The sequence below is a fragment of the Rhopalosiphum padi genome, chromosome 2 (genome assembly GCF_020882245.1).
Source record: "Rhopalosiphum padi isolate XX-2018 chromosome 2, ASM2088224v1, whole genome shotgun sequence".
NCBI lineage: Eukaryota > Metazoa > Arthropoda > Insecta > Hemiptera > Aphididae > Rhopalosiphum > Rhopalosiphum padi.
The window spans coordinates 35,894,956-35,967,044 of record NC_083598.1 but is presented as its reverse complement, the minus strand read 5'-3'; the positions used below and the strand labels follow the sequence as shown (position 1 = coordinate 35,967,044).

The 72,089-nt window shown below is 31.1% G+C and overlaps 2 protein-coding genes across 3 annotated transcripts; both read left to right on the top strand.

Moving 5' to 3' along the window:
• Positions 1-20,462: 20,462 nt before the first annotated feature.
• Positions 20,463-21,948, top strand: LOC132918947 (uncharacterized). The gene is made up of 5 exons (XM_060980305.1): positions 20,463-20,493; positions 20,824-20,951; positions 21,305-21,487; positions 21,723-21,891; positions 21,938-21,948. The coding sequence occupies exons 1-5, from the start codon at positions 20,463-20,465 to the stop codon at positions 21,946-21,948; spliced, it is 522 nt and encodes a 173-aa protein (XP_060836288.1).
• A 31,266-nt stretch (positions 21,949-53,214) lies between these two features.
• On the top strand, positions 53,215-56,597 carry LOC132921277 (uncharacterized). 2 transcript variants are annotated; one of them, XM_060984208.1, is made up of 5 exons: positions 53,215-53,436; positions 54,340-54,574; positions 54,717-54,833; positions 54,972-55,063; positions 55,941-56,597. In XM_060984208.1, the coding sequence occupies exons 1-5, from the start codon at positions 53,404-53,406 to the stop codon at positions 56,583-56,585; spliced, it is 1,122 nt and encodes a 373-aa protein (XP_060840191.1). In that variant the 5' UTR covers positions 53,215-53,403; the 3' UTR covers positions 56,586-56,597. The 2 variants fall into 2 exon arrangements, with proteins under 2 accessions (XP_060840191.1, XP_060840190.1); XM_060984207.1 differs by having other exon boundaries at positions 54,912-55,063.
• The last annotated feature ends 15,492 nt before the right edge of the window (positions 56,598-72,089 follow it).

Below are 72,089 nucleotides of genomic sequence, written 5' to 3'. Positions count from 1 at the left end.
GGTATTTATAATATTTTAAAACCGTATATAAATATACTTTGTCGTCGTCGCCGTGACGCCGTCGTCCGTCCCATACAGTCGGATGAGTAATCTATGGAATTCCGTCAGATCTTCAACGCGCCGAGGGGTGAATAAAAATCGATTGACCATCGGACGAAATGAAAATCAACTGAACGTTTTATTACGATAATAATAATAATAATACTATATATTTTATATTATTATTATTATATGTATCATTCTCGACAGCCGTGGAAATCTAATGCAGTGTCCGATTTCAAATTCGTAACCAGTTTTAATCGACCGTAATCAGCCGTAAACACCAGTACACCACGCACGCACGTCTTCGGTTTGCTTCTGCAGCAGGTACCTACCTATATATCATTATATTATATAAAATTCAACTAGAAAATAGAAATTTATTTGCAAACGTAAAATTATTTGGTGATATAGGTGTAATATAAACTTATAATACAAAAGACCACACATTGTACCCGTTTTCTGAATGAGTATTGAAACCGATATAATATGTGCGAGAGAGACAGACTCTAAAGCCGGATTCACAGCTATGTTGTATATTGCATTGTGCGCCTTTTATTGCATTTTAAATGGCCGTTGTAATCTTAATATCATTCACAACCATGATCCAACGTGAAATTTCTAGAGATAAGCAAAACTCAACTTTTGGACACAGCAGTGAAACCAGCGGGCAGCGACTAATTTTCAATTACCTAATCAATAATTGTATAATACTTCTTGAACTAAAACTGTAGTCTGTAATACGATTTGAATACACTGATACTTTTTTTTCTGTGCTGGTGATAAGTGACGACGTTTATTAAATGTTATGATATAGTGAATAATAATTATTATCAAGAAGTTTTATAAAAATCACTCATATATATTTATATATATGGTATTTAAAAAAATAGTCATATAGTCAATCTCTTTTGAACATTTATTAGGTTCAAGGTAGGTACATCACATAATATAATATACGCAGTCTGTATATATATATTAAAACTTATAAGTCTATATGAAGTAAACAGAATACCGATTCTTGGTTTCTTGTCTGATACTAATGGCTGGTGTATGTATAATTACGATTTCCGGTAACATATTTTACATTATAAATGGGTGTCATACGTCGTTATAATATTGTATCTACTATATATAATAATATTATAATATACATAATACTAGAATATTGTCGTAATGGGTGCGCGCGCGCGCACGACTACTCGAACTGCAGGAGTTCGCGGCCGTCGGTCTTGTTTCGGGACGTTCATTATTAACGTGGCCCATTAATATAATTTAGGCACTATGTATATTATTATAACGACATAATATTCTATTCGGTTCGCACCTACGCGCGGTGGCGGTGTACGCATCGCGCATTATGTTATGTTAATAATATGATGGAGAGAGGACGGAGGCGAGCATTATCGGAAAACAAAAATTTGTTCTCGGGACGCGAACGATAATTTAATGATCGTATTTATAATTTTTTCAGAGATACAACTATAGGAGATGCCGCACTTACCTACCTACGTGACTTACCTATATATTAATATTATATATATCGTACACCCGTAATGTGCTGTGTGGTATAATTTTCGAGAACGCGTGGGCGTAAATCCTAGATCACATAAAAAACAACAACAAAAACCAGAGCTCCGTCGGGTCAAATGTGATTCAGCGACGCAACGTTCAAATTTTTCTGGTCCATCCGTTCGAATCACCGCCCGCTGAGTATTATATATTCCATCACAGTATCACACTGACGCAGTACGTTTGCTACATTGTACTGTATTATTACCTTATATTATTACTATTAGTATTAGAAAACTAGATAACGCGAATCGTACCTATGGCCCGGTGTGTGATATATAAATATTATATCGTTATCGTATCGTAAACGCGTTTACCTGCGGCAGACGAATTGTGACCAGCCGCTCCGATAGAGATATTATAATAGGTAACTCACAACAGCCATAACGTCTCACGAAGTCAACGGTGACGGGTCAACGAAATAATGTTATGCAAAAACAAACAGACGAATGGATTCAAGATAAATACGCTTGCTGTATAATACTATTATTTGAATCCTAGACAGAGACAAGAGTGAGAGAGATTGACACACCGATAAATTGTTTTTCTCTCGTTTAGGCAACGGATTAATCGTTACAACGAGATATATACTGCTTAATATGTACACAATACAATTGTAATTGTGAAATTTACGTTCCAGAACAATTATATACAATATTTAAAATAATAGTTTACAACAATAATTGACGAAGTATACAAAGAGACGACCGATAATATATGTAGTTTTGTTTTTTGTACGTTTATACACCACTATATAAATATATTATAATAATATACGAAAACACTGTATAGGCGTGTATAATATGGGTTTTTAGTACATACGAATAAAATTACATAGGTGTAATGTTATGTGAATCATAAAATGGTGTGTGTATATCGAACAATAGCTGTGCGACGGAGGTTTCTCCTCAAGTCGAACGCATAAATTAACACGTCGAGCTTGTGAACGAGTATGGCAGGGAGAGAACCGTTAACGTCTTCCAAAAAAGTAATTAACTAAAAACCGTATTTTAGTGAGAGGTATCTGCATCCAAAGCTATCCGTTTATGTATCGTATGGAAAAAGGAAAATGCAAATAACGACCAAAGATTAGTTTCTAACGTTCTTCTCAGAACGAAACGTTTAAATTAACTTTGATAAATTATTATCATATATAGCTTTCCAAGATCGAACTAGATAATAATAATAATAATCAACAAACAGAATATTTTGTCTTTTCTCTGAACTTAATACAACTACCAAGTCTACAACGACATGGCTGTCGAAAGTTCTACATTCGTTTTGGTTAAACGATTAAGTATAGGTTACACTTAAATTAAAACGAATTTGCATGCTCTCCCCAAAAAATGATACGATTGAAAAATTATGTAGGTAAGTGCAACGTTTCCATGTAATGATATAATATTTAATTGGATATGGAAAAATTCGGCAGGTTGATTTTTTTCAACTGAAAATTTAAATGTAACGAAAATTAATAATAACTTATCTAGTTAAAATAAGTTATAATAAATATACCTATAATATATGTAAATAGAATGTGTGATAAAAATGTTCAAGATCATATAGTTATATAAATTATAATGGTTATTATCTTCTAAAAAATATGACTATATAAATATAATAATGAGTTAATAAATAATAATTTGTAATCGATTTTTGAATGGCGTTAGTCAACATATTCGAAGTATTAATAAATTAATTGGATATTGTATCACACCTATTCATAATATACCTATGTATACGCGTATTGTATTTATTTTCAATGTTGACTATATATTTAATATTTTTTTCGTTTTTTTTTTTCACTTTGTAGCTTAACTCTAAAATTGTGTCTTTGATTTATGCATGACTTAAAAATATAAACCAAAAAACAACTTAAACCACTTTCTTAGGGTATACAACTTTTTATATGTATTTCTAAGTTGATTTACGCTATTTATTTGAACTAAAACAAAATATCGTACTCAATAATTCGATAAAAATGATTAAATATAGTAACGTTGAGGAAAAAATTTAAATTGAGAGTTCTCAATCATATTACTAAAAATGATATTCTCAGTCGTATTTTGCCGAACGATACACGGTTTATCGTAATCAAGGAATCGGAGATTTACTTAATAGTACATTTGCATATTTCTATAAAATACGAGAAAATATATCGCAGAGACTAAACTAACATTTTTTTTGTGATATAAAGAAGTGACATTTGAAATGTTTTTTTTGTATTCTTATAAATTACGTATATCACACGTTTTAGAGATTTGTTTTGCATAATATTATTATAAATGTTAGTCATATTTTGTAGATTTTTGATTTTTATTATTGAGTTTTTGCTATTTATATCATGAAAACATATGACTTTCATTTTATCAGCTATCACTCATCTAGTTGTTTGTGTATTTTTTTTAATCTTTATTTAAAAATATCCCATTATACCGTATTTTTAATCGACGTACCAATAATTGGTTTTAATCGTTTTGTCTGATTCTATAAAATATTTTATACTAATGTGTATGTTAATACATGATTAAATTATCTATTCTTAGGACATTTGTAGCAACTTAAAAGTTTAAAGTTCAGTTTAAATTTGTCAGTAGATTGTTGATTGCGTAGGTTAATATATCCTTAATATATATTTTAAAATTTTTTATAACTATGTTTATTATACTTTTATGATATCCTTTAAATAACTAAAATGTTCCTACAAAATAAAAATATGCAACAAAACGTTTTTCTATGTTAAAATGCATATATGTATTTATTTCTTACAGTCTAATAATATATTTGAATACCTAATTATTAGGTACCCAATAAAAACTATAGTCCATATTAAATTAAAAACAAGATTACGATTTAAATAAGAGTTATTAAATATTTTTGAAAAATTAAGTACACATTTTTAAGTGTCAAGTGCAGTACAGTAATAATATGTACGCATAGCATGAAATAAAAAAAAAGTCATATATTTTAGTTTAAGTTATACCATGTCTATGAAGTTGGTCTTCCCAAATAGGTAGGTATATACCTACCAGTTAATTTATTACTTTCATAGCCTAAATAAGCAAATATATTTTTTTAACTTAGCAAATCGCTTAATAGTTAAAAATATATTATTACTTGCAAACAGCTTGTTAACTTACCATGATAAACATTTTATATCAGTATTTTAAACCAAACAGACATATCACACCGTAAACACATTTTTAAAAGCTATTTAAGAGATATGTAGTGATTTTTAACATTATACTTGTATTATTATATTGATTCGCTATTTTTTTGCCACGGTTTTAATAAATGTACTGATATACGTGGGTGGTAGGTGGGCCAAGTTCATGGACGTACGTTTACCTATTTATAGACTACCACGTTGACTTTTCCTGTTTATCATTGCATCGTTATATAGGTGGTATACAATGTATATATAGTAGGTATATGCTACAGGATAACTACGTCCGAGGTTGAGTCGCCAAACCCGCGACGATTTTGGGTCGTATCGGCTACGCACAAATTAATATATTATAATATCGTATTATATTGAAATTTAAAATAGATTATAATATTACAGTATAGGCGCGCGTGTACGTAAATATATAATATATACGTCATTTGATCATATTATAAGTGCGAGAGCATGCCGGCGATTAAAGTGCTATTAGCGTTTTCCACACGAGTCGTTTTTCGTGGATTGCGGAGATCTATTTCTTTTATGACTACCCTACCACGTCACCAATCAAAAATCGTCGCTTCGGCAACAAGGTTTTCTGCGCTTTATGCTGCACAAAACCGTTGTATATATTATATTTTATACTCAATACTCATACAGTAATATTGTATCGTATTATTATGTATATGGGTATACGTACACATTTTTTGTGCAGCAGTGCAGCGGTCGCGTGAACCATTCGAGTGGAAAACCATATACACGATAATATTAATACCGAATACGTATAGCAAGTATTACGCGTGACGGTGCAGCGTTTATATTTTTATACAGTATATTATCGTGACGCACACGTTTCCCGGGACTGGTCTCGATTTTCGTCGGCAAAACTAAGTATACCAGAGGAGACGGTCATCGTAGATATAGGTAATAATATACACATAATGATAATCTTCGCAATACTTCGTAACGCTATAATAGATATTACATATTATACTTAAACGGTAGGCGTGGCATTTTTTTTTTTTTTTGCTAAACACTCGTAGTCATCACGACGATTTTCCGAGCACTATTTGTGTTATAGTTGGACCTAATCAGAGAAGCTGAATCTGGTTTGTTTCTTTGTCAGACCGCGCAACAACTCCGATGGTGGTAAACGGTAGAGAAATTCAAACTACCAAAGTTCTTTGGCCTTTGATATTTGAATCAATATCCTCGTAGATATCCTCCACACTGTTTTATATGTTATGTGTTTATTCGAATTGACGAATTTTCTTTCATTTTTATATATATATAAATTAATTTCAGGAGGGGTTAAAAATTTTCCATTCTTAAATTCCAATTAATTATACAATCAAAATCAATGCCCGTACCAACCATACATTTCAGGGGGGTTTTAACCCCTAAAACCCCTCCTATATACGCCATTGGTTATTATAAATTTAATGATTACCTATTTGCAAACTTTAAAGCTAGAAAACGATCTGTGTATTTAGGATATTTCTTTTTTAGCCAGTATGAGCGTGTATAAATTATTTAAGTTCTATTAACTTAAAATTATTTTTTGATTTAGTTTAAAGTATCATCGTGACAATAATGTTGAACACTTACTAGAGTTTATATATTACGTTGGAACGCAAACCAAATCTTAATAAGACAACGCTGCGCATTGATATGCGCTCAGTAAAGTTTGTTAATTGCACGCCTATTAATTTATTTAAAAAATGATTATAAAATATAATTATATAATTGTATGTGTCGAGTACATTTCAGACATTAAATTTGAAAATTGTTTCAGGAAAAATGATTGTGTGTGTCAAAAGCTTCAGTTGTGCTAGGATTTTTCGTTTAGGCATGCTGAAAATTCAAATGTCTCCAAACATGATTTATACTTTATGATAAAAATGATTCTGTAAAAATATCTCGTTTAAATATAATGCTATAATAACATGTATATTGTATTATGTATAATGCATATGTGATTGTGTCCAACGACTATTTTTGGTTTAACATGTATATTGTATGTATACAATGTTTAGTAACATTTTTAGGTTGGGTTAAGTATGTTTATGTCAAAAACGCCCCTTTGTCTGGTTCAAAACTTTTAAATATAGATTATACATAATATGCTATTATAATATAAATGATCCATTATGTTAATATTTTTATTATTCATCTATTCAATATTGTTTTAAAATAACTATTGAATTAATATTATGTGAACTGTATACTATTATAAACTACTGGTGCCATACGGTCATAAAAATATAATCTTGGTTATCAAAATCGAGTATAATGTATATAGTGAATACACTGTATACATTAAATCAATAAACACCTACAGAATAATAAAGAATATTATTATATTTTATAATGATCTAAATTTTAAATTTTGAGCGTATTTTGCTCTTACAAAATATGGATTTTTTCAGTACCTATATATTTAAATCTATTAATGTATATTATATGGTTGTCTTTGGAATTAAAACCCCGAAGGTAACTTTGTAAGTTTAGTTGTAAATGTTACGATCGTTCTACTTGTTTTACGTACTACGGTTTTGGTTCAATCAATATTTTTTTAATTTATTATTACTTTTATTAATTAATTAAAGTGTGCAATAATGTTCTAATAGTCATAATATCACAGTTTATAATACTTGTAATACTTTCTTATTCTAAATGAATGAAGAGGTTATCAATCACCACAGGTTTTGTTTGTCAGTCTTTATATTATGTTACGAAATATTATTATAATATTATAGATGTCCTATGTCTAATAATCAACCTAACTATAGGAACTGCGTAGGTACCTACTTCTTTTATTTCGTCTTCTCACATAGTTACTTAGGTATTCTATGTCAAACTGTCAACATCAAATTGTAATTTTATTATTTTTATTTAGACAATTCAATCAAGTGCATATCTTTTAACACATTTTACAAATTAATTTCAACTTTCAAGAAAAGTAGAATGTATTGTTAGATTTTACGTTTGTGGTATATTTTCGGTAAGAACTAATATTTTATTTCTTTAATATATTTTTTTTAATATTTTTACTCATTTTATATATTTTTATAAAAGGTATACTGAATGCTTATACATTTTGTTTAATTGAATTTTGACTTTCAAAGTATCATATTTTTGTATTTAAAATTAAATAATATAAAAGTTAGTTTAAAACTCAATTATTATCACATCATTATAATTTATTTTTTATTTTTAATTTGTGAATTTTATACTTTTTTACTGCACTAATCGTCATTTCAGGATGTACAAAAATAGCACTTAAAATATGCTGTTCCAGTAAAAAATATTTTTGAATTTTTATCTAAATGAATGGGAGAGATAGGGGCTACAACAATAAAAACAATATAATATGTCATATCATACGTAATGCGTATACTTATAATAAAATTAATTAATCTTCAGCTTTTGTTATATATAATTATAGCCTATAGGTAGATACATAATTTTTGGCGGAAGTATTGCGAAAACAAACAGTCTTAGTAGTTTCGTCGCCCGTTGGTTCTAAACTTAAAAAAAAGTAATTATTGATATAGATAACATATTTGGATCTTAAAATATTAAATTGTATTATACACTAATACATATACAAGAAAGTACAGTCACCTTAAAATTTAAAGAAAACCCGATATTTTTAAATAATATTTAAATGCGCCAGCTTGTCTGCGTATAGGTGTGACGGTTTTATATTTCATTTAGATATTTATTAAAGTTAATAGGATTTTTTTTAGTTTTCATTATTCATTTTTTTTTGTCTATGTATATGGATATGAAATCAAGCGAATAACGATTTTAATAAAACCGTGATAAAAAAAGTATATATAATATTTAATAATAATTATGCGAGTCTTATACCAACAGAGGTGTGAAAATTTGTCACTTTATATACGTAACAATATTAATAAAATGCAACCCGTTAGGTGTTGAATTTCTAAGCTGTTCAGCGCAACACCAGTGCACACATCATTATACGAACCAAGCGAGCTGCGACAACGGTTGGAAAACGGCATTGGTGTGTATATATTATATATAAAATAGCGTTCATATGAGATTTCGACGAAACGCAAAAGAGACGATCAAATCTCGTTCTCGGAAATGTTATGAGAACAATGTTATTACGATTATTATTATTATTTCGACGGTTGTGTAATAAAATCAACGGATTGTGATCAACGGCGAAGGAATATCTCATTTCGTCGAACGTTGTTTTCGGCTTTTCGCACATAGAATATACTCGCCGTGGGGTAAGGCAATGATTCCGGCGAAACGTTAGTAGTGCTGCAGTCATAAATCGCAATTTGTCGCAAATTGTTTGAATATCTATTTTCGTCATTTCGCATTGCTCCTGCAGTCCTGCCAAAAATCGAAGAATAATAATTATATATACAATTAGTACAGACGCAGTTCCTGTGAAAATATTAAATAATCGCTTATTATAATAACTTAAACCATTTTAATAATATGTAAGTATACGCCTTTTTCTTTATTCTTATTTTTCTCTTAATTTAACGATAATCATTAAAATACGAGTAAATTATATTATACCATTACAAGAAAAAATGCCGCGCGCACTTTCCTTAGAATCCAATAAATCATCTATAATGTCTTACAGATAATATTGTCCGCCCCTTTAATTAACTACCCTTATAAATATAATATACTATTATTGTTATTATTATCATTTGCTGCAGGGATGTTTTTATGAGGGCATATAATAATAAAATATGAAGTAACATAGTTACTTTAATACCGCTAAACGTTTATATATATGCCGGGATGGCATTTTTCTTTATTTTTTTTTTCTTACTAATCATGACCGTGCGATACGACCGCACCGAAATTAGGTACGAATATTATATAAGGCTTAAATAAAACGTCGCCATGACGCGAATTTTATAATGGGATTTAATGCAGGCATCAGTCACACGCACTGCATCGACGACGACGAAGACACGCGGTCTGTGTCATCGTATCAATTTATATTATTTAAAAAAGAAAAACATTTCCACACAAACTTCACTGAAGATCATATAATATTTATGGTTCTGGGATCTCACGACGTTTGTCGACAGAATTTATTGAACGCACAACGCGTAATCAGCTTTGATGACGTTTGAGAATTATACTGTGCAGTTGGCTTACTATCGTATATGGATGATGTCGTGGATGTGGGTACAAATAACCTAAACCCACATCTAAACTTCACTTTGTTTGTCCTCGTACTACCTATAGCCACTCATCGTATAAATAATAAATAATATATTGTATATAAGTATATCTTTAGTACCTACACAGTACATGAGGGTGATTCGACTTAAAATCAAGTGGTATATTAACCATATATTCGTTTGAAATTCGAATTTTATTTATACAGGAATTGAAATTCTCAGAAAAATATCCTGCTTCGGGATACATGCCAGCATTAAAAACAACTTAAAAAAAGTTAAAATATGAAACTATTAAAATAATAGTAAAAAATATGATGTTTTTTCCAAACTGTTATTTTGTAATAATTTAAAATTATGTAAATAAACTTATTTCCAATAATATTCATAAACTTTTTGAAATAACGAGTGTTTACTATTGAAGAATCTGTTGAATGTATATTATGTACTCTTCTATACCCGCTGGCTGTTTCTTATATAGCTCCTGTATGTCTATACTTAAAAACGTACAGAGCAGCTAATAGGTACATTATAGAATAGGTAGGTATAAGGTATATATTGTTGATTAATTGCTACTATTACGTTTACAGAATGCTTGATAGAATTTTTAATATTCATTATAATCTTCCAAAATAAATTTACATGAATTTTTCCTAAATATTATTGCGTTTCTCGAACATGGATAATGACAAATGACAGAAATTTTAATATTTAACAATTGTTATAATATTATAGTGATTAACAGTTGTGAATCGACCTAGAATACAAAAAAATATAGCTGCTGACTAATACAACGATACGTCAATCCTGTCCAAAATTTGCGTAAGTAATCCCATTCAAAATTTCTAAATGCCCTGCCATAATAAATTAAAAATATTAATTGTATAATATTTAAAATTTGAACATGGTTAGTAAAATTAAGTTTTAAAAAATATACTTATAATAAGTTTAAATAGAAGTAAATAAGTACATTTTTCTTTGTTTTTTCTATATATATATATATATCGAGTACACCTAATATACATTCATAATTTTCCGAAATGTTTGACAGTTAAAGTTTTATGTTGTGAATGGTGTGATAACGTCATGTTTTTCCATGTACTATATATACCTATATATATAGGTAAAAACATACATCAATTACATTAAATTAATGCAGGTTCGTCTATAACAATTTTAGTGAACTAATATTTTATAAATTGTATAATGATTGATTCATGCAATATAAAATATAATACATATTATTTTTATATGTTGTTAAAATTAAAATGTATAGGTCTGCGCATGTATACTGTGAAAGTGTGAAATTATAATACGCCACTCACTTTTCAAATTCAAAATGTATTATAATTCAAGTTTTCTCAATAATTAGTAAATTATAATTCCTCCTTTTATTAATAATTTTACCACTTAAAATTATGTTAGCCGTTGTACATATAGAGATATTCGAACTCAGTTTACAATTATTGACTTCTAACCAAACCCAGTTCGAAAGTCGTTATTATATAATCAAACAAACAACTATGTATAATATATTGTATACATAGATGATATTATCATATTATAAAAAAACGTGTAGATATATACCTATATTATGCTGTACAGTTATTCTCGATCTAGTCAACTCGTTGATATTTATATTTTTTTCCTACCGCCATATAAACAGCCAGGGATGTATGCAGAAAAAAGTTTTAGGGGTGTTTTTTAAAATCAGTTATTGAAAAGTAGAACTTTTTTTAATACATATACAAATTTTTTTTATGAAAATTAGGTATACTTACAATACTTTTTTAAAAAATATAACTATTGATATAACAAAATTAACATTAAAATTGAATAAGTAAATAACCATACAAAAACCCAAATATTTCGGGGTGTTTGAACACTGCAGTGCTGCAGCTTCGGTTATACGTATTATAACTAAATATGCGAGTATATTATAATATACCACTTGCTGTAGCTGTGTCGCTAGCGTAAAATCGTCGATGAGATGAGGTGTGTGTGCGATCGCGGCTCCACTCTAAGTATACGATTAACCTATATGTGTACCTGCTGTACCTATGTATATATGCCTCAAGTACATACTAAAATATATACCACTACCACGGTAAACGTATCTTAGGCATACACATAACATGGCTAAATACATAATATAATAATGTATACGCTCGCGTAATATTCACTTCACCGAATAATTCTCGACCGGTTTGCCGAGGTCCCGCGCTGCAGACGCCCGCATCGCCGCGACACGCCCACAGCAATCATAAACGGGTCGTTTACCATCCACACGCGCGAATGTGTGTGTGCATAGGAAAAAGAGATTGTGTGAGTGTGTGCGTGAGGAATTTTAAAAGATTTATTTGTTTTTATATTATTATTATTATATATACCTGTACGCGAGATACGTATATGTATATAATGTTATTATTATTATGTATGTGTGTATGTGTATAATATACGCGTACCTACGTACCGGGGCGGTCGACGTGCATATAATTTTCTTGTCATAATCCCATTAAGGACGGAAATTAATAGACCGCAGTTGTACGCACACTGCATACACGCATATGCGGCGTGCACCACTCTTGTTGGCACGACGATTTTTTACGTTGTCAATATTATTATTGGGTATATACAACGCGCGTTTAGAGTCGTCTCCGTGGCGCGATCGTTTTGTTTGCATAAAAATAATAATAATAATATCGTGTTGTATGGCCAGAACTGTTACGGTGTATATTATAATATGCCGTATTATAAATAATATAAATATTAAATATCAACCGCCGCGGCACACGGAAAGTCGTGCGGAATTTTTTTTGTACAGCGCAGACAGCGTTAGTTATAATAATTATTAGGTATAGAACTATAGACTATATAATATCGTGTGTACTTAATAATGATGATAATATTATGACTATGTGCGTATATTATATATTATTATACAATATACATTGTAGGATTAGACGTTCAGACGAAAAACAGATTGAGCAAAGTTGATATTATTGTTATCCTGTCATATACCACCTATAACCTACGAACACTGTAGATATGACATTATGTTGCAAGACGTACCTACCTAAGTGTAACGACAAGCGTTGAAATATTATATAATATCATGTTATGCAAAATTCTCTATGACGAGGGCGTTAATTTTATAGAGTTGTACAAGGGGGGGAAAGGTTATCGGTGACCTTCGTTCTGCTGGAAAATTTTTCCCGGCACTATATCATTATATTCTACTTATTTATTATAAGTGTATGTTTTAATAAATACGAGACAATAGCGTACGGTATATGGCAATAAGTCTTGCAGTGGTGCATTTTTTAAGTATTTTTTATTACTTTTGCTGCATGTAAGGTTTTATGCGATGTTTTTTTAGACCGTAAACACCTCGAATAAAATATTATATATGTTATAATATTATGCTTCTGTCCCTTTATTTTAATCAAATAAGAATGTTATACCTATAAATATGCTCTACAATAGAGGAGTTAACCTGCAGAGACCTTGACCGTTTTTGGTTTGACCAAACTCTGCCGAAATTCGATTCTCTCATCGTGTTATCTATGCTATTTATCAATGCTGCACGAGCTATATAATAATATAATATATACATATTTTACTAATACCTATAGAATTTGTTTTGAAATCCACACATTTAATATCTTACTGGCATTGCCAACTGAACGACAAAAATCATTGTTTAAAACTTTTCGGAAAAATTGTTTTGTATATACAATAGGTGTCATAACGGTTAGTCATGTCATTAAAGCATATATTTCTGCGGGTAATGATTGTTTTCTTGTCTTGGCTTGTTGGTGTTTTCAAGTCAAAAAAATGTAAATTGACTTTAATTTTTGCGATAAGAATGGAAATCTTATAAATTTCACTTTTAGTTTACCTGTAACTATGATGTACAATATATACCTACGTTAAACCTAAACTATACAAAGTTTACGTTAACGTTATATTATTATATACCATTTTAAGATATAGTCACTATATATATATATATATATACACTATCGTCTATCCGTTCATATATTACATCGGTAAAACGTCTCGCGTATATTATAGTTAAATTTATTTTTTGAATACAATTATATATATAAAGTTCATTAGTATTGACTTATTGTTTGCTCATTACAATACATTATACTTATGCGTTATGCGTTAAGTACGAAAATCTAAAATAACTCAAAATTATTATAAGTAATTTAACATTTAAACGAAATTATAAAACAATGTTAAATGTTAAATAGTAGATCAAAAAAATAAATATAAAGATATACGTTTAACAAATATTATTGTAATGATGACGATCGACTAAAATAATGTAATATTATGTATATATTATATCATGATTTGTTTTTCGCATCCATAATACCTACTACATAAAATCCATTTAAGGTTGATTAAGGGCTGCGTAATTATATTACGGTTCATGTTATACTTAATATAGAAACCATTAAGCTATACGAGTTATAATTATATTATTAAAATATCTACTTTAAGCTCATATGTATAATAATAATATAAGGTTTATAAATTTTAGAAGACAAGATAGTATAAATACGGTGTATAATATATAGTTTTCAATTTTTATAAACGAGAACTATCTTTATTTAAAGCTTATAAATTATAATTAAGTTACGCCATACCTTGTAATTCATTCGCATGATATTAAACATTGAATGCGTTCTGTAGACAGAATCATATTTTTATTTTATATATTAATTGTATTGTATAAATATCACTATATAATGTATAATATAGGAGACGTGTATATATACAAATGACGAAGGCGTTTACATTTCTGGTTTCTATACTTAACAAACAGATTGTAATAGTTACTTTTATTCAAAATCAGAAGTTTAAATATAATTTATCGGTTTGTTTTGATATTACTTTTGTACACGCGGCAGTCTACAGAAAAATACGGCATGGTGCAATAATATATGTATATACTATATACACATATAGCAAACAAATGTGTACCTGAGATTCAAAAAAGATGAAATATCCTCAGGAAAAATATTTTAGTCAATATATTAAAAACCCCCCTTTAGAACTATATATGATACATCGAACTAAAGCTTATTTTATTTTATTATTTCCAATCGATCACCTCTGTCACTTTTGTAAACCCTTTTCTTTGTCAGTCAAAAATGAGACAAAACCAAATTTTTTTCTAGAAACTCGAATATCCGGTTTTTTCTCATGATGCAGTATGAATAAAAAACATAAATCCACAAACTCTCGCGTAGTCGTGTACTTGATGGGAGGCGTACGTCGAACAACCTTGAGCGAAAAGTATTAAAACTCGAAACATCCCTAGGGGCTAAGATTATATAATTTAAAAACTTTAATTTAATTTTTTTTTTTTAATTTTGTTTACTGCATTACTTATAAGTCATAATCGCATATAAATGAAATAGTATAATATATTATAATATAGAACGTATTAAATGGTTTCTTTGAGCGTGTTTTGAATGAGTTGTCACAATGTATATAATAATAATGTAACGTCCAGAAGACAAGTTGTATGATGATCGAATAATTATTATGATAATGATGTAGTTTCGATACTTTTTTTAATTGCACGGCGAATAAGTTTTATAGTATTCTTTATAAGTTGTGTTCCAACAATGATAAATTGAATAAACTAATGAAAGTAATGATATGCATTACTGCAGAAGTATTGGTCACTATAATGAACATTTCATGTCCAAACATTAAACTCTGCTACAAGTCAAACATAATTTATGTAGGTATTTATCTTGTGTTGAGTATGTTAAAATGTGTTTTATTTTTGTTAAATTTTTGGTTTTTAATTTACGGGTACTCAAAACAAACACTGCTATACTATATTATAATTCCTCGTATATAACATTATAACGTACGAACAATTATATATATATATATATATATATAGCACGTGAATAATACATTTACGTTGCCAATCAAGAGCACAATTCATGTAATAATAACGTCTCGACCTATTGTTTCGATAGCCATTGTGTAAAGTGGGCGCTTGAAAATGATTATTTTTTCCAACCGGGCTGTTATATATTCTCCTAGCCCGTGTATATAGTGTAGGTATTTATTATACGTGTCAAAAAGTCGAGAGTTTCACTTAAAACAAAGTGGACGCTCCACTAAAAATTAAAGTTTTATACGATAAAAAAACAACTAACGACCTCATATTTTAGCGTATTTAATTTACCCATACAATACAACAATATGATCATTTTGTAAAGTTTATTTTTTTTTTAAGTTTTCACTTTACTTACACCACGCATACCCTTGGATGATATAATTTATAAGATAATTACCCATATCTACGTGTATATATACATTTACAGTGACACTGATGGTTGGCTTCTACTTAACTACCTAAGAGGTGTATACATCGCAAGTATTCTGAAGAGGTTATATTTTAGACATTATAAACTAAATTTTAGAAAAATATAGAATTTAATTTGAATGTGTGCAAATGCCACATTCCAAAGTAGTTTGCAAAAGGTCCGGTGTCTGTAAATCAGTAAATTTATTTGATTTTGCAGTTATGAAATTATAGAAAAAACATTATAGAGAAACTATTGTGTTCTTTTAAATTGATCAATATCATATTAAAATCGGTTAAAAATTATTTTAGAGCAACAACAACTCTTACTATTTCGTATAAATCACAATGTTATTGAAGAATAGTCATTTTAATTTGTTGTTTTGATATCTGGAACAGTAAATGTTTAAAATAAAAGTATTGCATTGTTTTCATAAAATAATAATAAGTTTTAGCTTTTTAAAAATTGGATATTTTACAAAAAGTTTTTGTCATATAAAATTATGATTTTCAATTTTGTTAGTAGTTATTTTTATGTTTTATAGTAAATCGTAGTATAATATTTTCAATTAAAACAATTTTGCTATGTTTTTACGTACCTACAAAAGTGCTTCTGCTAATATCATAATAAGATTATAGTTTTTTAATTATGTGTATTCTGTACTCTAAGGAGGTAGACTATCATCGGGTCACGGAAGTCCCGGATTCAAACAGATATTGCGATTTTTCTTGTTAAAATTAGTTCGACAGATAAACGCGAGCGTGACGATTTCAACGTATACATATTATACGTTATTCGATTTTGATTCCAACGACGATATAATGATATACAATTCATACAATATACCCACATGTAGTTTGTTATATGCATAGTCGTTATGCTGATGATTTTTTTAATTAAAATTTGTTTGTAAAATCGTATTGGATAGGCTGAAACGCGCGTGCGTAGGTGTACAGATTTTTTTCGCGGGACAAAATGAACGTCGCGTCGTTATAACCAGTATATAATTTTTAACACGGTCGTAAAATACCATGTAACGAGACGGAAAATGTAATTAGTTTGAAACGTGTCTTACTCCCTCAGCTGTAATCTCCTATATATTACGTTCGCGCAGGCGCATTTCGTACATTTGTAATATCTCATGTACTTTATCGTTATGTTATCATTCATATATATATAAGTATATAACCCACGGGGTGCCGTGAATATAATTTAGTATAATATTACTTTTTATGTGAGTAAAGCGGAAGTATTAGTTGAGTTTTAGTTGTGTGTTTAATATAATTGTAATAGTTATTAGTTAATATTAGTTATAACTATTTAAAGTTTATAAATGAGGGGATCATTGAGTGGTACATGAACTATTTCATGAATGTCGGTCCACTACTCCACTCACAAATAAACTCTAAATACTTATACTAACAAAATAACAATAATATTAACTATTACTTTCGTTCGAAAATTAATGTTTAAGTATCGACGTAGGTATAGCAATTCCAAAAAGCATACTGCTTTGGAATGTGAAATTCAACAATTAATCATTCAGAAAAGTAAATAATTAAAAAATATAGTGATAAGCATTTTTAAAGTATTGTCTTGCGAGTTGTAATGGTATAATATTATGTAAAAATAATATTTTCATAAAAATTAAAACTATTAAGAATAATCATGAGTGTAAACACTTATTTGTATCACTCTTTATTACTCTATAGTACTTATACCACTCCTGTATACCACTAAAACCAGTAATGAATTACTTATAATTCGCAATTGTATGTAATATAATAATTTATTGGGTGATTTTAGAATTATGAAGCCAAGTACATACATCAAGTAATCAAACTTGGACTCCGTTTCTACACCACAGTCCATAGTAGCACTGTTTTGAAAACTGTTTTAAAAATTATATCAAACGTATCTATATAAATAATATTATTAACAATAAACATTTGTTTGTATTATCATTATTGATTTTAAATGTATAGTAGTATACAATACTTAATATTATATATAATATGTACCGTTATCAATATTTTGATTTGTCGGTACTCTATTGTTAAGTTTTTTTTATATTTTAACAACATACCATTATGGTACACATTTTAGTAAAATGTTGTTATATTTTAATATAGTCAGTCATGAGTATTAGACTGTCAAACGTTGAAGTAAAATACTATTGTGGCAGTTGTTGTTTATTATTATTTATATATATATATGTATATATACGTTTTATGTAACGATGTGAGGACCCACATTGGTACAAAATAAAAGTTATATTTAATATTCATCAACATGCAAACGCACGTATGTGATATATAAATTGTTGACTGTGAAACGCACTCGATCTTGTAAATCGTTATACGTCTTACACTACTACCAAGTGAAACTACTCATTTTTGTGTGTTTGGCGTAAGAGGCGATGTCGTCTGTCGGTGGGCTCTCACGGTCTTTTGGTGGGACATAATTTCCCGTTTTATTGATTGTGTTCAACAAAATCATGCGGTAGGTATATTATATTATATAAACTACCATATAGGCGTATCTAAGGTTTAGTCCGCTCTTCCTCCTTTCCCCCAGAATTTAGAAAATAATAAGCATATTATTTATTAATATTTGATTGGATGCTAATAAATTATATTTATTGTTATCTATATGTCATTTAGGTAAATTGTGATTAGTATACTACACTCGTGGCGAATGACGATAATACTCATATTATAATTATTTTTGTAATTATTTATTATTATTATAATATTTCATACTATCATTATGTCAGAACACTCAGAACATAATAAATATTAATATGTAAAGAACAAACACTGATGTGTTTGTAAGATTAATTATAAAAATAGTATTTTCTTAATATTAAAGATTTTATTTTTTTTTTTAAAAGAAAATTCTTTTATTTTAATATAAGAAAAGTATGAGTAAAACTCGTGTGAGATGCGTATTGCGAAGTGGATAACATCGTTTTCGCCGGAAATTAAATGTTCACTTAGATATAAAGTGCTTGTATATTATTATAATTATACAGGGATGAGCGAATTCTCTATGCAATAAACGTCGTTCGTGGAGGTTGTCGACCATGTTTTATTCTCGTTATTAGTTTTTCTTGTGGCTTATTAGTTTTTTCTTCCTTTCCTCTCTTATATTTTTTTTTAGTTTAGTAGATTCTCGCACGTTCCTTTGTGTGCTTTAATATAACAACTCGAAGATTGTATAAACGACGTCCGTTGACGGAAAAACTTTGTGACTTTTAATCCTCTTATCGCTTGTTGAGTTTTGCATCGAGGCACCGGCTCGTCTCATTGCCGTCAAAGTTGTTGTATTATAATAATATATTTTTTTTTATTATTATTTTTTTAACATTATATGAATGTACCTTTCGAAATATACTGTGCCGACCGATTCATATCCAGACAATATATTTATATATATTAAGAGCGACAAAATCGCAATGGTTTTTTCCTCACTGTTTTCGTTGTTCTGTTCATATACCCTTTCATCTTCGTGTCCGGTGGTGTCATATTATACAGTGATCTTTTCGGTGAATGTGGTGCAGTACATATATTTTTTATTATTATTATATTGTGCTGCTGCGGCGCGTTGCCACTTCCATTGAAATTGTCCAAACACAAAAAAATATGTCTTATAAAGTAGGTATACCGAACGGTTAATATTATATATTGTATAATGATTTTTGATTTATGAACGAGCGTTTTGAAACCGTCGCGTACAATAATATAATAATGTACCTACCTACGAGTATACAGCCCAACGCAGGTTACTATATATCGTGTATATATATAGACTGTGTTGTAGAGCGCGCATTATATATAATATAATAATACATGATGTACCTACACGCTTGTTAACTGTTTAACACGTTCTTCCCGGTTGTCGTGTGATTTTTTTTATTAAAACAGACGTATGTAGTTACGTATTATTATAATAAAATATGAATGACTTACGTATCGGGCTCGCCGTACAGATATATATATATATTATATATAGGTATGTATGCAGTGGCGCAACTAGGGGGGGGCTAGGGGGGGCTTAGTCCCCCCTGGCTATGGTTTAGCCCCCCCAAAAATATCCTTTATTAATTTTAAATATTACACGTAAAATTGTATTTTGTCACTTGGAAAAAAAGAAATGAATATTTTAAATCTCGAAAAGTTTTCAAGTAAAATAGATAAGAGATAACGATTATGTTTGATAAAATATATTGAGTGAAAAATATCTATTTTTAGACAGGGACTGTGGGTTTTATATTATTTTGTGATATTTAGGATTGCATTGATAAGCTTTGTCGTACTGTCATCTGTCTTGTAATTGAGGTTGGAATATTGAAGAATATTTACAATTATAAAACGTTACGCCTCTGTATTTTTCAGTTATTGTTATTACTTATTTCTTATTAGTTTTGTGAATTTATTGCTATACGATATTAAGATGAACAATAAAGTTTTTAATATTTTCAATATTAATAAAAAAAAAAATGATGAATGCGTAGTGCCCGTAGTGGTCAAAGAAACTTCCATAGTAGAAGCTGAAGAGCCCGTAATAGCACAGAAAATACAGCCGAATAGCCCTAATGATTTAGGTGATATTCACACCGGGCCATACCGACCAATATTACAGGTAAGTTATTCATTATTAAATAATTTTAAAAATTGTGTATATTTAACTTCTATTTTTTTTTTGTTATTTTTGCATGTCATTAATGCCTTAATATATAAATACCTACAACATTTATCATAAATAGCCTAACTATTTTAATATAAAATAGGTATATAGCAACAAAAACCTTTAGGTGTAGGTATGTAAATATTTTTTATAATAAATGAGTACCTATGAACCTACTTCCCTTTTGCTTAAATCATAATAGTATTTTGCCATTTTGGTAAGTACTTTGTTAACTTAAGACTTGTAATAAAATGCATTATTATTCAATTATGTTGCTACCTGACACTTAAATTTTAAATTTTGTTTAGGTGTATCCAAAAACCAAACATGGAACTCAAAACAGAAGTTTTAGTGCTTCATGGTATGATCACTTTCCATGGATTGAGTACAGTATCGAGAGTAATGCAATTTATTGTTATGTGTGCCGTATATTTGGTAATGAGACTTCAGAGGATACATTTGTCAAAATAGGATTCAACAATTGGAAAAAGGTAAATTTTAAACTGTTTTTAACTAAGTTTATTATTGTATTAATTTTGAAATGTGTAAAAGATTACATAGGAGAATATTTCTAAAAATCTGATGCTTTTAAACTTTTTATTTTTACATAGGTGGTGTAATAGAGTGTACATTTTTTCATACTGTATTATATATTTGTATATAGCCTAGTCATTTGTGAACAGTTATTAGTAGGTAAATATAGACATTAATTATTTTTATTTACAGCTTAGTGGCTCTAAAGGGAAAGGATCAAAATCAAAATTACAACTTCATGGCAGTTCTAATCACCATTTGGTATGTTCAGCAAAATGGTTTGCTCTTAAACAAACAAAAAAGTCAGGTTCTGTTCACACTAGCTTAGAAACTGCAAACCGAGAACAAATTTCTATAAACCGTGAATATTTGAAAATATTAATAGATATTGTATTATATTTATCTAGACAAGGTCTAGCTTTCCGCGGTCATGATGAAAAAGAACTGTCTACTAATCAAGGTATATATAAAAAATATGTATGTATCTTATTAAAAATATGTAAAACATTTAATAAACATACATACTATAATTATTATTTTTCAAAATTAAACAATATTAAATTATTTTTCTGCTTGATTTTAAAGAAAGCAAATTATTCATTAACCATTATAAAGTAAGAATACATCATCTTTCAATAAAATCTCTAAACAATGAATATTATGATTATATGCTTTAATTTATATTTTTTTACTACTGTATTATAGGATCTGTTTCAAATTGATACTGATACATTAATGGCGGAAATGACTGTTGCAAAAAATGCTTTTCAAACTGTGTATCAAGATCAGGTATTAGGTGATCCAGAGCAAATGAAAAGTATCATAAATGAAGCTACTTTTCCAAATCTATACAAACTCCTTGGTGTTGCATATACTTTGCCAATAAGTAGTGCAACTTGTGAAAGGTCATTTTCTGCGATGAGGCGAGTCAAAACATGGTTACGGTCTACTATGATACAAGAACGGTTTTCAAATTTATCTATCATTCATATTGAGAGAGACATATCAAACAATATTAACAGTGAAGACATTTTAAACGATTTTTCAAGTGCTAACAATAGAAAAATACCGTTAATTTATTAAAATGTTACCTACTATAAAAAGTTGACTTGTTTTCTTTTTTCTTACTCTCATATTAGAGGTAAACAAATTTAGTTATAATAATAATTAATATTACATTTTTAAGAAACTAGTAAGATACTAATTACTAGTGGTTGCTATAAAATGTTGAGTAGAGTATACCATTTTTATGATGGTATTTATGGACTAGGGGGGGATGGCACCCCATGGGATATTTTAAGTTCATAGGTTTGTTAGGAGGGCTGTAGCCCCCCCATAATTTTAACCCTAGTTGCGCCTATGTATGTATGTATAGCGGTCAGCGGGCGTTATTGTAACGCGTTAAAAAGTCTAATCAAAAACTAACGATTACTACAGATTTTAACGACCAAAATTTGATATAATCAATGACTTCGTTTGTCGAGGATTGTCGACATTTTCGGCGAAACTTCATGTCGTATGAAGATCCACGTATCCACCAACTGCAGGTTATAAACAGATCTACAAGACAATTACTTTTATACGTAATTTGTTGAACGCATTTAGCAGATATTCCACTCTTAACAAATATTATTTACACACAAACGATGTAGCCTGTTGTTTATCCCCAAGTACCTAGGAACACGAGAACAAATATTTTAATTTTTTAAGTTCAGGATCAACAAATACTTGTGACCGTGACGTATTAACGTGTTTTGTACTAACTACATTCTCGTGTCGATACTAAATAAACAAATAGTATAACCAGTGTGGAAGCGTAGGTGGGCAAGCATATATGAGTATGGGTTGTGTGATGACGATGAGATAAATTATTTAGCGCCCGCTGAGCTGATTTTCCAGGTCAACGGAGTGCGTATAAACGCATCGCACAGATCTTTGTATACTTACGCTCGTATAGACTTGCTGACGTGCAGAAATCTATGTAGCTATATCTATTATATAGCTATAGCAGTACCTATATATATATTACATAATATGTACACAAGGTATATAAAAATACGTAATTCGCATACAGGATGCACCATTGTAAGTCTTACAAATAATCAGAATGGCATTTATAAATGTTGTCAGATCGGGTCCGCTCGTTCAAAATCCAATTTAACAGCCGAGTCCCGAGCCCCCGACCGAGCCGCCGTCGTGGGTTTTGCACGCCGAACTCGCGGTCTTGTAACCAGTGTGCAGTGGATATCATTATAGGTACCATTATATATATACGTTTCCAATCGAGTGTTGTGGTCCGAGAAAAGCTCTCGACGCATATAGTTAAGTATATAATGTGTATGTGTGTGTTGTATGTTTGTATTTGAGGTCGCCGCAGGAGGTCGCCCCGAAAACGTTGACATTTACAAGTCGGCGTGTGAGGTATACCGACTGCGACGGCGGATACATATATATATTATACGAAAGTCGCGCCACCCAACGGGACGACCAAACCTATACAGTATATATATAATATTATATGTACGCCGTTCTGTGATACGCCTATATGTGCGTGTAATACGTTTTAATACGACCACGAGCATAATGATATTATATATTATATTATATACAAACCACGCTTGTGTGTATTTTATTATGTCCGACACGCGTCGTATTGTGTACCACGCGCGCGCTCCATATTGTTATAATATACTTATTATTGTACGCGTATGTAACTTGCGGCGGGTGAACAGCAATCACCCTTTCTCACGCCGTCCAGAGTTCACGCCGAGGCAAAATGATTTTCACCGGTAACCTATATGTTTGAAAATCATAATAACATAATATTGTAATATATTACGTATGCATAGGCAATATAAAGCTCACATTTTGTTTTGGATTATACTTGTGGTAAGATTTCCCGAATGGCGATTTCGCTTAGAAACTGTTCAAATATTTTATTACGTCGTCGGACGGGCAGACTATATATTATAATATTACTTATGTTATTATATAGTTATTACGTTTTATGTTAAAGTCGTGTTGATGTTCACAATAACCCTTCGAGAACATATTTAAAAACATAACTGTCGATTCGTATCCGTTTCGAATAGTAACGTAAATAATTAATCAACACGTCCGAAGATAATAATGTTCTAATATAACTCACAATTTATTAAAGCTGTACTCGTACACCTTGTATGTGTTATATTCCGTTTTCGATAAATAAAAACATACAATATAATGTTGTATCGCTTTGGTTTTTCAACGGAAATCATTTTATTAGGTTTTGATAAAAATATGAAACCCCTTTGCATGTGTTTTTTTCGTACAGGTGTAGTAAGTACCTACATCTGTACCTATTGTATCAAAAAATATTGCATATGCATTTTTGAAAAATCGACTTTTGGCGCGTATGAGTATGAATTAAAAGATTTTAGACAGACGTCACTAGATTTGTATCGCTTTTGAAAATAAGATTAAAAGAACTGTATGTTCCCCTCCGTTGCTCGTCTCCCTCGCTGTGACATACCTAACGATGCGATGTATGAATAATTCCTTACAAAATATTTACACCACATAGTTTACTGTAAGGAAAAACGGCACTGCCGCTGATATAATTAACAGTGTCATGCGAGTCGTCTAATAGGCTTGTTTTAAGCTACTTCACTTACTAATTATTACCGATAAGCAACTAAAGGATAAATCGAGTGAGGATAGTAACGATAAGTCAAGAATAAGATTTAATCCACATGCCCTACTCATCACTGGTTCCTTTTGGTTACTTCCTTGTATCACTGTACACGGTGTACCTAGATAATAATTATTATATTATAATTCGATCGAATTGAGCACCGGATAGTGCGGATTATACTATTATAATTTTGATATACGTTCAACGACACGACGTATATATTATGACATATTATACACGTGTATGTACAAACACAATAAAGGTAATGCTTGTATGCAGTTTATTTTATTCACTGCATGTATTATAACATAATAAATTGCATAGCGTGAACACCGGTAGCTATCAATTTTACAATTTGATCCGGTCACAGTACCCAGCAGTAGGCGGATGTGGCCATATTATAATAATAACGCGTATATGCAATAATGACGTGTATATACGTATAAATTTCCATCGCCGGACATAATCCTTTGCAGTGATTCTTAATCCCGTCGCTTATGAGTGTGTGGTGATTTCGTTTCCCTACATAATAATAATTTAATCGTCGTCTGGCCGGACCTAATTTGACTTTTAAAATAACGTCGAATGATTCATAATTTCGTGTCACCGGGAATACGCACGCATATCATTATTATTGTCTGTATAATAATACAATACACATAATATAATATACGTTATATGTACCTAAATATACCAACATCGTCCTGGCATTACGCGAGTAATAAATTGCATTTTGCTGCACTGCTCCACGTGCGTTATTGCGTGTTGCATAATAAGATATAAAGTTTATTTTGACGTTTCGTTTTGTGCTGGGTATGAACGCTTGGAATTATTCCGCGTAGACCGATGTCGAATAATAATAATCCATTATAAATGTACATATATTACTGTGCGTTTCATCTGTAGAATGATTTTTATACACACTTTTGAAGACGAATATGATGTCTACAGTATATGGCACGATGCATTCGATAGGTGTTTCAATATTTGGATAACATGCGTAGGCACACTGTAAGTCTGTTACGTCTATAAACGAATCCACTCGTGTTTTGTTATAAAATATAACGATAACGATAATAATTATTATAGGAGAACGGCTGTTGTGAGTTTGCACAATCGTACATGATCAGATCATTAGCATAATTAATTAAGTAAATCGATTTTAAATTAGGTATTATTTTTACGTGAATTTTAAATGTGACACATAAAGCAGTTTAATTAAAAACAAAACATAATTAATTACCCTCTTCAAGGCAATAGTAAAAGTCCATAAGCTAAGAACCAATTTGCTTATAAAATAAAATAAATGTGACTGAAGAAACTTTTTTTTCTGTTTAGAATAGCAACGACAGTTTTATAATAAAAACATCGAAGTACCTATCTATATATTGTTATTTATACATGTTGGCTTGAACAAAATCTGGCTCAGAGTTTGAAATTGGAATCTCTTTACAGAGTAATATATTAATGTGACGGATAAAAATAAATGTCGAAAAGTCGACCGACAAGTCAAGAGAAAACTTAATTCTATGAAATATTTATAAACTAATTAGTCAAAGGGAAATATTTAACGAAATGCGTACAAAGGTCTTTTTCAAATAGGTAATGAAATAAGTACGAATTATAACTATATAAAAAAAGTTTATTTATCAAAGCGGTCTCTGCTCTACACAGAAATATATTATAATAATGAAAACCTTTGAATCCCCATTAACACATGTGTATTTACAATCCATTATAATGCGCGTACTTATTGTACCTAGTATACTAATTAAAATAACCTTATGTAAAGATGTGGTAATGAAAAATGCTAAAAAAAGGGCCGAGGAGGGATTAAACCTATCCGATTAAAAATTAAAAACTGCATAATATAATAGCGTCAAATTATGTATAATAATAGGTATTAACCATTACAGACACTCTGTTTTTATAATAATACACGTCATATTCACATATTGTTTCAATTTTTAATGTTATTGTGACATTATATATTTATTATAATACAATAAATACATATAGTGCATAAGTACGTAAGTAAATTATGTATGTCGGTATAGAACGTTATAAAATATATCTGTTGAAATCCTTTATTTTCTTCACCATGATTATTGTTATTATGTTTTACTATGTAGTTGATTAATAAACACCAGATTATCTTATATATATTTTTTATTGACCCGATTATTCATACTATCGCGGGTCGTCCAAAATCGTTTTCCGGAAATTACAATCGTAAAATTATTTTTTAAACCATCGAGTTAATAGATCAAGTGGATTATAGGCCAAGCGTTCTCAGTCGGGGGGCTTCTTGGAAGTCCGTGGGCATGTGACTTGCGGCTATCGTGGTCGTACTACAGCGAAAACTTTATAGCCGTTTCTGTTATTATAGGTTATCACTTATCATAAAGATCGAAATACTATAATAATGAAAAATTAATATGATTTATTGATATATTATACTATCTATATTGTTGCCAACGCTCCTATATTATAATTATTAGATATTATTAATACACTGGTCTTCGTTTTTCGTACACAAAAGGTAGGGCACGAATTTTTATGTAAATACATAGGTAGTTATATTGAATAAAGATTTCTTAAATTTTTGTTAAAAATAAGCATGTTTTATAACGCCCTAAATAAAATAAAATCTATTTGGTTTTACATAATATTTTAAGTAGGTGCATTTTCTTAAATATTTTATCAACAGACATAAATAGGTTAAACATTTCGTATTTAAAAATTTACCTTTCACAGGAATATTGACATTAATAATATTATAGTAGTAAACTATGTTCAATCGGTCGTAAATCGTTAGATGAGAATGTCGTAATTTAAATAAGATAAAAATAAAAAAAAGTAAACAATTTTTGACTGCAAAAATAATCATTTCAATATTATTATACATACGGGTTTTCCTTATTATTTTGGTCGTGTCAACTGTGTCGTTGCCGTCCGTCAACGATAACGATATTATAAAAAACAAAAATTATGTACCTACCTATAGTGTATACTGTAGTATACTGTGTATAGCAGTTAGTCTGTGTTCGGACGGTGTGTCAGTCCGCCGTCCCGCATATTATTGTAATAATGAAAGTTATTATTTGAATCATTTATATTTTAATTCGCTTTCGTTTTTGAACATGGCCATCCACACAAATACACAATACAATTTATTACATTAGTGGCTTGTCAAACCTTAGTTGTTGTTCTCTTTCGTTTATTTTCTATCTGATATTAAGACATTTAGTACTTTTCTTTTTTATAGGATTAAAATTTCAAACATTAATGTATGTTTAAAAACTTTTTGTTGGATAGTCAATGTTTTGTAGCAAAAATAACAACATAAATATTTTAGATTTTCTATTTTATGCGCCCCACACATTACATTTTAACGTTTCGTTACGTGAGTAGAATAATAATATCAATGTTCACTGCATTTAAAGCCGCTGAAAAAATCATATGTAGGTATATTAAAATATAATATAAGCGCTTCTTATAAAACATCCGCATTTCACGTCTCGGGTCACATTATCACCAGCGACGGCAGTGGTGTTACATCTGTGGATGAAGACTTGTATAGACTAAGTATAGACTTGAGACTATCATAATATTATATTGTACGTTATTATTGTTTTATTATTCAACGCGACGGGGGACGCGCGTATACTGACATTTTCGCCGCCGAATAGGTAGGATACCGTACAAATTCAAGCCGCAGACGCGACTTACTGCATCGGGTTTGGCGGAGTTGCGAAAAGGAGATGGGATGCCGCTCGCGTGTGCACAATGTGTAAGACTTGCCTTTACGTCGATAACACTTTTTTTTTTTTGATTATCTGAGCCCTGTACTGCACAGTACTCGTACAATATTATTATTATTATATACAGTGCGCACCTGACGCAACGCGAAGTGGATAAATAAAAACGAATTTCGCTTTTAAATCACCTACTACATACAGTGCACGATAATGTCGCATTATGTTATTATATATAGTATATATATTATACGTACGTGGCGTGGTTTTTAAAAATTTATTTCGCTTGTTTACGGTAACGGTATAGGTACGACTACGATAGTGTACTGTACACACGCGCGCGTCCGCTCCGACCAAGTGCCGGTCCTGCGAATACAATATTAATACTCGTACATAGTATTTTCGGTTTATATATAACATTTACCCGCGTCGGGGTAAGTTAAACACGCTTTCCCCCAAAACGATTTAATAATAATAATAATAATAGTACTATATACGCGCCGTGTCACAAATATTAAACGAAATACCTACACATATGTTCTTCGAACGCGGTATACCGTAATACCACTAATACCTCTACCCAACCGGCCGCGTGTGCGATGTGTATCGCTGAGGCTTCCACACACAAGACCGTTTGCTGCAACCGGAGCCGCCGTCGCTCGAGTGCGCGTGGAAAAGTGCACTTCATCCGATTATATATGATATCGGCATTGTCGTCGTTCGAGACGGATTTACTTTGGCGAAAAGGGTTACCTATTTATGTACGTACGTATACGTGTGTAGTGTCGCGCTCGCGTGGTGACGGCTGCGGCGACGGATAATCATCTGTGCACACACTGTAGCACACGCACACACACGGTCGCGCACGACCAACCCTTTCACGAAAAGCAGAGACGAGCTACTATTATACGCGTGACGTAAAAAATATATTTTTCAAAAAACGGTATGTCGTCTATTTTTTTCTTTTCTCTTGCACACCACACCACCACCCCCCCCCCCCCATCACGACCGACACAACCCGTCCGCCGGGGGACGAGGCCGTCCGGCAGCAGCAGCAGGAGCTATACACGTATGCATATACATATAGGTACACCGGTGGCGGCTGCCAGACGCACAACCGGGTGTGTGTGCGGGTCCGCACGTTTTGCCCCCCCGACGATATAATATTATATTATTGTAAAAAAAATTATATATATACGACGCACACACAATATTATTATATTTTATATTATATATATAGTCGAGTACGTGTATGATTTACGCGCGCACATTTTTCTCCACCGTCGTCGTCGACGACGTATATAAGACACACCACAAAAGCGTTTAGAGCCGTGTATATTATATTATGTGTACACAAAACGACAACAACTGTGGTGCGAGTGTGTGTTCGTATGTGTGCATATACCGTTCGTGTCATGCAGGTACCCGCTTCTATCGTGTATCTCGTGGATTAACATAAAAAAAACAAAATGATAATAAATAATAATGGGGAAAAAAAAAAATGATAAAAACGAGACGCGATCGGATCCGTGCGGTTTTCGTCCGGACCGCGGAAACAATGACGGTGAACACACTTCGGTTTATATGTGGTTTATTATTATTATTATTATTACTATTATATCATAATATGTTATTGTGCAGTACCTACCTGTGTGTTATATCGAGTAAAATATGTATTATATATAGCGTTTGTGCGCGCGTGCAACGCGTGTGCTGAACTTGGCGTCATTGTCGTTGGAGGCGGTCGATTTTTGACATAATATATCATAGCGTAAAACGTAAAAGCAATAGTATACGTTACTCGGAAATAAGTTTTGTTCACAGAGGACTTTTTTTTTTTTTTTTTTGATTTGACCAAAGCAATTTATACACTTTAAACATTTTACAACTCTATAGACATTATATCATACCTATTATGTGCGGTAAACACGCTGGTTATAATATATTGTAGTTAAATCACCACAAAAATATACATCGTTTTTGTATATTTCACGCAGACAACAACATTATATTAAATAAAGCAAAAATTATATGCAGATCGATCATAAAAAATATAAATTGATAAATTATCAGGAAATGGTTTTAACTATATATAACTATAACGCCAAACACCCATACACGTACCACGAACAAACAATATATCACCGTTATTTCTTGCCATAATGTGTCTCGCGGTTTTTTCAAAAATATGTATATATATTACAATCACTCAAGAATTATAATACAGGCATAGCGCATAGCCTTAAACAGAAATTTAGTTTTAAAATCTACAACACCGCATGATGCATGAACGTTTAAATGTTTTAATAATAATAAAAAAAAAAATCGCTAAGAGGATAATACGGCCTCGAATATACGCGTTTTATCATCCATCATTTGTACTTTATAAATATAATATATATAATAGATACTATATATATAGGTAGGTGTTTCAGCTCTAAAATCACTTGCCAATCATTATATTATGATCGATCGGTTTCAATAGGTTTTTTTTATTTTACCACACGCGTGTGATTAAGACAAAGACGTGACAAACACTGGGCGTCCTTCCGTAGTGCGTATACCTATATAATGTGTGTATTTTATCACACCGTGGTATAAGATGCCGATGTGGAATGTGGATAAGTTGTGATTACTGCTATTTTACGGCGAAACCTTTAACTCTGAATGTGGAAATCTGGAGAGGGGACAAACCAATTTTATAGACAACATATGTTTCTATGTGTTGTTTATCAAGTACGCTCAAAAGCCCGCGAGGGCGTAGAATTGCAATCCGCGCGTCTCACTCTCGGCGGGCGACCGCGCAAATTTAAATACATTATTATAATAAATATACTGCTCCGTGACGAAATTTCGGATTTCATTTGAGTCGGACGTCCGGCGCCAAGCCGTGAACTTTATTAAAACGGCGAGAACATCTGTCGCCGGGAAAACATTTTTAATATAGTGTTCTGGAATTCTTTTTGCCATTCCCCGGTCGCCAATTTGCAGAGGATCCGTCACGACTATAGCACGCGCACTCAAGTTGAAATTGTTTTTGTCCTTTTTACACATGTGACTAACCAAACGCGTCAACCCTCAAATTTACGGTTTTCGAATAACAAATCGGCCCATCAATGTATTAACGTTTTAAAGATTTACTTCAGCAATCTTCAAACAGATTTAATACAAAAAAGTATGGCAGGAGACTGACGTTTACAGACCATCTTACTTATAGTATCTAGTTTCTTATTATTTTTAAACTGTTATTTTGTAAACTATTGACTATTAGTATACTAGTACAGTAGTGCGAATATATTGATTTTTTATGAATGCCATATGTCTCTATATTGATTAAAACCGACAAAACCTAGTATTACAGTTGTTTATATCAAAATTACACCTAGATCTACGTGTTTGTTACATATTATTATTCTATGTTCCTGGTAGAAGATGTACGAGATGCTGTATCATCACTGCAAATACGCAATTCGTGTCACGTACGTAGCATAATAATTCGATATAAAATGAATTAATCAATAGGAGGTAACGCGTGCGAAGAATAAACCCGTCGAAACGCCAGGCTATAGATTCACCTACATTGTATTTTCGTTTAGTCCGTTTATTAAACAAATCGGTAATAATAATAATCTCTATTTCAGTGGACAAACCGTATAAATTCATGCACAGCACAAAGTGTTCAAAAAACGATTCGTTCTAAACGTTATTTTAATAATAATTAATAATAACTAAATGGAAAAAAAACAATATTATATTATTTAACATAATATTTAGCGTGATATGTTACACGGACATCTGATATAAGTCCATAGGAGATAACTGATTATGGTACGCGCCAACTATACTATAGTATATTATAATAATAATATATTTTGCACCGCAGCGAATGTTATGTGAAAATATATGTAAATTGTGTATTAATCGTTTTTCAAAAACATATTCAGATAACCAACTCGTTTCTTGCTATATATAGTAGCACCCGTAGTTATAAATACCTACTAAACAGTAAACAGTAAAACGACTTGAGGAATATAAATTATAAATTAAAACTATAAAAAAAATGTTTATTATATTGAGAATATCTACTTATTATTATTGGCATCGTCGATATTCAATCATGATACTTTGATCTTATCTAATTTTGTCACCATATTATGTAATGTATATAGACTGTAAGGGTATTACACGATTTAAATTATGTACGAAAGTATATATATATATATATATAATACATATATTTAATAATTTGTTATTGTTTTATGTTCTTATCGTAATGAAATTGACGCATCGAACACTTGTGAAAATATGTCACATAATATCCCTGCGACTGATAAAAGATTTTTGGGTATGATGTGTGCGGGTCGTTAGGGGAGACTTCACAAGAACGAAACAAGGCGTGTAAGGCGATAGTATGTGTACATATTATACAATATGTACGTGTGAGACGCACTTTAGCTATAGGTCAAAGAGAATAACTAAGAAAATAAATATATCGAACGTAAAGTCGAGGAAAATAAATTTAAAAGACAACTCTCAGAGTAAACAGAAAACTTTAAACTCGGATACGTCGACTATGTGTCTGCGTTTTGTTTTTTTAAATTGCATTTATACTGCACACAGCCTTTGGGCTACACGTGGTTGATAATACCATTCGCGTGCGGCATATTTTATACATATATTATATACGTGCTGGCGTGCTTCGTATAGATATGCAAAGATGTTTACGCGCACACATATACATACATACATACATACATACATACATACATACAATTAATATCAAAATCAAGTAAATTCACAACTCACGTTGCTGTAACAAATATATTGTTTTTCGAGTACAAACGTTTATAAAAAATAATAATAATAATAATAACTTTTTTTTATAATAAACTACAGCATACATGCGTAGAATTCGTCGCAGTAGGTACTAAATGTGTATATGTATTCCACAGATCGAATTTCGTATTTTATTCAATTATTAATAACTTGACTATCCGTAACCATTTTCGTGAGCTTCGAGCAATTGGGTTCAAAGCAATTATTATTTTTTTTTCTTCCATTCCGTTTACAATTGATTTAATGATCAATTAAATTGACAAATTATTTTTAATTGACGTAATTTCCGTACGGCCTTTGTTTATCAATTAATTACATTTTTTTTTTAGTATACTCGCGCAAACGTCGAACCAATAAAACTTCGAATCACGTCTACAATATCATATTAAATAATTGATAGCACTCGGCGGTTTACGATTAACTTGATTAGGTACATACGTCAATGTGCTAGCTATATAATATTATTACATGTGTATAAAACCTACAAATACGAACCTAACGTAATGTTGAATTGATCAATATATGAACTATTTCTAATCCGAAACATTTCTTTTTTTATCTGTATATTATAGCAAGTAGTAGGTACCTATAACAAATCTAACATAATATTATAAAACATGGTTGTACTTATTCGTTTTGATAACGACTAAGTTAGAGTTTCTGTAAAATACACTATATAGGTATATAGGTATGTACAATACACATTATAATTCTAAGTATACTCGAATACACTCTTATAAAAATATGATAATGTATACAGAAATATTTTGTCGTATTAAAATTCGACTAGTTTTTTTTTATTATTATTTATTTAATGTTATGCTTCTTTTTAAGAAAACGGACGGCAAAAATAAAATATAAGTATATACATAATTTTATTTTTTTTTTTTTTGACAGGTATATTTTTGACGATTTATATAATGCATACAGTAACTTTTAAAAGTCATACCATAAAAACCTTTTAACATGTATACCGACACGAGCGATAATATATTTTTAGTGTTTGGCAAACAAAATATTTCATAGACCGTTTTGTATGACTTGACAATTATTATTATCAAGCCTATAAATAATGAATTCGGTTTGTATTAAAACGTGCGATGGCGAGGCGACAAAATTCTAGTACGAGTTAGGTACGTTCTCTGTTGAATACAAACAGTTTTATGAACAATTATAATTCTATATTGTTATATCATTAATTCATTCAAATTTGATTCTTTATTACACACAATATGTCGCTGTAATGATTATGGTTTGGTATCACACTATTCTGCCGGTAAGGTGCAGTTTATATTCAAATCTAGATAATATAAATTATGTATCGTATTATATATCTATGATGTATATAAATTATTATTTGTTATTATATACTGACGAGTTACAGGTACGTATATGAAATATTTTACTGCTGAATAAAACGAAATGCACTAACTCAGCGTTTGAAATAGCATTACATTTTTTTTTTCAAAACTGTCGGTCAGAGAACGTTTATTAATGTTGTCACAAGGCATTATAGTGAATGTGATAAAACGTTTAAATAAAAACTTTGTTTCAAAAACGCGATAAAAAGTTCTATAAGGTCGTGTGGTCTTACAAATAATAAAATTTGTTTTTTTATTTCATAACCGACGTTTATGGCCATTGACACTAAAACAATTACTTTTTTTTTCTTATAACTTTTACGATATTGTGTAATTGTGTATTGGTTTATTATATTTTTATCTGCAAACTGATTCGTCAAAAATGTAGAAAAATATAATTAAAATATAATTTTTGTTGGTCATTAAAATTATTTAAAGAGAAAAAAAAATGATAAGATATTATTTGAAAACATAATAATTAACGAATTACGCGTATTGCTTTTTTTTTTTTAATGATAATGGTTCAAGAAGTTTAAACGTGATTCATAAACACACATGGAATATTAAATTTATTATCTAAAAGAATAAAATTACGAGTGTTACAAGTTTGGTCAATAGTCATAAAATTAATAATAACCTATAACTATATGATATAACGAGGTACAAATAATATTATACCGATAAATGTTTTTTTCATTTCTACGAAGACATTTGATATTATCTTATACGTTTTTTTCTGAAAACATATTATTTTTTAGGATAAGCGATTGCTTAAAAAGTTTCATGGATATAATAGCTTTTAATATGGAAAATCGTAACTACTTCTATAATTTTGATTATGGATCGAAGTATGATAAAAAAGCTATAGATGGTTTTATAGTTATTCAAGTCATGCAAGTATACAATGAATTAGAAAACAGCCATTCAACACTTTCATGTGGTAAGGCAAGCGCAGCTAGGCGAGTGTCTTAAACTTTAATTATAATTTATTGTTGGTTATTTTTTTCAAAATGTGTAATACCTATTATGATGAATACATTTATAGTGATCATTCTACTATGATATTATAGTATTATATACAAAAATACAAATATACTACAAATATTGTTCCATCATATAGTAAATGAGTAGTTTTATATAGAATATAGATTAATAAGAAATATTGGATTTTTTTTTTAAATCATTTAAAATTAATTCAAATCCAATAATATAAATGTCGAAAAAATAATAAACATTTTGTCTTTAAAAACGTAAAACACGAAATCGAAAATAAGGAATTTCAAATAAAAATCACAGTCTACTACATACATACAGTATGTATAGCTACCGGAAAGCGTTTTCAATCTTCCCAGGGGAAAATGTTGTATGAGCTCGTTTTCGGCTCATAAAAGCAAAAACCAGCCGCGCGTCCGTCGTCCAAAGATAGGACTTTTGAGAACAGTCTTTTTTATTTCTACTTTTTACGTCGTTGTCGTTTCACAAAAACGAATATAGTCGCGCGTCTCGTGTAGTGAAGCGAAAAGGAAGGCGAACGGATAAATAAAATAAATAATAAAAAAAAGAATAAACACTTTGCGCAATCTCTTATGGTGTAGGCGACATTATTTTGCTTTCCGTCAAGATTTTTCATTGATTCCTTACACGAAAAATACGGCCTCAATAACAATTTGTACTCGGTATAAATGTAATGTAGTATGCAATAATATACACATAAGGTATTTACTCCATTTTTATAGCTTACGTTAAGTTTCTCTGACGGGAGAACGTAAGAAAATCGCTCACCTGCAATATCACGGTCTCGCGGGTGAATTTCTTGTCATTTCTATAGTCAGCATACGACCCTTCAACTCTTCGTGACTAATTTATGTTATTTTATTTTTTTAAGCATCGTTTTACAATAATTATTCTCAACAATAATACGTTGAAAATATGATTGAAGAATACGTATATTTTTTTTTTTATAATTATAATAAAGAAAAAATATTTTGGATAATGAATGGAATGTTGGAAGATTTATTAAAGAATATTTATAGGTTGGCACGTCGTGGTGACAATAATTTGGGTCAGCTGAAGATTGCAGTTGGGTCTGATTGTCTTACTGAAATTCGGGAGTTATACGAGGCAGAGGTAATTATATTTAATTTGTATATTTTTTCTAATTATTATTAAAATATATACTAAACGACTTTGGTGCATCTCGATCTTCAGACATATTATATTACCCACTAATTTTAATTTCGGACACAATATAATGTACACCACTATAACTAATAAATTATTGTACATTTTTAAATACTTATAATATTAATAATTATATTTTTTAAGTTATAACTTGCAATAATTATTTTAATATGTAATTATTTAAACTATTAGTTAATGCGTTTAATGTTGAAAGTGTTTAGTGTTTATAGTTAAAAAATGTAACAATTAGCCCCCTCCTTAAATAATTCTTAGAAAATTGAAATAGAACTTCGTTTGTATACTCATTTTATGAGTTCATAAGTACCTTGATGATAATATATGTGCGCTTATGAATATATTATTTTTAAATAGAATTAATTACAATTAATAAACTGTTATTTATTTTAGACTATTTCAAAAAATGTGAATGGTATTTCCAATAATAACATTATACACTTGCTTAAAAACTAAATGCATAGAACAATGCATTAGTGTATAGTGGGTACACTATATATACTTAGTTTTATGACTATTTAGAAACTACAACTACTATTTTTAAAGCTTCATATAAATTATAATCAATTAGTTATCACTAGAATACAATTACTTTGCTTATTAGCATACTTATTATATTTTTATATTCACGGTTATTTTTTCGTTATTTTGGCCGGCTACCATTATTATATTTGCCACTTAGATAATTTTAATTTATAATACAGTCTACCAAATAACAATTTAAGTGTGTGCCTAAATAATGTGTTAAATAAAAATTAAATTCAAAGACTTGTATTGTAAAATTGTAAAATAAAAAACTCTATACACTGAGAGATCAACAGTGACCACAGAGTAGCAATTTGTTTATACTATTTCTGTACCAAAATATTTTTCCAATCCACCCTTGGTCAAAGAATGTTTTGAGAATGGCACTGTAATTCGCAGATTTAGTCGCAGAGTGTGCAGAGTCATTTAGTGAAAACTGAAAGAAATAATGAGACGGGAGTGAGGTGTGGTCCAATCGAAGACAAGAAATAGAAGTTATGTATTTTCTTAAGAGAAAATAAATACTTGCCTCGTAGATTTTACCTGTTATTTTCGCCAATAGCCGCAGTGTAGTTGTCTCTGTTCCTTGTGCGTGATTCACGCAAAATATGTAAGGCTGACGTCGGCGTGCGTATACTGTGGAGACCTACAGGACCATATGCAACTACGATGGTCTCTGGCTGTGAATTTTTTTTCATATTATTTTTTTTTACCATCGCCCACGCGTTCCGGTTCACTGTAAATTGTTATTTTTTCCCTCTGCACCGCCGAAATTACCGCGACACGGCCGTCGAGATACATTGACATTTTTTATTAGACACCCATACTATTATATATAACTATACAACACAACATCACAAGCAAGTTTACATAATAATATAATATTTTAATATTATTTTTGTATATTATATAACATACACGGCAGACCTCTTCACCCACGTAACACAATGTTCCGTGTTCCGTGAGGCTTTACCGTGCACCCGGTAAACGGTTGAAATGTAGTGTATTATTGAAATTTACGGCCAACATAAGTGTGTTTAGTGGGCGCGCGACATTAATTTGAGTTATTCGGTTCCTCGGGTTAGAATTTAGACGCGTATTTATACAAACCTAAAAGGATCAAATTAACCGTAAATGTAAAATAGTTGTTCGAGTTATGATCATGGGGGGTATACGCGCGTACTACGAGTATACCAACTTTTGTTGTAGGTACAATGTGTATACATATTAAATTGTGATGTGAGTTCGTTTAAAATATTATAACGAAAGGATTAGAGGTTGGAGATTTAGAGGTAGCATTGTAATATAATTGTAATCAACGGGCGCGCCTTTTAGGGTGTACAGAATAACCATATGAATGGGTAGGAAAGTATATTTATATCGTAGAATAATATACTCTATATTCCACACCATTTTTTAGTTATTTTTTTTTTATTTAATAGGATTTTAATCAGATTTTAGATTGAGCAGCGTGCTAGGTGAGGTCAGAATTTATTATTTAATATTATGTATGGTTAGATATATGTATATATATATATATATATTATAATAATATTAATATCGAAGAACTATTTATCTGCTAAACCTTATTAATTAAAATATTTCGTAAAAAAATAATAATATAAAAAATAAAAACAGCCAAGAATAATATCATCGGAAGAATTTTATAACATAAGAATATATTATAGCCTTAATTGTGTAATATATTCGAGTTATTTATAAACTATAATCCTCGGCCGAATGTTCAAACACGTTCGGTGTTTACCAATCTATAATAAATTATAATAATTATCCGAAAATAATATATTTGACTAAATATGACCACAGATACTCGGTAATTTGATCCGATTAAGATGTCATCAGTTTTTTATTATTATTATTATTATTACTACTATTAAATTCATACGCGTATAAACGCGCACGCGGTTCCCACGATATTATACGAATAGTGATGGCTGCAGTTGAACTTATTCAGCGTTATTGTAAGCCGGTCACACAGCATTATTGTAATATAATATAATATTATGTATACACCCAACGCACGCGACACGATAATAATATTTTACTTACCGTTTCGCGAATCGCAGTGACATTGTTTTAATATTTTATTCGGAAATGTTTTCTTTTCTTTTTTTTATCGTTTCGCCGTATCGCAAGCGCACTTAAACGATGAGGAGTGTAATAGTACGCGTGAAACAAACGTTACGCCGAATCTTGTAATAATACACCGACGACGGTTATTCGTTCGATGTCGATACAACGTATATGTGTGTGCACAGTAAACATTATAATTTATAACAATACATTGTTTTGATGTTCACATATCATACGCGGACGTCGTTGTTTTTGGACGGAAACCGTGTCGTAACGACAATAATATGTATAATAATGTATAATAATTATTGTGACTCACGCCAGTCTTACCATTAATTGGAATGATTCTAGTACTAGTGCAACAAATCGTGTGCACAAGCGATGTATCTAGCTGGTAACCCTCCTACGTCATAATATATACTCAATATTGTTTCGAATGGTGATAATGATTTGTATTAGTGTATGATATAATTATATGTACACATCCAGTGATTATTAACGGGTGGTGAGTAAAAGTATAAAAACTCATGACGCCACACTTTATTTTTCGAAAAACTTTTTATTTTTTATTAATTACACGATAAGCGTATAAACAACCGATTATTCGTATAACTTAAAATAATTATAATAATTAATCATTTCAAATTAAAACAAAAAAAAAATAATTATTTGGTAAATTAAATACAAATTAGTGTATTATTTTAATTTTATTCAAATAGAATACGGATTGTATAACCTAAAGAATCAAGAAAAAAACTAAGTTTAAACTTTGATTCGAGTTTGTGAAAATTGAAGTTTGATCGATTTCTAACAAAATATGTATAATCCAATACGTATTACAGAGTACAGCTTACTTCCGATACATGTGAGACGTAATCTTCAGAAATTATTTGAAAAAATGTTCATACCTGTTCGTCCGTGGAAAGTGTGTCTGAGCAGTAAGAATATAATATAAACCAAATTTGCGAGTGCCTGTGAACGTGCTGTAGAGGGCTCACAAAAGGCTCTAAAGTCTATTCAGTCATACACTATGTCATCATCATCGACAACCTGGCCGATAAACGAAAAATCTAGAATAGGATTAATATTTTAAATTGAATTGTGCATGTCGACATATCAACAACTCTTTTTGTGACGTCTAAGTGTACCATAATTAGAGTAAAAAATTCTACGCGACGGTATTTTTTAATGGAATAATTATCGTAAATTTTTCGAGGACGTTTGGTTTGAAAATTCTCAGTTTTCGATTTTTCCAGAGCGCTGGGTTTTGTGCACTTGTGTCTTAACAGAAAACAATTTTGACACAACAAACTAATTAAAATTCTGGTCAATGAAAGAGAACGGCTGCCGACGCTGGGCCTGACGTACAACCCCTTAAACATAAAAATGTTGCGTCGCCGTTCAGAGATTTCTATTCGTAATGAATAAGACGCCAGACTCATTTCCCGCATACAATTATAAATAGAATTTTAATTGAGTTTGGGTGTTGAGTTTCATAAAGTTTTGTTCGCTGCACGCATCGCTGCAACGCAAATGCATGCATGCGACTTTCGGACCACTTGTTAAAATTATTAGATGTTATAAAACGATGCGTTTAAAGTAGATAGTTAACCATATTTCGGTTTTATATTGAACTTGTGATTAAAAATAATAATGTAAAAACGTAATTTTTCTAGCATTAAATATAGAAAAGTTAATTTTCCGGGTGAACTGATGTCGTAGAAACTTCAGGAATGTTTGAGTAAATGTATAAAAATTCCGTGCTAAATATTTGCATAGAAACATTTTCAATAATTTAAATCTTAAAAAGTATATCTAATGTTTGAATTGAATAATTTATTGTATTAAACTATTAAATTAAGATAACTGATTAGTCGATAGAGAAGTAAGAAATGCTACACGAAATGATATTGCGTAATTAAAATTCGATGTACTTGTGTGTTAACGTCCTGCCATCACGCCGTAAAAAATTTAAAACACGCTATCGGATAACACAAACGAAATCCGTTACTTTGAGTTTAAAATTCGAGGTGGGGGTGTCAGAGAAATTAATCTCAACTAAGATCATATTCGACAGCTTCGTTTGTTTCAACAGCCAAATTGAAAAGATCACCGTACATTTTTAAATTTTGCTGTTAGGGTACTTTTTATTTACTACAGACCTCATGATTATGAACCGGTACTTAAAACACTGTAGGACTATATCATTCCTAGCGTATCTCTACCAATCAAGTGTCCTATGCAAATTAATCGACAGTCTTATTGATTGTCCCGAACAACTAAGTAAATTGAGTTTCCAAAATCAAGATCCCTAGCTTTTACACGCGATCACTTGATTCTATTTTCATAGGTTACATTCAGTAAATTTGGGTCGCGATTCGTTCTGTTATAAAAATAAAAAAAAGTTATATTACGTACGTGCGTTGTACAGATGTGGTGCCGTTTTTGATCTAAAAATAATATCATATTGGCAGATCAGTGATCTGCACCGATGTAGCCTTTACTCTATAATAGTGTATCGCTGTGGAAGCGCATGCCGCATAGTTTAAAAAATATAGATTTTCCGAATCGTCACGATAATATTATAGTGTCGAATTGTCTAGAAATCTCACTACGAGCACTACGGACAATCGTCCGCTTATATTGTATATCGTTATATCATAGTCTAAATATTAATCGACTAACCGGTACCAAGGTTCAGTAAAACAAAAAAAACCAAAAAATAACTAATCACCAAATCAGCTTTAATATCTGTGACGTTTGCGCTTGTAAAGTGTCGTCGGTGATGAGGGCCGTCGCGTTGTCCGGCGCCCGCCCCGTCACCCACAGTAAGTCGTTGGTTTCAAGACACGCGCATTATTTATTATTATTTATTTATTTACGCGTGTCGGTAAATTTGTGTATTACACTCGCTATGCGCCGATCAAGCAGACGCGAATCGGCCAAGCCGCTCATCTCGCATAGCGCGACGCGGTTCTCCGCCGATTACCAATCGGTATTTTTATCTATACGTAATACATTGTTATACATCTATAATGCGCGGGTTCTACTAAAAAAATAATATTTTACTACAATACGATAAAAAAATTGTCACATCAGTACATATAAAGATTTCAAACGCTTCTGTATGTATATTATCGAGCGGACGTATAATAGTATTATTCGTGTCACAACTGATTAATATAATATTATAAAATGATATACATAATACGTCATAAAATGTGGCGTTTTGCAGACGGTCATTGAACGGCATCGTAATAATAATTACTCGGCGATCGCCAATAATTATATTAATTGACGCGCGTGGTTTCCACCGATTTTGCTAAGCTGACGACCAGCTTTCGCATTATTTCGTAAGTCCGTATTTCTCTTACGTCGCGACCTCTATGAACGCTATACACGACGCGGCGTCAATCGTGGATGGACATAAATAATTGACGTGACATTGTGTTATTCGGACGTCTGTGCTATGCGTTTTATCGTATGATATTGAGATTGTTATAATATCATATTTTTTTTAATATTAACGCTGCACAGACCGTTCTCGAATTTTCACGTTTAAATGGTTGTTTATTAAAAAAAAAATTAGGGCAACCACCGCCGTATAATATTAAAAATTATTGTACGGTGTACATTAAAATACGATATGGCGCATTCGTGCGCCCGACTCGCCGATCGCGCGGAGTTTATTTTTAATTATATATTCAGTTTCTCATCGTACACCGTTTTAACATTATAATATTATATTATTTATATAATATTAAACATACCGATATATGCTCACAGGGGAAACAATATACGTCCGACGAAGGACACGTCCGTTTTGTCGGCGAACAGTTTCCGGGGCGGTGTTATAATTTTAACCCGACGCACAACTGATTGGATCGACGAAAACGGCAGAGCTATTTCCATCGGACGTCGCAGTGGTATGGCTGTCGTACGGTATACATACGTGCACATAATATATATATTATACACATCACACACACTATTTAATATTATACCGTATGCATATTATTATATTGTACGGCGTGCGCACGTAATTATCGCGGGGACATTAGTTATAACGTGCGCGTAAAAAGAGGCCAACGCTCGTTTTTCATTTTTAATTAATTACTTTACGTCGGCATCGCCAAATGGGTTTATTATAAAATGTAAATGTTTTTTAAGGAGAAATTTCGTGTATAATATATTGATATTATGTTGTACGCACCGCTGACGTTGCCGCCGCCATCACACATCATATACCAAAAACAAACACTCGGCAGTCGGCCGCTGTCCGTCCATCGGCTGTTGTAACGATATGTTACTCGTATATTACAATAATAGGCGTACGACGATCTTATCCGACCGAACACAATTATTAATGCGTATTTGGACATCACCATAGTGCGCGAGTTACGACTCGGCAACACGTATATTATTTACCTCTACAAGCGTAATAATATAATATTTCGCGCTGACGGTTGCATTGTTATATTTTATTTTACGTTTTAATTATTATGCTCTGATGTAATACTTACGCAAGCTGCAAACTTAGGTTCATTAATTTTTTTTTCTAGATCTAAATCGTAGAAATTACATCAATAGTTTTTTAAATTTGCATAACTATAAAACTCAATCCTAATAGTTTTCGTATATGCAAATGCGGCCATTTATCCACTCACCGATCTAAATGCATGTTTAAAATGGCAATTATGATATTAACAAAACTATATAGCGTTACTATATAACTAGTATTATAAAGAAAAAAAAAACGTTTAAAACAATGTATATTATGAAATTTCCCAGTGTGCTTGAGCTCGGTTTAATACGTTAGAAATGGTATTATATCAAATTGTTTTATGGAAATAAAAACACGAATCGAGTAAACACCATGTGTTGTATGGACGATAGCGTATTTATGTACAGTGTGCACGTGAATAAATTATTATGTCATAATCGTTAACATAAACGATAGAAGTTTGAAGTACAAAACAAATAAAATCGCTATATATGGATGTAGAAAGTGCAGTTATATACTTGGCATAAAAAGTAATGTTCCGCAAATCAAACAAATACGTACGATTGATGAAGCCAATGATCCGCCGATTTGAGTTCGAAATCGTTTTATTTATAATTTATAGGTAGGTAAACATCATAACCGATTTTAATGGTACCTAATGGATCCATACGTAGGTATATAGGTATACTATAAATGTATATGTATAATAATAAATTGCTACTATTGAGTCGACATCGTTGAAATTCGTGTCAAAACTTTCTAATCGAATTGTAGAAAAACATAATGCTACGGAAGTAAAGATAGGTCCTAATATTACGCGCGGATTACCTGCAGTTAAGTATAATACGACCACGTTTTGGGCAAACACGAATCGAAGTAATCGACTGTGGTTTTTTTTTTTTCGTGACAAATCGAACACACGCAACGCGTTGATCTATACGTACCTAAATGTACAGAATTTTACAAAAAAAAAAAAAAACCCGAACGAAGACGTTTTATGTATAGGTATACGAGATCATAATATTATTATTGATCCCCACCGAGTGGTCACTGGTCATCAAACGAAACCAAAGCCATCAAAGAGAGTTAGAGCTATACACAATATTATTGTATACATGTTTTTTTTTTTGCGATCGCGGGATTTTCCACACGCTTTATACGTATATAATATGTGTTATTATATATGTATTGTACGTGTTTTAACGATCACACGACAAGACCCTTTCTCTTCACACAATATTCTTGGGACGATTTGACCGTGACGTCGTTTTTACGAGCACAATACTCTCCCACGCGTATACGCGACATGATTCGACCTTTTTATTTTTATATATTTTTTTTTATTCCCCCCCCCCCCCCCGCCCCACCACCCCCGTCAGTCAAACGACGTTATATTTTCCACACAACTCTGGGGATTTTCACTCCCTACAAAGAAACGGAAATAATTTATAACACCACGTATCGCATAAAGGAAGAGTTGACAAGCCCGAAGAATGGATTCTTCACGTGGTCGTAGTCGCCGCCGCCGCCGATGCAGTTAACTGACGGAATGCCCAAGTGGCCCCGGCGAGTTTCAGCTTGTGAATACTGATGGCCTAATTAAAACGAGGCAATGAAAATGTTATGGATATTTTTTTTTTGTTACTATTTTCAGTATTTTCACTGTTATCATCACGCGTACAGACAGATTCTAGTCGATCCGATTTCCATGTGAGCAAATGCCATAAACATCGTTCGATCGTCCTGTTTAAGTCAAATCGATTATTAAGGCATAGATAAAAAACGATAAATAATCATGTATTTCAAATTTCATATTTTTTCTTTCTGATTGTTGCGACGAGAACTTAAGATTTTTTTGTCTATAATATAACAATTATGTCCGTTCTCCAAAATTCTTCTCTTACCATCGATTTTAACATACAAAAATAAACGGGTTTAAATAAAATAAAAAGGAGCAATAATATAAAATTGGCGAACGATTTTGGTATTTTACAAACTCATAATTTTGATCTAAGGTAAAAAAAGCAATTATGTTGTAGCTTTTCTATGTTTTTATTTATTATTAAAATATACAAAATAATAATATATTATAGTACTGTAGATTTAAATTTTATGTAAATGTCTTTTTAATCGTTTAAATATTTAATATACATTAAATAGAAATATATAATATGAAATATTTATAACTGACAACAGATAATAGATATATTTTATGTTCATTAGAATTATCAAGCTAAAATTTCAAACACATTTAAAATTCTAACAATTAAATATACGTGCGTAACAATAAGGTTTGAGAAATCTGTTATACTTAGGTACCATTTAAATTATCAATTTAACCGTAGTAAAGAAAATTCAGAAAATACAAAACAAAAATACTATGATAACTACGGTTTTTACTCTGTCATCCGGAGTTCATTAGGGATTTAGAACTTCTCGACATACATATTTTAAACTTGTTATTGGTGAGGTTTTTTTTTATAGTTATAACATGGCCACATGGGTTTTACTTAACGATCAATGATCTTCAACAAAATGCATGTGATACAATGGTTTGATTTCATATTTGTTCACTATTACGTATAATCCTATTATAACGTAACCTTTGAAGATAGGTACGTTCAAAGAACTCCATGAAAACGATTGAAGTACGAGATTGTTAGGGTTCCTTCGGGTCTAATCATTAACCGGTACTTTAAAATGTTTGTAGTTGAACAGGATTGGATTTCGGAATGGTGGAACGTTAACTCTATGGTGGTTTACAATATTTTTATATTTTTATATTTAATATTGTCTTCTCTTGCACACAAACTTTGTGTACACGATGTGTCGTAGCTATAGGTCGGCCAGGAGTTTGTCGAATTATCATAATATTATTGTTTCTGATGACTCATTCGAATTTCGAACATAACGCCACGGCGAAGCTGTGTGGCGGCTGTTGGGAACGCGGAGGAAGACAATGAAACGTAGTTTAAACCGTTTCAAAGAATAAATAATAATAAATTCATTTTGAATCTGTTAACAGAGAGGAATTAATCACTACGATAATAATGTGGGATTTTCGTGACAGTGTGTCGTGAGGTTTTATTTATTTTTTCTCAAACACAATATTGTTGTATACACGAACGTACACTTATGTGGTGTTATAAATAGTGTCTTATTATTATGTGTATTATACTTACCCCGAAGTATATTGCGAAGGCGATTCCTACTCATAGACATAGATGTACCCGCGTGTATATAGCAGAGTGTGGCCTGCAGTTCGGCCATTAAGGGAGATCGTACGTATGTTTTTTTTGTCTTTCATAGCCGGATGGATAAAATTAAAAATGTGCAGTATAACCTGTTTGAATTCGGTCTGAGCTGCGCGTACACGTTACTGTGTCCCCGGGCCATAACGACCATTATCAGTATATAATCACTTGGAATGAAATATATTATTTTGTTTTATTTAAAAGGATATAATAAAAATAAAAATTACTTTTCGAGATTAAGTTAACCGAGTGTTTATTGGCTTTTCATTATATACACAGAACGCGTGTGTAAACACACAATTGGTGAGGACATAATTCATGTAACATTATCCCGGAGTAGTATTTAATTATACTTGTACCACGTTGTTATTAAGCGCTATTTAAAACCTAAATCATTATAACATATATATTTTTTTTTTTTAGATACAATAATAATATCTGTCCATTTCAATACGTTATTTATAACAGAAATGAAATTACATAGGTACTTTTTACAGCTATAATACGTATAGATTGTTCTGATAAGCAGAGTCGCGATAAAACAAATAATGAATAGGTGCATACGATTTCGATGCGGTCAACATCGACGAAGCCGGTAATTAAAAATAATAATTAATACTTTACTCGTTGAACGATATACGTGGTCTTAATGAATCTTCGGGTCAGCGAGTAGGTATAATATGTTTTGTTGATTAAAGTTACGACTTACCGTTTGTATACAGATATTTCGAGCACAACATGGATCCGATATAATATGTGTGTTTCATTGTATCAACCCAATAATAATAATACAAACGTTACAAGCGTATTATATCGTATTAATTCATATCCGTAAGTCCGTAACCCGTATCAGTATGATAGTCAAGCTTTAAGTAGGCAAGTAAGTGTGGATACAAACAATACGACGTACCCGACAAAAAATAAAAAATTTCTATAGTAATCATAGTTGTAGTTTTTTAAATAAAAAGCTCACACACACACATTATAAATTTCGTTTACTATATTATGGTTATTATTAATTGGTTTCAGAAGTTTTTCATTCAAATTCGATAATCGAAAACCAACTGGTGAAATTGTAGGTACGACAGGTACGTACCTATCTGTATAAGCAGCCGAGACGACGTAATTTGGATCGTATTACAAAAACCAGTTTAATGGCCGCGTTGAATTTGCTTACAATATTTTTTACGGCAAGTCTTTAAGTAAGAATAATGGTTTGTATTTAACCGTTAATAATTAATTTCGTCCAGCCATCTGATAATGTGACGAGCGACGAGTAAACTCAAAATTGATCTGTTACGGGCACTGCCGCACGTAAATACGTAATATGTATTATTATAATACTATATACGCAGATGGGTGACTACCTACTATTACCAACTTACATGATATTATGTTGTATAGGCACCTACGTGAGGAATCGATAAAAACTTAATCGCACGCATATAGGTACGTCATGTTTTTATGCGGTACGACGATCGGTCATATCGCAACGACGGCGATGATACGATAATTATACGCGTGCGTTAGTATAATAAAGATAAACACCCGGTTTGATATAGGCCGAGATATCCGAAATGGCATCGTACCTACTATATCTATTATATAACGAGAAACGAGAAAAATAGAGAAAAAACCGTCAAGCAATCTGACAGAGATGTAGGTACCCATAAAACCGCCGTCAATTATCGTTTACGCACGAAACGTCATGACATATTAAATATGATATTTCTCGAACACGTCGTATTATTGTTGATATTCTGTAGACCTATGCGCCGCAGCATCAGTGCATTACGCGTTAAAGTATATTATTTTAGTATTATACGGATCCGGTCCGGATGTCGTCGTCTACTGACGAGACCTCATACCGGTAGTATGTCGTTCGTATCGGGCGGCCTCTGCGACGGTCCCGATCGCCCCGTTCTCCTCAACCGCGGTCGCGGTCCACGACGGTAATCACAAAATCATCGGGTTGTTCCGGCGGCCGTTTTACTCGACGTAAATGAGCCGCGGCCGCGGGAGGAGAATGAAATATTATTAAATTTCGTCCCGTTCACGAGGTATACGATGTACAACACGCACGCACGCACGCACGCACTGACGTCGAGATAACGCTTACACGTTATTATGTACGTATTTTATAAACACACACACACACATAAATACGTGCGTTTTTTTTAAAAAGTCATGTTTCCGGAACATTACTTACCGCGCACGAACCCGACTATGATATATATACATATGTAATGTATAGGAACGCACCCGACGCACGTCTATATAATGATATTATAACTTGTGTATATAGTGGAGGGACCCCGGAGACGACGACGTTTAAATAGCAGTTGCGACGGTTTAGTGTAATGAAATAAATCTGTGGCCAGAAACATGGGAAAAAAATTATACATATACCTACATACATATACTCCGTGGTGGAAGAGACGTCGTGTATATACGTATAGTACCACTGCAGCTATAGTATATTATATATATCTAGTCACTGCCATATTATAATATTATCATATACGGGAGAGTTTAAAATATCGCTGTTATTATTATTATTATCATCATCTCCGCCGTCGTCGACGTCCACTGGGTACGTGTGCGCGGGGCGAAAGCACGACGACGCCAAACGGTTATAAATCTCGAGAAATCGGACGTGACGATAAAAATCTGCACCGGTTCACGTCGAGAAATATTAACGTGCCCGGCAATATAATAATATAATAAGTAGTGGTGCTGTTACATATTATTTTATGTGGTGAGCTCGCGTATTACCCAACGACAAACCGTCTGGTGTTTTTCGTCAACGAAAAAATATTATCGCCACGAACTTGTCGAGGACGAACCTCGTTTTTATCTCGGCCGATCGCGTTTGATTCCGTCGTCGTCACGAGAACGGCCAGGACGTACACGGAGTATGTAATATTTTTACGACCAACGGGTAGGTACACCAAAGGTTCGGATCTTGTTCTTTTCTCCTTATTTCCTAACAGCTACGATTATTATGACGAACGCGTGTTGTATAATATGGTATTATATGTTTATCACGAGCGCTGCTATGGCAAACCGCTCGCGATGAGAAAGACTCAGAAGTTCCTCGCACAAGGATATAGTTATAACACGCTGTTTTATGTACATGGCGCACAACTATACATTATAATATAATATGTAAAATACGTCTGCACGGTGCGGTACCATCATCGCAGTGAGCTTATATAGCCGAGTACCCATGTATGTACGAAAATGTATAGTTGCACGATAGTAATAATATTATATTATTATTATCATTATTATGTTCTCCGGGGATAGTAAATAAAATGTTTCAGTGTATATAGAGTCGTTCGCGAACCGCACGCGCTCGTAAAGACGGACGGAAAACGAAACGAAAAATAAAAATAAAAATCGCGTGGTACAATATCCGGTCGTCGTGCCTACGTGTATGTACTGCTGCTTTATATAGGTAATGATGACGATATATACTCGCCACGAAATGACGATTTTTCTCACGATGACTTCCCAAACGAGCGGAATATCACGCGGCCGTGGTTATTTTTCCCCGTTTTCGGACCACTGCCGCCGCAACCGCCGTTCGAGTGGCGTGCGCAGTATTTTATAATATACCATTATAGCGCGATTCTAGCAGCTGCGCTTCGTCTAGATCGGTGCCGAACTAGTTTAAAATATAAATGGTTGCGTACATATGTTTACATATATAGGTACACTGCGGACGTGCGCTGTTTTGTATCGGGTAAATTAATTATTATAATATTAATATAATATGCACGCACGTGCTCCTAAAACTTACTGATGTATTTCCCCCCCCCCTCCACCCTTGAATACAGCTGCTTTTCACACACCAGTAAGGATGTATGATATCTGATTTTCCTGAAGTATAATGTTATGCTCTTTATGTTTTTAATATGATTATTTCCACCGAAGAAATATTGATCATACATTTCCACGATTAAGCACAATATTATTATGTTTTGCATACAGTTATAATTTTTAATTTTACATCACGCACATTCCGTTACATTTGAGAATTGCAGCAATTGAGTTTAAGAGACTGCGGCATTCGTCGTTAGAACGTGTTTGGTAAATTGAGCCAAATTTATAACAGAACAGATTTCTTAAATTTTATTATTCTGATTTTATGATGGTATATAACTTTTAAGCAGAACATTTCTAAACTAAAAATATCTATATACATTAAAAAAATAAATAAACTAGAAAATATTTAAGTCACTGCTCAATTAAATACGTATAATTTATTTTTATAAGCGTGGTACGATTAGAATACAATTTTGTCCACCTGCCAGATAGTAATATGAAGTCGTCTTAAAATAATATTAAAACTATATCTAACGATAGCTGATATAGCTTCAAAGTGGTATTTTAAAAGTTACGATAATGTGACGAATAAATAATAAATAATTCGAAAATTCTAGGTGGCAGTACTTTCATATACTTACTCGTAGATATTTTTATTCCATTAAATAATTATCTTGTATTTTTTTTAAATCAAAAATCTATGATAACAGTCATTAATAATGGTTTCACATAATAAATAATATGTAGTATTCATATTCGTACACGTCTTATTGAAGTCAGAAAATGATTATACGAAACAATTTTAATTAAATATCTAATATTATTTTCAAATCATTATAACTGTAATATATTTTGATGTTGTAAAAACATACCTTAAGTTACTTTATTCCCCTTGACTCTAAAGTATAAGTTTGCTTGCTTTTTACAACATTTAAACTTCTAATACCTACGATGCTATACTATTAAAATTTTGTGATATAATAAATATTATATGTTAAACATCTCCATAATTGTTGGAAATAATGATTAGGATAACCATTTTTATGTGTGATTTCCTAGTGCGAGTTATCTACCGCGGTTACCCGGCGATTTGAGCAAGACCAAAACATGTTTTTAAAAATAATTCTCTGGTGATGATAATTTATTATCGATATAATTATCAAAATAAATAATCCTTTGCACAATTTAATCGTCTACCGAAGACAATAAGGTTAAAAATAACTACAATTTAAAAATTACAATGATACAATAATTAATTGCTAGTAATATATAGTAATATTTTGTGTACGTGAAATAATGACGTAATTTTGTTTTCCGTTTTACGTGCTTTTAATAATGTCTTCAAAAATGGGATTTTTTTATAAAGAAACATAATAAATTATGAAATGAAATGTGTTGTAAAAATTTATTTAAATATTAAATAAACATAATATCAGTAAAAATTAAATATCGTAAATCACACGTAACGACGAAAACTGATGTGTAAATCATACGTATAACAATGAAAACTGATAGATAGATCTGAAGTAACAATGATATCAAATAATGGTATTTCTAGTTATTACTCCGATAACAACAGAAGTATCTATAAATGTTGATATTATAATAATTAAATTACTTGGAAATGTCCAACCATATATAATTAGACAAAAGGTAGTAGACTTTTTATAGCTTTAGCAGAGCTTCAACCACCGATCCGTGTTTGTATCGTCAGTAGTCACAAATCACAGTAAAATATTTTGCGTGTGTTTCTCTATGCTTTTTGTTTTTGTATAGTTAATACTAAAATACTACATATTAAGTAATTAATATTAGTGTTAAATACAAATTGTATACAAATTATGTCTACGAAGCAATCTCAGAAATATCGTGAAGTAAGTTCGTACATAACCCATTATAAATGATTACACTAAATATAAGATCATGAATGCGTGAGGTATGTATTATATTATTTTAAATTAATAGTCACTGATCTCTGCTATTATTCTTGAAAATAATCCTAAAAATTGAGTATGCTAATTATTTTATTAAAATATCTTGTATATTTTCAAGAGTATCGTAATTTATTCTACTAAAGGAGCAAAAGTAGGTAGTAGATACTATAAAATTCAGCTGTGAGAAATTTAAATTAATATTATTTTTGAACAATTGTCAACCCACACAATATCAAAAGTAATTTATGCCAATTGAAATGTTTATTTAAATAAAATAGGATTATTAAAATAGATATTTTATTTACTTGAACTAAATGTAGTTGTAGTATGTTATTAAATAATGAAATGTCTAAATTAAGTGTCCTAACAATTGTTATAGTTGTAATTTATCACAATATATGACTGATTTAAATGTTTAAATTGAAAATACTAACCAAGAGCAAGGTACGCTCAATGGTCTCGAATTTGTGGTGCCTTTGATTATTTGTTGTATTTTTTTATTTGACTATACTCACCACAGTGGTGTGGCGAAAGGGGTAATTGAGAGATATCTCCAAATTTTATAAGTAGAGGTGGGTGGGTATTGTACTAATGTCCAGTGGATAATAATTTAGTATTTATTAAGACAGGTAGTTAAAAATATGAAACTAAAAGCCTTAATCGGGTTTGGGTTGGCCAGTATAAATTAGCTTTGCCATCATGGTCAGTGGCATAATACTGACTAGCCATTTATTTTAACCACTTTGCACTTACCTGCAAACGATTTATTTACCATCAGAATTTCTAAGATAATGTATAATTTTAGTTTAATATAATAAGTTTTGTTTTCCCTTTACCATGTAGATTCGGCCATATAAGCGATGGGTTATTGTTATCTTTATGGAAACTAATGATTATAGTGTAGTGCCAATTAATTGGCTAATTTTACAAACGAAGGTAACGATATCAAATATTCTATCAGTTCATTATTGTCGATGGCCTCCATTTAATGTGACCAGTAATGAACTATTGAGAGCTGACGATCCTGATGATTTATGGAATTCATTCAAAATTAAAATTTTGGATGGTAAAATGTACGGTAAGTACCTACATATTTAATACATTTTATATTGATTGTAATACATTTTATTAGGTTTGGTTAATAATTGAAACAATAGAAATAAATTACCTGAAATTTTTAACACGTATAATTCAAACTTTAATTGTATTTGTTTACTTAGAGAATTTCAAAGAAGCATGTTGTAAGCGTATTGAAATTGAAAGCTCTGCTAGAAAACCACCAAAAGAACAAAATAATAAACGTCAAAGAAGTTCATCTGAAGATAGTGATTTTGAAGGTAGGTACCAATAATTTTTATAACATTATAATTTGTTTAAATATTTAATATCAATTTATTTTGTAATTTATTATTTAGATAGTAATATATCAATTATACCCATCAACAAAAAAAATATAAAATATGTACCTTATACAGGTAAAAAAGCAGTACATTTTTCCGGATTTCCTGTTACACCACCTCCAATACAAATCAAAGCTAGTACTTCAAGCATATCTACCAATCGTAAGGTAATATCTAGGATTGTCATTTTAACTTAATAGCAATAATTCAATTTTAATGGCAGATTATAAAATATTACGAGTATGTAATACTATAATGATACATTATTATTTTATAAATTAATAAACAAAATAATAAATTTTAAGTTTTAGTAAGATCAGAACTATTTAACTCTTTTTATTGTAAAAATCATTATATTAATGTATTAATCAAATATTACCATAAAAAAATAATAATTTAACCAAATATTATTATTATTTACTTTGATGTAATATTTAGTTTATGGCAGGCAGTACTTCAGATTAAAATAAATATTAATGGGTTACAGTTATAAAACTTATAAGAACTAATATACTTCTTATAATACCTTATATTACAATGCGATTGGTGAGTAATATGTTATATTTAAAAAATTAAAAATGTTATTGTTTAAATTCACTATTTATTAATGCACGTATTTTCTATCGGTTAAATCAGTTATCATAGTATATAATTTTTATAAGTAACATGTAAAGTTTAGGAAATATTTTCATAAATAATTTATTGTGTAGCTACACAAAAAATAATTAAAACATTAAATTTCTCTGATAAATCCATAAAAAATGATATAATTATTTATTGAAAGTAATATTTTATCAAAATAAACATAACATTAAAGTATGATTACAATTCTTAGGTTATCTAATTTTTTTTATTTTAACAGATATTTCTTGTTGAGTTTATTATATATAAGTATATAACACAAATACAATATGAGTAACTGTTTTTCGTATAATTTATACTTCATTCAAATTAACATTTATTAGATTGAACCTCAAAAGTCATGTACCTATTTGTAGGCTATTTTTTCCCTAAAATAAAATTACATAATTGTTATTTTTTCAGATTTACAATATGAAGAAAAAAAAAGATGAAAAACAAAATGAAAGAATCAAATCAAATTACTTCATTAATCCACGTGTTAATAGTTTTGATGATTTAAAAATAAAAATAAATGACACCTTGAATCCTATTTTGGACAATGAAATACCGGATAACTTACGTTTAACAGAAAAATTGCGTTTATTATTTATAAAACATAATACTTCACATAATTTTTGTAACAGCTTGCTTCAGATATTGAACAATGAAGGTTTAAACGTCCCAAAAGATATTAGGACATTGATCAAAATTCCTAAAATTAATGATATTGTTGATATTTCTGGTGGATCGTATGTACATTTAGGTTTAAAAAATATGCTGTTACCTATTTTGATTAAAAATAATGCACAATTATATATTAAATCTCAGGTGGTAGATATAGGTATTAATATAGATGGACTAACTGTATCAAAAAATCCTAAACATCATTTTTGGCCAATATTAATTTCAATTTTAAATTTTAAAGAGTTAAAAGAAAATGTCGTACCTATTGCCTTTTTCCATGGATTTCAAAAACCTAATTTCATCGAAGAGTTTTTAAATCCATTAATTATAGATTTGTTAGAAGTATTTGATAATGGATTAAATGTAAATGGGTTTTTTTTTTAGGTTAAACATTTCAAATATTTCGTGTGATTCTCCTGCAAAAGCTTTTTTGCTGAATGTCAAAGGCGACAACGAATATTTTGGCTGTACACTATGTACAGAAGAAGGTACATATTCGGAACATCGAATGACATTTCCCGGTTTAAACGCATCATTAAGAACCGATGATTCCTTCAGAAATAAAAGAGACAAGTATTATCATAAAGGTAATAGCCCTTTAGTTCGATTGCCAATTAATATCATAAAAACAGTTGTGTTAGATTACATGCATAATGTATGCCTAGGTGTAGTAAAACAATTAATTGAATTTTGGGTAAAAGGTAACAAGGAAGTTAGATTGGAAAAAAATAAAAAAAATAAAATAAACAACGAGTTAAAATTATTAAGACCATATATACCATCTGAGATGTGCCATTTACTGAGAACGCTAGATGAAATCGAATATTATAAAGCCACAGAACTACGAACTTTTTTGTTATATACTGGTCAGATTGTTTTAAAGGGTAACTTAAAAAAAAAGTTCTACTTTCATTTCCTATTGTTAGTTTATGCAATACGAATTTTAATTTGTGCTGAAACATGCTTAAAATACAATGAATTAGCAACTCAGTTTCTAAAAAAATTTGTCAACGATTATTCCAATTTATATGGTTCTCAATTCGTATGTTACAACGTACACAGTTTAATTCATTTACCAACATATGTTCTTATCCATGGTCCACTAGACAATTTTAGTTGTTTCCGTTACGATAATTTTATACAAGAAACTATAAAATCTATGAAGTCAATCAAATATCCTCTACAAGAAATCTTTAATATTATATCACAAAGACAAAAAATACATGACAAATACCCTTCTCAGTTATACAATACATTTTCTGTCTTAATTAATGAAATAATACACAAAGATTTTTTACCATTTTTTACGACTAATGATAAACTTTTTGAAACAATACATATAACATTAACAAATACAGTTATAAACGTTTTTAAAGAAAAAGATAGATACATAATGCTTACTAATAATCACATTGTTATGGTTCAACATATTGTTCAACCACAAAATAAACCTTCTACTCCAAATTTAATTGTAAAACAGTTCCTCAACTGTTATGAGTTTGGTAATACCCCACTATCTTCTTTCGAAATCGGAGTATACGTTGTTGATACTACCAAAATGTCAGAATCGTATTGTATCAATTTAACTGATGTAAAATATAAATGTTTTTTTATTGGTCTAACAAAGAATTTAGCTTTGATCTCATCAATATGTCATTCAAATTCTTAAGATCTTAGTATTATTATTTTTACTTTAAACTTTTACTCATTTATTATTATATAATTCAAATCTTTTTTATTATTTATAAAAATATATAAATACAATTCTGTATTTATAATTATTTTTTTTTTTATTCATTCATTTTATTTTATAATATACCTTTAATGTCGATTGTTGATTATTATAATATTACATTTGATATACTATATTAATATATGTAATATAATCTTATCCATGTTAGTTATTGATTAATGTAAAAAACTAAATAAATTGAAGTTAATGATGTTTTATCAAACCAATTAATATTTAAATAGCAAATATTTATGAATATTGTTTACACTATTTAATATACATAATAGATAATATATTATAAACAAATATACTACATTACAATTTTATAATGATACCAACATTGTATATTTTTAATTTTTATATAGTTCGAAACATCACAATGATTTGTATTACAATATCACATTGAATATATTGCTATATTTAATTAACAATGTTTCATAGATGACGGATTTTAATATTTATATGACTTCGTGTTGTTGTAAATATGTTACAAAGATATATTAAATTGGTGTTTTATAATAAGTGACATCGTTGCTGTGTGAAGACACTGAAGACGTCCCGGGAAGATAATGCATAAAAATACACTTGTATAGAAACACAATGTGTAATGTTCTGTCATCAAAACAGCATAGCTACAAATTATTACACATCTGGGTCCATTATATCATAGACTTTAATAAATTTACTATTTGATATCCTTAGAGTGTTTAACATTTAATAACCTTCGAAATCTTTAATATATAATATGTACTTGTTTGAATTTAAACATATATATATATAAACATATAAAAAATATGTTTTTTTAACAATTTACAATAAAAATAGGTGGTTCACATATTTTGAAAAGTAGAAATTTGTATCAGCACTTGATATTTCTTAAATTGCACATCGCTTAGATTAAATTTATAAGGATTAATACGTTTTCTTCCCATTTAACTCTAATTGGTATGGTTAAAAATATGTAGTAAATATTACAAGTTAAAATTTGAGGATATGTTAAACACTTTATTGTATCATACATTACGCTAAAATATAGTTATGTATTCACAAGCTTCTAACTCAGGTACAAGTTATACGATTTTTTTTTTTTTTTAATTATAATTCATTAATTTATAAATTCAGCTAAATAATTTATGTTTTATTCGGATAAATGTTGGGTTATTTGCACGAATGAATAATGTCCTCCTCAAGTATACCTACTCAAAAATTTAAAAAATCGAATAAATTCACGGTTAAGGATAAAAGGGGTTAGCATGCTTGGTGAATCATCCTTTATATATTATATTAATGTCTGGCACGATTTAATTTAAATCACAATAAGAGCCGCGAGGCGTAATGTTAAAGCAGTGCCGCACCAATTCGCGGAGAGACCTTCGAATTCGAGAATCGGCATGTACCTATACGCCTATACATGTTATTATGTATGACGGACGGACCGCGAAAATGTTAATCGATGAAGGCGTAATACAAATTCCCCCTCGGGATATTATTATAATCGTGTACGATATATTGATGAACACTGTAAATAGTAGATACAGCCGATAGTTGTGTATAACGCGAGACTACGAGAGGCCTGAAAAAGTCGTCGGAGCGACAAACATTTCAAAACTCCACATGGCAGAACTATATGGAGTATAGTAATACGAGTACATTATTTTATAGAAACCAAGTACTATAAACTTTTCCAAACAATATTATTACAACTAGTGTTAAACCACAGATTTTTGCGGTTAATTAAAAAAAGGTAATATACATTTTCAATATGGTATTTTTATTTTTTTTTTAATGATATAATGGTTATCATATAATGCTTACCTTGCAAGTTTACCCAGTGGAATTTCAGTAGTTATCAAATGATTTCTGGACGTATATTATACAACCTAATTAGTAATTTACTTTTTGGTCTCTAAGTAATCAGATCGTGTGCATATTTTTTACAAAAAGTTGTAGGTAAATTTTTTGAACATTGCAAATTTTAAATCTTACGTTACCTATACATTTTACATACCATAATAAAACTATAAATTCGATTTCATAGTCAATCGTAAATATTATACATATGATAGGTACCTATACCTCTATACATTTTGTATTTATTGAGTTTCTCGCCACCACTTTTTCGATTGGAAAAACGTTCGAATGTATATTATAGTATTACTATTTACTATATAAAATGAATAAACGTATATAAACGTATAGTTATACATATATACATTTTATATATTATATACATTGAACAGTGTACACCTATATCGTGTGCCCGTATAATACGCGTAGAAAATATTATCGTATGCTGCAGTTAACGCAATAATTAATAAATCTATTCATCCCAAATATGTTATATGCCCACAGCGTGTTGAAATTTATTATACGATTAGTTTATTATTCACTATTTACTGTGTTTTAAAACGTACTGAGTTATTATACTGTAACCGGTAAAACAAAATAAATTAAAAACGATTAAATTTTATAGACTCGACGGTAGAAAAAAAAAGAAACGTACGAGTTGAAAATTATTGCATGTTCATTTCATAATTTCCATAAGGTTCCGAGTATTAGTATATTTTATTATTGCACCGTATATCTTGTTGGGTGCGAGAACATCGCTGCACGTATATACGAATATCATATTTATTTTATTTACCATATCTTCTTCTTATTTGTAATATATAAAAACGATCGTGTGTTTGTTAATACTCGTTAACATCGGAAACTACTGACCAATTGACATTAAATTTCGCACATATGTTTCTTGAGACTCTTGGAGTGTTTATAGCTTTTTTTTTTTGTTCCAGTAGGTGGTTCTCACAAGCATTTGGTTTTGGCTAACGAAAATCAAATATTATTTTGTTTATATACTGCGTCACCTTTGGTTATATTAAGAATAAAAGAAACTTGTCTATACAAATTAATGTATAATTCTGGGCCCCCACACGGTTTTTCTCAGCGGGCTCAGTATTTATGTATAAATACGAAATAGAATAAATTAAATAAATAAATGTATGACTATAGTTTATTTACTAAAACTAAATCTAAGTCAAAAACTAAATCGACTGATTTTGACGAAAGTTTTAGAGATTGTTCTTTGAGATATCACTGATATCAGAAGAGTATAGAGAATAATTTAGTCACGTTCATAAATATATCGAGTGATGTATTCAATTCGTTCAATTCACCGCAAGTGGATTGCACAGCTAGGTTGAATTAGTTCCCATAACGAGTACAACACGACAATGGTTTCACCGGAGACTGAGGTACTTAAACCGAGATAATCCTATATATAGGGCAGTATTTTATATTTGTTCATATTTTTCCGGGTGAATTATACATCTATTACATCTAGTATTATTTTATAAAATAGAAATTGACGTAAACATTATATAGAATATATTATATGGTCATGAATAGATAAATGTTTAGAATGCATGCACTTATTATGTAACCTATAATGCATATATTATAATATATGCGTGCGTACAAATACGTTGTACGTTTCGATTGAAATACAGTAAAACCAACCATTGTCATATCATTAATTAATGATAATGCGTTTATTTTTTTCTTTTTTTTCCTTTCGTTTGTTTTTCGAAAATGATAAGTTATGAATATATAATTCATGTCACCTTCATATTTCGTGTCGTGCGTACACTTAAAATCGAAAATGTAATAATAATAATAATAATATATTATACAAAAGTCGATTTCGTTTACCAGTGCGTTATGACATTTGACGATTTATAATTTATATGAACGGTGTAGAGCGGACACACAAATTACGTAGTACCTTTCCTACCAATATCGGCGAGAGCAAAAATTACTACACGACCTAAACCGTGCGCTATCCTGCAGCAGACGTATAAAATGGCGGTCGTGTACCTATTGTCTTACTCGATTAATCATTCGGTACGACGGTAATTTTATCGACAAAATATAGCAATATTATTATTATATGCGAGGCGTGGGGGCTGAACTGTATAATCGTCGACTCTCGACGTGCAATAAATAAGGCCGGATTGGGGGGGAAAAAAAAAACGAAATCATTAAAACGCGAAACAGACAAATATACGGTATATACCGAAAACACCATCCCGACCGACTCCGAGAACGACGACGGTATAATAATGAATGGTAAATAAACCGAAACAAGAACGGTTTTACGGCCGTCTATACAAATAAAGACTTGATAGTCCACCAGTAGTAATGGCACACGTATATAGTATAACATGATATTATGGTTGTGCGGCGGTCGACGTTATTGAATTACGCGACGTTTTAATGTTTTTGGTTATCGCCGAGTCACGAGACAATAAGCTATACGCCGACGACCGGAAAACTTAGTCGCCCGCCGGTCGGCGTCCGCAGTAATAAACACTTCGAATTCGGGTCATCGCGGCCGGCGATCGTATAGCGATGGCTTTATATTTTTGACTTTTAATTCTCGGGCCGACGCCGTTTCGATTTTACTCGGCCTGTATGATAGTGCTATAACGTAGAACCGTCACGATCGCCGTCGGAAAACAGCAATGTCGACGGCGGGAAAATCGCGTTTCGGAGACGCGCGCGTACGAACTTAGGAATCATCCGAACGATATATATATAAAATCATTGTGCGAGTGAACGAGTCGCCGTTTTCGCCGTTACATTCCGTCCAACACTACACACGTAACGTTGCGCGGGAGTGGGTAAACGACGCGCTATATCGGATATATTAAAAACGTCGCGTAACGAGATTTCCAGTGGATCTGACGTCGTCGACGGAGAAGATTCAACACTTCGATAATTAAATATCACACACACACGTGTGCTGAAAAAAAGCGACTGCTTCGTCTCCCGTGTCCCGTACTATAGCTGTCTCTCGCGCGCACTCGGTAGTATTAAAATTTTAATATATTTAATAGTGTTGAGCGTACACAACATATTATAATACGCGCGACCGTCGCGTTCGGAAAAAAGCGCGAGTGACGTACACGCTGGCAATAGGGCGACGCGACGCGCCCACGAAGTAAAATACAATTTAAACGCGCCAGTGCATTATATTATTATTATTATTATTACGCGTGCGGGCGAGACCTATTACAATAATAATATTACCGTTCACGTGATTATATTATTTTTTACACTTTTACCCCGAAGGTGTTTCGTCGCCGCGAAAACCGTATGTCTGCTCTGTATATACGTACCCAACACAATAATAATAATATTATATAGTGCCTGTATGGCATATATGCATATTACGAGGTCTATACGGGACACCGTCGATGCAAATCAAATCGATTGGTCATAATAGTAGACGACGTAAAATAATATAAAACCGAATCAAACCAAACTCGACTGCGAGTCGCGCGTATATACCCATTTATACGATATAATAATATACGTATGCGATCGTTTTATTGGTCCGGCACAGCCCGCAGTGTGTATATTATACGCTCACGTTTGACGACGACCACACATAGGTTCGTCGTATATAACGACACACGGTTGTTTTACGCTATTGCTATATTATTATATTTTTCACTGCACGTGTATAATATATTATACGATCCGGTGGCGTGTTTTATTATATATTCATACAGGGTGATTCACCAATAATGCTAACCCCCCCCCCATTTATTTCCCTTCATTAATGGAGTTATTCGAAATTTGATTTTTGAAACATGAATTTGAAAATTTTAAAGACCATCATATTTTTGAAATTATTGTACTACTTAAGTTACGTCCTGTAGAGATACAATCTTCTGATTTTAAAATGAGAACCCCTCCCCCTTTTTAATTAGTAGATCAACTTTCTAAAATTGTTCGTAAAAATTTTAGTCAACATTTATAATAAATATTTATAATTTGTAAAAATGGTCCAAGTATGATAAACACAAGATCCAATATTATATGTACTTTTTACTTGTTAAGACCATTTTTAAGTATACTATTATTCTTACTATACATATTTGAATATCTGAAAAACTACTCGTTATAAGTTTGAATTAAGAATACCAAAATAGCACAGTTAAAAAGAAAGGTTAGACTGGTGAGAGGTTCTTATTTCAAAAACAAAACTCGATACCGACACTCCTTAAGTGTTAGGTACAAAATTCATGATAAGGATAATATTATGTATAGTATTTAAAAATCTAAAAAACCAGAATTTGAAAAATGTATTTTTAAATGAAAAAAATGGGGGGTGGCTATATCTGGTGAATCACCCTGTATATGATATGTAGTTGGCTATAATATAACGCGTATACCTAACCTAACGGATTTGACGATCTCAAGTGGTTTCGAAAACACTTGTTGGAAAAAGAAATGACAAAAAAAAAAAAACAAAAAAATATCATTAAATTTATATTATAATATATTGTTATTAATACAAAACTCGAAATCATAAATAAAACGTATACGCACAGCCGGTAATCGTGAAATACGACCGTGAGCGGGTTTTCGACGAGGGTTATAATATTATCGTCGGCAGGACGTGTGCGCGGCGAAGTTCTCCGTAGGGTAAAGCCCGGAGATCGCGTCGACCGTCCGCGGCGGTTAAACGACCGTGTGTATAACGCCCGATCATAAAATCGTCATAATATACACATCATGTGCAATATATATATACATACGCACAGAGGATCTAAACGGGACTCTTCGCTGCGTGTACAGAAATTAACGGCCAAGAATCGAGTGTTTCCGGACCGAGTGAGTCTTCGGATTAAACGTGCGAGCGCGCGCGCACCGTCGTATAAATTATCGTTAGCGCCCGAAAAGGCTGCACCGCCCGCGGTTCGGACGAATTTTTAAGAGGGCTTTACATCATATTGTTATTATTATTATGCTTTTAAAAGGCCGATTTTATTCGTATTATAATTTAAACATTTTATACAGAGTGATTCACCAAGCATGCTCACCCTCTTTTTCTTCGATAATGCAGTTATTCAAAATCTGATTTTTAATAACTTTTTAATGTATGAATACTTAAAGATCGTTTTCAAATTCTTAAGCTTGTAGAACTTTTTTTTACTACTACAAAAGTGTCCTGCAGAGATACAATACAAACTTCAGTTTTTCAAATGTAAACCCCACTTTTTCTACCGTAAATAATTAAGTGAGTGAATATTATTTTTTGAAAATGTGCACGTATAGATTAACTTGTATATAAAAATAATAATAGGTTCACGATAATGGGTTTGGATGACACCGTGTAAGTGGTTTGAAAATATTAATAATTAATATTAATCTAACAAAATAATGATCGAAATCCAATAAAATATCTATTTTATATTTTTGTAAAACTAAGTTTTAAAAACTATACTAAAAACTATTATAATATTATAGTATAAACATTTTATTAATTTAAAAATATTTGTTTAAATATTTTAAATTACAACTAAGTACACTAAAATTTTCAAAAGAAATTAACTAATAAATAATTAACACTAGAAAAGAAAGGTTTTCATTTGAAAAAACAGGAGTTTTTAACTCTACATGACACTTCTTAAGTAGTTCTAAAAATCTGATGTGTTTAAAATTCTCAAAATTTTAATAAATTAATTTTTAATGAATAAAATGAGAATAAGACTGCTTGGTGAATCACCCTGTATACATGCATATATAAAATGTATGTGTATATAGAAATAAAAACCTTTGCAGCCGCCACTCCCACAACCACGCGGACTGCGTATCGTGAGCTGTGGTGCGGAAATGTATAAATAATATAATATTATATTGTATACATTATACCGAATACAATGGTAAGTTGTAATACACTAAATATACCATAAGCGCAAAACGTTTTGGCGTTTTTTCTGTTTTTTCTTTCTTTTTTACGGCGTGGTCGCGGTCGGTGCGAACAAAACAAAATACGCTGAATTTTTTTACGACGATTTTTCGTATTTTTACGGAGTATTCGATTGCACGTTTTATGGCTGTAAAATTTCTCGGTTTCATAAATATGAGTGGTAATGTTATTACTGTAGATCCATCATAGCTTTTTTTTTGTGTGTATACGCTCATCAACTGTATGATTCGAACGGAACTAAATAGGTTCGCCCACGATGATAATATAAGCTATAACTTATAATATATTATCGTATATTCGTATATGGTAGTATACGCAGTACGGGCAAATCAGTGAGTTACGGCGTTTATGACAATATTTTTCAATTTTAGATAAAGATTTCAATTTAGACATTTCTCTGAAAAATCACCAAAAACTACAGAATACGTCAGAATCACTTATTATGTGTGAAAAATAAATATGCATAAAAGTAATGTACTTAGCAATACCACAGGTGTATATAGCATCTATTTATTGAAAGAGAAGATGAAAAATACAAACTCGAAGTATACAAAGTTTACAGATATATGGTTTGAAAATCTACTTGTTAATATTTATCTCACGAATATCGATGATCATGTAAATTAGGTAATTGATTTCAAATTTTATTAAAAAAAAACATAAATTAACTAAAAATGTTAAAAATATACTATACAGTGTAACTCGTCTATTTGACAAATTCAATGATAGTGCAAATGCAATAATGTCAAATAGACGAGTTACACTCTGTATATTACATGTTAAATTGTTAACAATTGAAATATACAGAGATGTAAAAAGAGCCGTTTTTCAAATTACTGAACATGTTTTTCTGAGCTATTGGCGCAGATATAAGTTTATATTCATTATAATTTATATTTAGTACGCACTTTAGGTATTTAATAGAACCTGCAGGTTTCAGATCTCTTTGGGTTAGTTATGCGTGGAATTTAATTTAAGTATTGAAGTTCGTACAACACTTGCTATATGATGTGCTACTCAGTTCTAAGTAGTTGTTACGCTGAGATTATAGCCGGTAAAATTGGGTGAAAAGTTTAGGTAAAATACTTTGTCAGTTAGCCTAGGCCAGAGTCAAGGTACGTGTATCTTTCATAGTTCACAAATACGTAGACGTATATCGTTAGAGCTCCCGTAATAGTGTAACTACATAATATCATTACAATGTAGTAAGTTTCTTTACAAGCTTAGCATGAGAATGAAAAATATTTTAATAAATGTTGTATTTATTATTAGAATAATTTAGGATCAGCTGTAAGCCCATAGGGCGGTCGAGTATATCATTATTGTGCAATACCTAGGTGTAAGTATTATTTCGAGCGAAAATATTTACGTATGTTGTATATTTAACTGTTCGAAGTAGTAATTTGTGTAATGCGTTTTATTTTTTAATTTCAACGAACATATCATTAAATATAGCTTTTTATTTAAATGCAACTTGCCATATAATGTGTAAATGTTTTGTTCGTATTAAATATTAATTAGATATTACTTTAATGAAAGTTACACCGGTAAAGTCATACCGCATCGGGTCATAAATTGTACGCCATAAACTGTGCGTATATTACAGTGTATACCTACATAAGTTATGACTTTTAAGTTAAAAGAAAACATTATAGCGGTATATCGAAGTCATTCGCCGTATAAAGTGAAATATTATACCAATAACGCATGTCTATATTATGTACAAAAATATATGTATGACTGTGTGGCTTAATATAAAATGAATATAAGTAATTTTTTTTTAACTTCACAGTATAAATCTATTTTCCATTTATTTTTTCACAGGAATTTCATAGAATTTTCTGATTGTGAAACCAATGCCGCCGCCGCTGTATACAATATATATATATATATATTGCAACATTAGAATAAACGTATAATAGCTTGATGCGATATTATAATATACAACTATATATTATGGTATACCCTCGGCGAACAAGTATTCAATAATAATATGCATTCAATTTTACGTCTCGTAAATACGTTTTCGCATTTTATCCAACTCCTCTCCCGACCTGCACTTGCCGCAGCAGACATCTGTCGCAAATTATATCGACATATTTCATTACAGTGTGTCCGACAACTATTACGACGGGACTGCAACTACCGCGCCGGCCGATGCAATATAGGTAGTATTATGCGAGTTGCGACTCATTTATACTATTATTTTAATAATATATTATACGTCGGGCGGAGGTGTAAAAACGATAATACGATAAAAAAAAAATGCAAACTCTCGCGTCCCCGTCGTCTGGGGGGCACCGTATAATGCGTATATTATATGATACCGGCGCGTATGTTAATAATAATATTTCATATAGTAATTGTTAATATATTATTTCATATTCGTATCGGAAGGCAGCAAAAATGCGGCTCAGAGGTAATATATTTACTGTGCGACGGCCGTGAGCATGTGCATCGTCAATGATGTCCTCCGGAAGATTATATTATTATTATTATGCGATTATATGCGCGTGTTACGTTATGGGCACCTATACTATACCTAGCAGAGTCGTATCTATAATACTCGCATAATACGCCGTGTCGAGTACTAAATCATATCATATCTAATATAATAATATGTGTAGGTATGCAGTATGCTCAGACGAGAGACAATCTCCGCGAAAAGTGTGGTCTGCGCTCATTTCGGAGGTTAAATCCTAACGACCGACATCGTATAACACACGATATTATAATACGTCATATTATTATACTGCGGACGGTGTATCCAACCGAATTGCCGTCTGTAGAACACTGCACGTGCATATATACGCGCGTCCTCTTTATGATGAATAAATGTTTATATACATGCACAACGAGGCGATAGATTGTGACAACTTGATATGATTTATCGGGAGAAACGAAAACGACGGCCGCGTGTACTCGATGTTCGCCTTTCGAAATAAGAACGCGAAGACGACGCATCGCAGTTATTATAATATGATGTCGAGGCCGGAGCCGTACACAATAAATAATAGGTAGTCCTACAAGATATGATTTCGAGGATTTTTAAAAATAAAAACCGCGATTAAATCATTGTGCAAACTTTGATTTAAGAAAACTCGAATCCCACACCTGCCTCCCACGATATAATAATATATAGTTATTACGGTTTAAACGCGTGCATCTCTCTCTGAAGTGTATATGTGTGGTGGAATATTTTACAGTCTTTATATTACTATGTGCGATGTACTCGCGGTGTTCTCCGTTGCAACATCATTATACATGCCTAATGGTTATCGATCGAATGACGCCGTATCGTTTATGATTCGAGTATTGCAGGAACTCAATACTTTGTGCGTTTTCGAATTTACAAGAGTTCGTATATAATGAATACAAAATATTATATTATTAAATGAGTGTGGTACATTAAAATATTTCAAATAAACATGGTATATCATATCATAATACCTACGTAATAGTGCGTTATTATTTGTTAAATTTTAAAAATCAGTTCATTATTACATTCTATAAACTGCATCATACTATTGTAATGCTTGGTAACGTGTAATTTTAAACCGCTTATGATATTTTTATTTCTATTTAAAGTTCAAGTAGTATATTTTTTAAATTCAAAATGTGTATATACTACTTATATATATATATTATATAATACATAATATTTTGATACGTTTTGCATATCATGATTCATGGTGTGTATTACTAAACATAAAGCTTATAAAATACCATAAATGTATTCATTTATTTTCCAAAACGGATACCGTGCAGTATGTCACATGTTTGTTGAATTCGACTTGTATGTTCAAGACATTGAATAAGAAATCATGGATATTTAAAAAGGGTTTCTACGCTTGTGTTCGATTTTATTTATTGTATTGTGAAATCATCTCTATTCAAAATCATCGATCTAGTTATAACATTATTATTGTATATAATTAACTAGAGCTTTTATTGAAAGATAATCGCTATAATGTATGATGCAAATTTTGATTGTTAAAAGTTACGTCGTAATTTCTTATGTTTCCAAACAAATAATAAAGTTTTGATCGTTGTTATTATTGTTTATATATAGTGCCATTTCATCACCACTACATTATGTATAAAACATTTTCCAATAATAAATTCGTGAACAACTTACTGTATTATTGACAAAAATATACACGTGTTTAGGTATGTAAAGTGTCAATATTGGACTTCTTTAGAGAATACGACATTGGTACTATAATATATTACTATAATTTATATGGGAAAATAGATAACATTTTTTGCTCTGAAATGACCATATGGTGCAGAACACCCATGTCGAAACCGACGGTTTCGGTTTACTCGGAAATAAATACCATTAAACAGCATAATAATATTGTATCATTTTTTTCTCCAAATCTCTATCCCTCGATCATCGCCGAAATGGCGCCTGTGAGACGTGATCGGTGTAGTGCAGTGGTTCCATACGCAGTTCGTCCATGTGTACGTAAGTTTCACGGCACAATCAAATTTATAATACAATTATTTAAAATAATTATCGCACTTTTAAAAATGATTATAAGCAATTTGTTTCAAAACGATTAACTTATCAGTAGATTACATTACTGCGTCTATTATATTATTTATAAGATAACTATGAATGTATTTACGCGTATTGCAATATGATATGGGGTGGTAAAGGTGCCGTTACGGCCGTCCCAATAACAATATTATCATTACAGAACGCACAATGTAATATAATAGGTATATATTATCATATCTTATTATATACAAAATACGAAATGTTCTATACATACATAGTCGTGTGTAAAAAGCAAAACAGATGTGTCGGTCGCTGTGTGACAAGAAACACCCCTCGCCGGGGCGTCTAATTAATAGTGTCAACCGACGTCGGTATTTTAACTTTATTTTTTTTTCCTCCGAAACACTGTTAAAACACAAAAAAAAAATGAAATAAATAAACGTACATCATACAAACTCACATATACACACACATGGATACGACTAATTTAATGTTTTTTTTTCTTTGTGTGTGTGCGAACGGGCGCGTCTGTGTGGTGGTCTGTCGGGTTGCGCCCGCTGCTGCTGCCGCCGTTGGTTGTCGATGTGTCGGTGGTGGCGGTGCTGCTGTTTCTGCTGTACCGGACGGAGAAAAATGTCTGAAGCGAGAAATGTATTATTCCACAGCGAGTAGTCGTCGACGTCTTCTGCCGTTTTTACGCCATTTCGGGAACGATTTTCGACGGCCGGAGGTGTGGCTGAAGGGGTTGAAAAATCCGAAAAATCCCTCTCACCGAACACCCCTTCGCCAAGACAACTCGCACACAAACCATTCGCGCCTCGTCTCCGCCGCCGCGGCAATCACACTGACGGATGTTTTTCCTAGTTTTTCTCCGGATGGTACATATCTCTCTTCGACGGTTTTCGCTTCCGTTTTTTTTTTCATTACATTCTTCTCCATTTATATTTTGTTATTGCTGTTGCACGTTTTGTTTTTTTCTATCTTTTCCTTAAATCTGAGCTATCCGTCTCTTCACAACATCAACTTCCCACCAGCAGAACGATGCTAACGAAAAGCTGGTAGAGATAACTAAAAGATACCGTTTCGGTTTTTCTTCTTTAATACGATTCATTATATACCTACTAATAATTATATACATACAATCTCGGTTGTGTATCTGCAATTAATAGTGTGTATATACCTACGCGATCATTTAACATACAATATTATTATTATTCACTTTGCAGACAGTAACATCATTAATACACCGATATTGTAGGTACCTATACACTTATTACACTTTGTAAAATATTTATTTATGTGAACGGGACCACGGGAAGGCGCAGGCGGGTGGCGGACTTGACCTTCTTTTTTTCAAACGTTAGTTAATTGATTTTCTCGGCCGACATATAATATAATACGTTTTAAGGGGGCGCCGTTATTGTAGGTTCTTCAAAACATATAATATAAGTACCTATAATAAAACATATATTTTCAAGAACCAATAAATGTTTTATTGGTTAACCTTATTAAATGCGTTTAGTACGACTAGAAAATTGACATACATGTAACTTCGTGAAGTTGTTTATTTTTTATTCTCTGGTATATATGTGTGTATAATAATCCTGTTTTATGATTAGGTATCGCTTCGAGTATTTTATTTTCCTAGTTTTTATGCATTGAAAATTGTACGTGTACCTATAACGTTATATAATATTTATACTATTATATAGATCACAAGGAAATGTATCAATTAAATAAAATTCAACTTACAGAAATGGAATAGAAAGTGAAAATAGTTGTTATGGACATAGTATGCAGTTTATAAATAAAGTTCACTATATAGTATAAACCAGTTTTCAAAGAAATGGTTCTAATAAATTGTAA

Coding starts and splice junctions, on each gene's coding strand:
- LOC132918947 (XM_060980305.1), top strand. CDS start 20,463: ATGAATATTTTAAATCTCGAAAAGTTTTCAA. Junction 20,952..21,304: donor CATACCGACCAATATTACAG/GTAAGTTATTCA, acceptor AATTTTGTTTAG/GTGTATCCAAAAACCAAACA. Junction 21,488..21,722: donor GATTCAACAATTGGAAAAAG/GTAAATTTTAAA, acceptor TTTTATTTACAG/CTTAGTGGCTCTAAAGGGAA.
- LOC132921277 (XM_060984207.1), top strand. CDS start 53,404: ATGTCTACGAAGCAATCTCAGAAATATCGTGAA. Junction 54,834..54,911: donor TGAAGATAGTGATTTTGAAG/GTAGGTACCAAT, acceptor TTTATTATTTAG/ATAGTAATATATCAATTATA. Junction 55,064..55,940: donor GCATATCTACCAATCGTAAG/GTAATATCTAGG, acceptor TTATTTTTTCAG/ATTTACAATATGAAGAAAAA.